The following is a 72,089-nucleotide window of genomic DNA, read 5'->3' as shown; positions in this document are numbered from 1 at the left end:
AGGGGGTGGAGGGATATCTGCGAATACACACACACACACACACACACACATACACAGACACATGTACACATAACTCTCTCAAGATGATGACAATTCAGTAACAGAACTAATTCCTGCATCTAACCATTCAGAAAGAAAATCCCTGCAGACTCAAAGAACATTCAATCAAGATAAAACATTAACTTGTCTTTTTGATATCCTTATCAATGACAAAAACAGAAAAATTCATATACAATACAGTGATACAGTATCTTAGAGAGTTAGAGTGTCTGACTAATGTGAAGTTGTCTGTTTTTGTTGGTGGTTGTTCCTTAGCTACTAATGCGCTTTGGGAGTATATTGAAAATTAAATGAATATATTAGGAAAAAGGATGAAAAAGTAAATAATACACAATCATATACTGTGTAATAACAACAGCTAATGATTGGTGTCTTAGCCATCTTGCCTTTAACTACAAAGTCGATGCATTAAACGCCATAAATACCAAAAAGTTAAGAGTAGTTTTGTGTCATCCTCCTCCATACATTTTTATGAATATCCAACACCCTTATCATTTTAACCTCCCGATTCCCAGCCAAACGTGTCTCGCTGTGTGGGACCAAGAAGCCCTTAAACTGTCACCAGACCAGGAAATATCAGCTTATTTTTAGCCGTTTGAGGTCAGCCGTCCTTGGAGCTACCGCAAACCGATTCACAGGGCGTACTCTGTTCTTTTATGAGAACACTTATCTGGGAGGAATGTGGCCTTTATCATTGAAGCTCACAACGCCAAGATCAGATTTAAGGCCAGCAACCCTCTGGAGTGGCATCTTGATGCCTCGTGACGGACGATCCCCCTTCATGGAAAGCCTTTAAATCTCTTCCAGGGGGTGGAGATATGCGAGCGCTGGTGCTGTCAGATACAAAGAACAAAAAGTCGTGATACAGATGGATGGCGATAATGGATCCTGACTACAATATTGTGAAATGTGATAAGGTAAAATTCTTCTCAACATATTAGAACCAATATCCAATAGCCACAACAGAGAACCATACAAAAAACACAGCAACACAGATAAAATCAACAGTGTTAAAGGAATAATTCACCCAAAATGAAAATTCTGTCTTTATCTACTCATCCTCATGCCAGTTGAAACACAGGAGATGTGTGCCATTGTGAACGTGTCTGAAAAACAACGGCTGTAGTGAAGATTTGCGCTAAATAATGATGTAAATACAGGTACAATACAATATTTTTCCACTCACTGTGTGATTGTTTGGCTTCAGAAGACTTGGATTATGCTGCAGAAATTGTATGGAGTCATATTATGTTCATTTTTTGCTGTTTTTGGAACTCTAAAGAACTGGACCCCAATGTCTTCAGTTTTTCAGAAGGCTGCTACCGAGTTGTGTTTTCCCTCCCTGTGTGTTATATGAACTAACACACTTCACCTGTGTTTCAACTGGCATGAGTAGATAATGACAGAATTAAATTTTTTTGGGTGAACTATTCCTTTAAAATAAGCATTTCGTCGTCAGAATAAGAACAAGCGTTGTCAAAATGTTTCAAAGAAATTCACCATTTTCAGTCAATACTATAATCAACTGATTTCGCCTGTCTGGGCTATTATCACTGAAACCTGAATCAATGGCGCCTCGACAACATGACAGAACTAAAGCCCTGAGCCTTGTTATACAAACCCTCTGGCAGACAGTGAGGAACACAGGCGGCCTTCGTCAATCCCCTCTGCGGCCCTTCTTCTGTGCTTCTGATCCCCCTGATCTGAATGTCAAATCCATAATAAGGTGCGCTGTCCATCATCCTCTGTCATCTCTAGTCATCAAACTCGGGAAGATAGGAGGCAGGTAGCTCTTATCTTGCCGAGCCACAGCTGGGCCCAGGCGGATGGCCGCCATCTTCGTTTCCTCCACAGACACACACACACACACACACACACACACATACACACACACAGACACACACAATCCCATCAATACACACATCAGCAGTTCAGGATTTATAATCTCTCTTGTCAAAAGTTCTGGTCTCGGTTTGTGTCGATTCCTCAAACACCGAAAAAATAAAGATATTCAAAATGTGTACTCCTCTTTATGATGATATTCTGTTCCCACCTCTGCTGATTAACACTTCCCCGAATATCTAATAGAGCTATTATTCTTTCAATGTGTATGAGATGCATAGCCTGCTAATTAATCAAGATACAAAAGAGTAATAATAGCAGCCAATTAAGCACAAAGATGGAACACCAAGGGCGAAAAGTTTTAAAAATTCACGAGCGATCCTTTAATAAAGCCCAAACATAATAAGCAGAGTTTCAGTTAAGGGATATGCATGCTTCGTTTACTTCCTCTTCACTTTTCCCCAAGATAACCATAGCTGGAATTACTTTGCGTACATCAACCTTCCTTTCTTTCTCAAGGATTTCCTTTTGCAGTCTTACATCCGCCGCAGTCGTCCCCCCTGGTGAGGACGACCTACTCTTCCCTGATCTTCATCCTCCTCATTCTCCTCCTGTCTTCAGCCTGGCCCTCTCCAGTTGGCGCGGTGCTCCTGAGACACTGGCTATAATTAATCAAGTCACACAGGAATGCGGTTACGCTGATGGAAAGTTGGCAAACGGTGAAACATTTTGGGCCCGCGTTTTCAGGCGGTCTCAATCAATCTGTCATGTTCCGCAGATGTGAGAGAGTAATGAATATGAATTGGTGCTCCAGAATGAATGAGTTTTTCAGCCTTTATATTGGCAGAATGCCCTCAGGAGGGTGTCACCTGCAATGAGCCGTTTTATAGCCCGCCTTACCGCTGCATACCAAGTGGGGGCCGATTGGCTGTTAGTGCCTGACGGATGCCCATATACATTATTGGAGATTTTACAGCGTATTGACAGGGCAATAATCGCAGTCAAAGTTAAAGGTGATTCATTTAACCCCTCTGCACCAGCACAAAAGCACAAAATGTTAAGTCGTTTGAGTCAGTTTGTCCCTGAAGTTGGCGACAAAGTGAGCCAGGCAGTCGTAGCATGAAAAGCACTGACAGATAGGTGGTTGTAATGACTTCTGCCTACCTAAATATTTAGGTTGTTGCATTTAATCTTGAAGGGAACACGTTAGGCCCGGGGACACAACAGTCAGTTTTGAATCACTGCAGCCAAGTGCTAAATGACTCCACCAAGAGTCATAACAAACATGCTGAGTGCCTGCAGCTCCGTCAAGCTCTGATGAACTTGTGAATTGGGTTTCATTGCCTGGCTTTTGGGTTTTGGAAAGGGTTTACGCACAGTTGCACACAGACACACATAAACATACACCCACACACACACACAAAAAGTGAATGGTGCCACATCAAAAACCTATAAAGCCTCCAAACAAAGCTAGTGTTTCCCAAATGGTTTATTTGGGACCATTGCACTAGTGGAATTGAATCAATTTAAGAAAAAGAAATGTGACAGAACACTGAGATGAAAACGAAAATGTATGACCATGCAAACATTTCACTGATCATGTCGCTCTAATGTTCATAACACTGATTCTCTTGATAGAGGCAAGTGCACACTTTCAGGAGTGTAGTATTTATAGTTATGCCCACAATAACGTGCCTATTGCCCAGTGCCTAAATTCTCATTTATATTCCCACTGTACTTTGTAAACATACCCAACAAGTATCTGACAGAGATGACAAAAGGTGGCCATGTTCAATGTAAACCCAAACGACTACACATTTTTCAAAATATGATATTATTATGGCACAGTAGAAAATCATAGTAAAACAGCTTTGGAAGGTGTTTTGAACTGATCAGAAAGATATTTAGGTCCTGATTTTACAGAATGATGCAGGCAGCGGATACAGATTGCGGCAGATGTCTTAACAGTTTTCATTCTGGCAGTACATTTACACAGGTTTTCAATGTTGGTGAATGCTTTGCTGGGTTGTGTTTTCAGGATTCATATTCCATAAACTGTCTGCCTAACAGAATGATCTAACCCACCATACTTGTGATAAACCAGATACCCTTATGTACATCAATCTGTGCTTCAATCTTGTTTTATTGAGATGGAGATCAGCTGTGGCTGAGCCACACACACACACACACGCACACACAGACAGCTCTAAATGAAAACAAGTGCGAGATAAGGGCTTCATTATGAAAAGTCACAACTGATAAAGGCTCACAGTAGAGAGACAGCCTACCTAAATAGATAAGTCTTGAAGAAGCTTTCTGTTTCTGCAGTGTTTCACCTGCGGACTGATGAGCAGGCTGCCTGCATCACCCGTCCCATCCAATTAACAAAGATGGGATGAATAAATGTGTTGCCCACACGCCAAAGCTTGTCTCAAAACACTGCCATCCAATTTGCAATAAATTATATGTCTACTAGTCAAATGAGAATATTGCTCAGTTTTCTATCCATTGTTGTCATAGTTAAATGGACAACAGCTAGTGCGTGTGCATGGCGGACACATTATCTCGTCGGCACATGAAAGATTCCAGCTAATCCCCAGTGAAACAAACAACCCCCTGTTTTGTACGGATATAACAGTGGGTGGACACACGCACACAGGCGCACACACAGGAAGGCACACACATGTATGCAAGACACACACACACACACACACACACACACACCCGTTTCGTGCATCTGCATTCACAAACACTTGCTCACTGAGACAAGACATCCTCACTGAACCATGACATTACAACCTAAGAGAAAAGTCATAATTGAAAGTTGAAAATCATTATAAGTGGATGTGGCTCTGGTCTCTTAAAAATTCATTTAGTTTTAGGCCTTTGTGTAAAATCCAAGTATAAGTTAGAATGACAACTGGGAAAAGCGCTTCGTAAAATAATACTAAAAAACACATTCATATGTAAGGCAGAGGGAAATGCGCCATAGGGGAAACTGACTGCACTGCAGTGTGATTCGGTGGGTTCTGTGTGCTGCACCTCAGGAAGCACCAAAGAAGAGAAGAGCATTTTTTTTTTTATATAAGAGCTGCAAAGATTCAGTGCATCACAAAGCACAATTTAGGATTGGGCAAATAAAGCCACAAAGCTGTTAAACACACTGTGGGGACCTTACCTTACATAACAAAATAATATTCCAGATTTTAGTGCTAAATTGATGGTTTTGTGAGACCTTGGTAGGTTAGAATATCAAAAGCACGACGTAAAAACATCCCATCTTCTGCACTCCTCAACTGCTTAGCATTCCTATACAGACCCATTGTAAACTCCAGCCTGCACCCCTTCTGTGGCTGTCCCATGGGGGGAACGGATGTGCGTTCATTAATACAATTTAGCTGTTTTCCTCCCATATCTGCAACATTAAAAGAAGCCAATGGGTTTATTGCCGGGTTCTACAGTGGCCCATTTCCATGCAGCTACTGCTGGGTCATTAAATATGGATCCTCTCCCCAAAGAGTGTAAGAACTGCAGGAGCTTGGGGAGGGGAGGGAGGGGGAGAGAGAGAGAGAGAGAGAGAGAGAGAGAGAGAGAGAGGGGAAGAAAACTGCAACCAAAGCACAAACATTTAACCTTCTGTCCCCCATGGCTTTAATTTGATCCCTAAAATACAGCATCCTGGAGAATCTTATCATGAACTTTACTTTACTATGTTTTAAAAGAAAAAAAAAATCATGATTTAATTTAGACTGCCAGTTGCCTAGATATACCAGTAACCTCACAGCTAATAAAAAATGTAGACATCTTATTTTATTATCAGGTCCTTGGGTTATGTTTTCAATTTCCTTGCATCAGTTGCTGGTGAAATACATTGACTTTATGTCAAATATCTGGAGCCTCTCAGTGATGAAAAGCACACAGCCTTATGAGGAGCGATGCTTACAAATACCATGTGAAGGAATACTGAGCAGGGGAGTCTTATGATTTCAGTCAGCAGAGATTACACATGCAACGTCTGTATCTTCTCCCCAGCAGCTCTCACGCTGCGACAGGCTGCCGGTGAGCATGACTCCACGTGAACATCCTCCATCGCTCAAGCCCTTACCCACCTCAATTCACTGACCCTGAAGTTGTCGAGATCTAGGCCAAAGATGTAGGTCATGCCTCGAAATGCCCATGTGCAGTGCTGCGGCATCACTCTCCTTCTCGTCTCCGGACGGGACAGAGATCAGAACAAGCCCTCCTCAGTTGCTCACAGGCTGGGGTTGTGAGAAACACAGAAACAATGGTCTTTTCCCTAATGTACGAGTGACTCAGGCCTTTTATCCTGAGCATCTAATTTGGGAAAAACACTTCTATTTCATCATTATCATCTGCAACAATCTTAGTGTTTTAACAAGTTACCATGCATTTTGGTTTCAAAAGTAAGTAGCAGATTACAGTTAATATTCTTTTTTGTAACCAGGTAATGCGGTCAGACCTACTAAAATCTCATTAGTTATATTTCAGTATTCACCAACCCAATCTGAACAAAGTCAGTTTCTCAGATTAATTGGTTTTAATGCTTTCATTAAATGAAAGCATTAAAACTTCACTTTGAAGTGAAGCTGTTTTCAAACGCACCACGTCTCAGAATATTAAAATGTGCTTCATGATATATTTCAACTAGCTTATACAGTATTTCTTGAATGAATTTCAAACGTATGTTCTCCTGCAGCAAAGATACTGAGCCCTGATTGGCTGAGACTCCCACCTCCCCTGATTCAGATGCTGAAGCCTGCCTGATTGGAACAATTCAATCAGTTGTTAGGTAGGATTCCCAATCAAGACATTGATGTGGGGTTATACAACCTGTTCCTCTCCCTGCAAGAATGGCAGTTCACCTGTGTGTGTGTGTGTGTGTGTCATTCTGTCTGCCATATTCCTAGAGAAATGGCACCTGCAACGCCTACCTGAAGCGTCTGTGCTACACTTGACATACGCTTTAGAGCTGTGAATTTCAAACGCGTGCCATCGTGACCCAGGAGTCTGCCGGTTTTCACCCCAGCCAAACACTACAGCAGCTGATTTCACTGATTGTGTCATGATTGAAAACCATTGTGTTAGACTTTGATAATGATCGACCGGGAGACTTCCTGCCTCTTCTTTTTCTATCTCCCGTTTATAATGAGATGTCTTCCACATAAACTGAGACTTTCACACATGACACAGTATATACAGTGATATATAGTAAGTGTGTGAGTTTTGCATCCAAGTCGCTCACTCAGAGTGAGTCCTCTTTCTGTTTTGGTTGAGGTTTGTCTTAGTGCCGTAAGTCAATTCTGTACATTTTGCACCAAATAGAATAATAGAATAAATAGAATAAACACCAGACAGCAACATATAGAATTAACCAGTTTACACCGCAATGGTCTCATGTTTCTACAGCCATTATAGTATGCTATCAAAATTAATTTATGAATGATATATTGAGGTAAATATTCTACATGTAAGGGCTTTAGCTATTGTATTTCTACATGTTTTCACGATCAGAATTAGGATTTAATTTTCATACAGACACATCTGACACCAGCAGGCTTTCTACAAACAATCTTTTGTCACAAGCAGATGGAACAAAGAACATGTCAATTAGCCATGTACCTTCCTGTCTCACTAAAAAGACAAAAACAAAGCATTTCAAAAAGACACTGGCATAACAAAAGCCATATTTATGTATGTATTTGTATGTGTGTGTGTGTGTGTGTGTGTGGACAGGGGGCATGTGTGCTTTCGTCTTGTTTCCGTGCGTCTACTCAAAACTACCACCTTGCCTCGTCAAAGTCAAAACACACACGACAAGTCAATTAATTCAGGCAGCTCCGTCTGATCCATTTCCACTGCGGAGGCCTATCCCACAGAGTGTTCCACAAAGCAGCTGATAATGAGTCGGGAATACAGGGCTTTGTCTTTGAAATAACACTTCTTCTGTGAGCGAAATTCTGTGAAAGTATGATAGGCCTACACACACAATTTGCCAAGTCTTCTGCATAAGAATATAAAAATACACCAGCATGCAACTCGGGGTCGGCAGCGCTTCCAGCAATAATCAAGCAAATTCTTTATGGAGCTGCTGATGTGGTTATCACTTCCTTATGGTGCTGCCTTGGTTTGTCATGATGATTTGATCTCCGTCCTCATCAGCAGTGGGTGTGCGACGCACTGGGATATGAACTCTGTGGTCACATTGTAATTTTCTGACTCGATGGATGAATGGGTCTCTAATTTCTGACCCTGTTATTATTATTATTATTGTTATAGTGCACGCACACGTACACACACACACACACGCACCCACAAACTATCAAGGGCCCCAGTTTAATAATCTTAGGCGGCTTCATTAATTATCCTTGTCAATTAGTGTTCCCAAATAAAAGATTCTGGCCTTACATCAACTAGAGCTGCAGAGAGTCTTTCAGGACCATGTAATGCTTCAGCTTCCAGCGGCAAACACTACATCAGCTGCTGTGAACCCCAAACATGACAATGACTCATTTCAATGCCAATGCAAACACACACACACATGCAGAGTTTACCCTCAGAAGCCAATCACTGTTATTGGGCTGTCGCCAATCCGCGCCTGCAGGCTATCTAACAGCACAGCTAAAAACAACCTCGCATCACGCAACACTTAACCACAACACACAGGGAGAGCTTAATAAGATTTCCAGCCGACCTTTGATCTGTCAATCATCTCATCAGAGCCTGTGTTGCAGTAACAGTGAATGACAGCTACAACCGTTCTCAGCCTCGGCCTCATCTCACAACACTGAGGGCTAATCAACACGGAACAAAAAAGCTGGAACAGTGCGGCTACCATGCTAAAAATGGCAACAGCCTTTTTAGTGAGCGGGCATTTACCATGATGTGAAATTATCCATTCTATGTGTCATAATGCTGTAATATCTGACAGGGACAGCAGGCATTGTGGTTATTATCAATCGGTGTGTCTTCAAGTGAACTGCATTTTAATAAGCAGCTATCAGGTCTACTGTTGTTTCATCTCTTATCTGTGTTTTCGAGGGGAAGAGGAGGGAGGGAATATGGCTAGACCTGCAAACTGTCAGGGGAAGATTGATGTATTGTGGAAGGAAAGCTATCAGCAGCAGAGCCTATCAGTTCTTGGACCTGATGGTGGAAAACAACACGGTGATGACTAGCAGTAATGAGGTCCCAGGCTTGTCTGCCTTCCTATGGCCAATGAACCACCTGGGTACCTGTCACACAGTGAGCCCACTCCGCAAAGACAGACTCTGGCTGAATAAGGATACATGGATATGGGTGTGTTGGGTACTGTGTGTGTTTCTGTGTGTGTGCAGTTGCGTTGAATCCCTCTCCAACGCCACCACACGGTTCTGAGCACCAGTCTCGTCACTCTGCCAGAAGCCCATATGTGTGGTAAGCCGTAATAATAGCTTGATTAATATGCACATTTAGGATTGGGCTTACATGAGAGGAGCGCATGAGGAGAGACGGTAGAGTCTGCCGCTAGTGTTTTGATGCTGATTATTACATTACGACACAGGCTTGCCTCGCATTGTAAGACCTAAGAGTGTTAGGATGCTTTAAAACAAAATTTCATATTTGTGCGAGCATGTACCTTCCTTTGGGGGGAATTATGGGGGAGGTGTATTGCAAGCTGTTTGCATTTAAATCCCAAACCAAATCAAATCAACTGCATGAGGTGGGAAGAAGGCCAGGGAATGGTAAATATAAGTGGATGACATATGAGGTAACGGCATATGATAACGGCTGAGCAGCTGAAAAGGGTTGGAAAATGTTGAAAATAGGCAGTGATGTGGAGAAACTCTTCAGAGCGCTCTCATATCTGTCCTCGACAGGACATGAGGATACAGCGGGACAGGCTGTCTACACAGAACAAACAGTTCAACAGATTCAAGAGAGATGTTTCCTCTGGGTTGGCTGAGAAGTCTGTGAAATTACAGTGAAAAGATGGTTATTTTGAGAGCAAATGAGAGCGGTAGAAAGGGAAGAAAATGACATAGCAGCTGCTGTGGCAATGCTGTAGGTACAGAGGTACAGCTGACATTACAGGTAAACACATCTTGAAGGATTATTTTCGACAACCTTATAGACACAGAGAGACTCTTGCACTGTACAGACAGCCGGAAATGAAGAGCAGTCATGATCAACCTTACAAATGACTAATACAGGCGCGGCTTTCCCCCCCATTGCTCTTCCACTTGATGTTGGCATTACTAATTCCGGCGCCCAAAGTGTGGCCGCAGACTTCATATAATGGGAAGACAATTTAACTTCCAGCAGCCATATCATCTGCAGATCAGTTGGCGGCATGCAACATCAAAGCCGGCCGTTTCCACAGCATTTCATAATAGCGGCTCGATTCCATTGACTATACTCACAACAGCTCGTCTAATCCAAAAAACCTCAGCTTTGTCAGAAAATTGCATCTTTCATTTCCAGGGAGCAGCAGCAGGGTAATTAAAACCAATGAGTAACCATGTTCCTCCCAAGCAAACTGTGACAAAAAGCAGGCGACTGTGTTTCCAACTGTTTGATGACCACTGTTTTCTGACCATGGATAATGACTGCGCCCAAAACTGATGCATGGGAACGAATGTGGCGCACAAAGCAGCAGCGGGGGAGAGAGAAACAAATTTGTGAAGTTATTAACTAATTAGTGTTGACTTTGTGACAGCAGTTGTAAGATGACTAAGCTGTCTGAGAAAGAGAGCGAGGGAGGGAGAGAGAGAGAGTGTGGTGTGTGTGTGTGTGTGTGTTGGGGGGGGGGGGGGGGGGGGGCGTGTCAAACAAGCTTCCAACATGCACCCTGGCATGGAAAAAAAAAAGGAGTCTGCTATGACGGCGTGCCCAATTTACTCTTGTTTTGCTTCTGGATCCTACCACTCTCCTCTATTGATCATGCATGCTTCAATCAAGCAGAGCACTGTGTTCCTTAGCTTTGCAGTTAGATAATCAGATATGTCACAATTAGTGTCATCCTAAAAGATCGGGTGTGTTAAACTTGACATCAGAGAATACTGAAAACTGCCGATCAGAAATTCAAAAATTTTAAATATAGAATTTGGGAGAATGAAGACGGAGGCTTTCCTTGCAGTGGGGTCAAAGTGCAATGGAGTTCAAACAGCTGGAGAATTCTTTCACTCAGCTGCTGCAGATGAACCCACACTGACCGCTGTGCAAACAGACATGGGGAGAACAAATGCTAGGTCAAAATCAAACAAGAGTGCAGGAGATAGATAGATGGATAGATGGATAACATTCTTGGAGGGGAACGGATGGAATAGATTTTAAATATTTGTTCACCAAATAATCATACTTTTACAATATATTTTAACAGTTTCAGACCAAAATATGGTGTGCAGTCCATACATGTAAACTTAGTACTAACAATGAATCCTTGTTGCTGACAGTGTCTTTCCTTATATCTCTATGATAAGTTACTTCTCTAGTTAGTTCTCTAGTTAGTTTTCTAGTGCGACTAACAGGACTAACAGTAAGTAAAGCAGAAAATACAACAGAGTAAATAACATGCATCAGTTACAATAAAGGCATGTTAACATTATTGGAAATCGCCTACGACAGGTCAGCTCTCCCGCACTTGCTTTCTTGCAATCGAAATCTCACTAATGGGACTCATGGACAACTTGCTAAGCTTTGCAACAGTGGTCAGTGCTGAATAATAAACTGCGAGCACATAATTAAACAACATTTGCCAGATATTACAGTAGATCTTACTGTGTATGGAAGTTAATTAACTAATTTCCAGGCTATTTGCTGGCTCTGTAGCTTTCTCATGTTTGTGTGCAAGTATGTAAGTCAACTTCAAAAAGTTCACCTCGAATCGAGGGAGGCCGCATTGCCTAATTAGGTTTCACCAAGCTGCAGTGTCCTTTCAGAGATAATGACTGCTCCTGAAGTACACTACACACACACACACACACACACACACACACACACACACACACACACACACATACAAAAAGCATCCCCAAACTACATCAGCAAAGGGGAAGCAATCATCACAAGTCAGGACAACGGACTATTATCATTGATCTTTGCATTGCTCTTTTACCAGAAAAAAGTGACAGGGTATTTTCGGTGGCAGTGAGCCGTGTGCTGATGAAAGAACAGGAGCTGCACATCTGAGGGAGGCAAAATTAGGTAATTGAACTGATTTCAACGCATCTCACACTCTCAGGCTCTTATGTGCGAGACTGGAGAGGAGCGCTGACACAATGAGAAAGCCAAATCATCTGCTGGTATTGTCAGAAATGATGCAGCATATTAGGAGAATTATTAGACAGGGATCAAAGAGCATCTTAGCTGCAATCTCCCTGTCTGTGTGACAAATTGTCTGTGTGGTGAAATGTTGATCTTCATGTTCTGGTAAGCATTTGAACTTGAGGGATTGTGTAACACACAGACACTCCTCGAGATTGTGATCCAAGGATATTAAGAGACAGAGTTGCATAATATAGCAAGAATAACTGTAAAGTTGAAGGTTTTTCATCCCTGCCTGTGCGCAGCAGTGTTCATGTACGTGCATCTTGTGTGTGTTCTTTTGAGTGTGTGTTTTTCATGTGTTCATATTTCTGCGTTCACACATGCAGGTTTTTGCATGCTTGAATGCAATGTATGTGCCTTCAGGTTTATGTCTAGCGTGTGCATTTATTTGCGTGTGCATGTATGTACGCCTGGGTTCATGTGCCACACACATGCATGCAATGGGTGTGTCTGTGTGTGTGACAGCACCAAACGTGGGCAGCAACCAGCAGCCAAGTAGGTACAGTATGTTGTCCCGGTGCCTGGTGAGAGCCTGCCTACCCTCTCTGTTGAATAATGTAACAAGGGGGTGAGTGGAGTGGGTGGTAGAGAAGGATGGCCTCTTCTGAAAATAGACTGCAATGCAAGAGCGAAAGTACTTCAGAGGCCAGATACAATAGCACATGGTCGGTTATGGCATCGTTTTTGAAAGCATGTGGCATATTTCAGTAACTCACATGGCAATTACACACAGAGAATGAAAAGCAGCGAAACACCACTGTAGCGAGAGGGAAAGAGAAATAGGTCTTGCCACAGCGCCAAACTCATTACAGAGGTGTTGAAATCACAATGATTGCAAATACAATGGAATAAAGCCATGGCAGTATTAATAGAGCCTGCTTAAAAGGAATTACAAGTGATTGGGCAATATGATTAATGTGAGGATTTCATTACACAGGTGAGGTGCTTATTTATGTCTGACAGCTGAGAGGAGAAGGAGGCTACCTCTGCTTGTCATACAAGGGAAAGGGAAGGGAGTGTGTGTGTGTGTGTGTGTGTGTGTGTGTGTGTGTGTGTGTGTGTGTAGTGTAGTGTAGTGTAGTGTAGTGTACACAAGGGGGATGGTAACCTGCTTCATCTCTATGACAGAATCAGAGTGAGCAGAGCAGGTGAAGCATATAATAGGCGTGCAAACAGCAGCCAGCCCCTGCTATTGCCCTTTCGGACGGTGAGACAAGGACTGCGGGTCACTTCCTTCACACTGTGTTTGCACCCTGGACAGATAGAGATCATCCTCGGTCGTGCTCGCGTTTCAACCCGAGAGTAAAAAAAAAAAATGAACTTGAACTTTCTCCCTGGGAAGCCGGCGTTCAGCGGTGCGTCGGGATGAAAGAGCAATTAAATCAAGCGAGAACGTGATCCGGAGCGGACGGAGTTGCGTTAAAGACACTGGTAACATATTTTAGTGTAAAAATCGGTGCACATGTTTTGAGAGTTTCTAAGGATGCTGCACTAATCAGGTTTGTGTGCATGTAGTCAGCGGCAGGCTATTGCCGGTCTTTCCACTCTGTGAGGTAACATCGGCTGACAACCTTCGAGCCTATTTTTAGAAACAATGTTGCTGTGGAGGAATCAATCAAACTGATTCAAAAAAAAAAAAAATGTATCTGAATATCTGCTCCTTCTAGTGCTGCAAGCCTCTGACATTTCCAGCTATGCTCGCTGGGATACGGGATACCTGGCATCTCTACCTTTTTTTTTTCCTCAACTGACGCCAAATGATGCCTTTTCGCCTCACGCTGTCCAGGAAAGCCAACTGGGGGACTGCAAACTTTTGCACCATGGATTCCACAACACTTTCCCACAGCAACGCCGGTCGCTATTCTTCTGGGACTTTATGTAGTTTTGTGTCATTTGACAGTCTTAGAATTTCCAAAGAACACTGCATTTTGGGATGTAAATGAAAATTATTCAATGACAAACAACTGAAAGAGCCCAACAACCAGGAGGCGCATCATTTCCCCCCCCCCCCCTCTCTCATCCTCTTTACCCCTGTCGAGTGAAAGCACATTTTTGCTGGCTCTTATGGGAATTAAGCACTCCTCCCGCTGCATGCTCCTCAGGAGAAAAATGGCGGAGTCTGAGAGCAGTGAGGTAAGTGTGAGAAATACCTTTGATTTCCCCTCACTGAAACGCAAGTGCCTGCTTCTGTGGTTCCGCCGGGGTCCCAAAAAGCGTCCCGCAGCATCTTCTCAACCTACCGTGAGAAGTTGCCTCTCGGACGAATGCGGGATAGCCAGGCTGTCTGTCCAGGTAGAGTCAGGCTGCAGTCTTGAGTAATAGGCTCCTCTCTCTGCAAGGCTGCATTTACCCTCGAGAAAACTGGCATTTTGCGCGGAGCAGGCGCCAGACAAGTGAGTATTTCCAGCATCGAGTGCACTTGAAATGTATCATTGCGTTGTCTTACTTGTCTGGATACTGTTACAATCCTATTGTCGGTTTGTCTGACCTTGTGGCTCCCAAGGTAAGAGTCTTGTGAGGGATTTCCCCAGCTAAACGAGGAACAGCATCATTTCACTATTATTTCATTAGAAGACAGGACAGTGAGAGGATGTTATGGGAACGACTGTTACCTCCCCTCCCCATCTACAGCATTAACACCAAATCGTATCCAACAATAACAGTTTTCTCAGACAATATCTCATCGAATCTGAATCTTTTTGTTGGTCTTGACATATAAAAAGTTTGAGAATCCGTGGTTTAGCCTACTTGCCATAAGGAACGCATTATCATTCTGTGGCCGGACGGGACGGGACCGTGTTGCTGCCGCACGGTGCGCTGCGGTGGGATCGAGCCACATGCGCTGTCCAAGGTACTGCAGCACCTTGCAGACGAAAACGGAGAGCGCTGCTTGTGTGGGAGTCGGTGGCTTCCTCTCGAGCTGAGCAACAGACGTGATTGCGTTACTTAAGTTTCAGCCATATGTGTCGGTGTACATCAGCGGTTCTCCAAGTGCGGTCCGGGGACCCCCAGGCGTCCCTGTGGGGGTTTCCAGGGGGTCCCCAGGATATAAGGAATTGTTTAAGCATATAGGATTATGTTCCACGGCCCATCCCCAAGTTTAGTAAAGAAAGTAGTGCAATTCTATAGAATGCTAAATAATACCAAACTGCAAAAATCTGCTCAGATGGAGTTCCTAAGGGGAGGGAATCTTATCAAATGTGTTCTAATGCGTATCTATTTTGAGGTACTTGACATGAAAAAAGATCTGAAGGCATACATACATTATATGTAAGGCATACATTATAGGCAAGCACATAGATCTAGCTCATATTTGGGGTATACATCCAGAGGAAGCAGGACAACATGATCTCTGTGTTTTATTGAGCTCAGAAATCACCTCTGCATTCACAGTGTGGCCGGATGAAGTCGATGAAACAGGAACTCTGCTGATTTATCTAGAAGAAAGGCTCGTTGCTTACAGGATTGCGACGCCCTGTGAAGTTAGAGGCAGCCTGCACAGCATGCCGCTCCGCCATACATTATTCAACACAAAAGTTCCCTCAAAAGCCAGTTTATTCAGGGAAGGAGGCCCTCTTCAGACACTCTAACATTTCATCAATACTCTTTAAGTGTGAGGGCAGCAGGCACCTGATCCATTGTTAGAGGACATTGGATGGATCCCTAGCTTCTTCCGCTCTCCGCTGTGTTGGGGTATTGACGGTATTGGAAGTGCCTAAGTGCCATGGTGGCAGGAGACCAAAGTGCTTCTCTTTCCTGACTATTAGAGGATTCTTGTGTAACATGGAATTATGAATTAAGATCGCGCCCTCCCTACACTAGGTCTTTGTAACTGTAAAAAAGTCATAAATACCATCTTTTTCAGGTACATTTTTGTTGCATTGAAACACTAAATCCTTAATTCACTAACTGAATTACCATCAGCATTACAGCGTCAAAGTAGAAGTATAGGACTATCTGTCACGTTTTCCAGGAAGGCTTCAGACAGGACAGTATTGTAGTTAAGGGAATACAGAGTACACTTGCTGCTTTCATTGGGCGTAGCAGAGATTATCAGCCTATTGAAATTACCACTGATTTAAAGGGCGACAGTATAGCCACCTAATCATCTTAGTAGAAGTCTACCCACTTCCTCAACCACAACAGTGAAACAGGTGCAAAGAGACTCAGACCACGTAACAGAAAGACTAACAGAAGCATGTCCTTCTCACATAACAAGGCTCACCTTAGTATATAGATTAGTGTTCAGTCAGAAATAGAACTCCAAATGTGTTGATCTGCCTCATGGGTCAACGGCAAGGACATTTGCCACCCTCTCTTTCCAGTTTCACGGCCTCTCAGTTAACATTTGCTGCAGCTGCTCTCTCCTCCAGATACAGCAGTACCTCAAATCTCCTCTAATCTCCCCCTTAACGGCAGCCAGCAGTTTTCTTTCGACTTTCTGCAACTTTTAGCATATCCTCATCTGATTTCTGGAATCAACTCAGCATCCATAATCGCCTCTTCCCTGGGCCCGTCTTGTAATTATTGACTCGTTGATTCTTGTCTCGGAGTCAGCTGTTTTTATTAAATCCTGCTCTACTCCTTTTGCTATATAATCATTTTTTTTATTTTTAGAATGAAGATTGTGAATGGCATATTGGCAGCAGATGCCCTCACTTAATCTGCAGTGTTTACACCCAAGAGTTGGTAAAGTCTAACTTTTGACCTATACCTCAGCAGACATATTTTTGTGGCATTTCCAGGTATTGGCTTCCAGGCATGACTGCACATTATGGGAGTGAAGAAATCTACTAGTGAAATTACATCTTCAGCCAGCTAGATTCAATCTCCTTGATAATTCAACTGATTAGCATACTATCATATGTCCTCCTTTGGCAGGCGGAAAAAATATCCAATGCACTGTAAGGGGCATTCCCTCTCCAGTTAACATCACGTCTTGCATATGAGGAGAAGAGGTTCAGCAGTATTCCTTTTCATGGTGACTCCCTCATGAACATCCATAAAGCATGAGATCTATTATATAACCACATCAAAACCCTCTAAACTTGACCAAGCAGAAAAATACGAAAGCTCTGATCCAATCAAAAGCTATGATCCAAACATACATTTCTCTCAATGTTCTCAAGCTCTCTGCTGTCACGTCAAGTGAATTACACTCCCGATTGTCTGTTATTTTCCAGATGTAGGGCAGTAAATGGCTAATGTCAGTGGTTCTCCACTTGTTATGCCCTTTTCAAAAGGCAGGGGTTTCATATGCAGCTTTTACCGATATCCAAAGCAAAACATCTAGGGACAGAGGAGCAAACGACTGTGTGCTCACGATAAACCCAAACAGAGATTACAGTTATTTCCTGATCGATATTTTACAAAGTTCACACAATTTTAGCGAATTAGGTTTTTTATCCATGTGTGGATGTTGCAGCTCTTTAAGTGAACACCAGATATCCAACTAACCCAGGTCACCCTCGGTGCAAATACTGTGCATGAATCAAGATTGGTCTTTGTGCACACGGCACTTGCTTAGCACTTGACATCCCTTCCCATTTCATTCCAAATCCAGCAGGGAACAAAAAGAAGAGGACAAAGGTAAAAATGATGGGCATCTTAAAGGCATCGATACCCGGGCAGAAGAAAGGAGCAAAAGATACAGGAGAAGAATCAATTCTCTCAAACAAGGAAAAATCAATGCCACTGACAGAAATCAGAGTCCAATTTTAAGTCCACTAGGTCTATGCGCCACAAAGACTTTAGAGAATGACTTTATCTGGGAGTAACCATGAGTTTTTCCACCTTATTGACTGTTCAATCAAGAGAGACTACTCTGAAGGCTGAATTTACAGAAAAGGTTTTGGCGATTAGAGGAACAGTTTCACTTCCAGCAGCAGCATGGTGATTGATTCCCAGAACATGTGGCGAGATCTGATTGGTTACATGTAAATTGAAGAACCAGGAGATAAAAGTGTGGGAAAGAGGTTGACACCATGGGAAAATACCTCATCCCTAAGACTAGGGAGAGAGTGTGTGAGAACAATAATCTTCCTGACTGAACTTTAGCTACAGCTTTTTCAGCTGCCCCGAGTCATGTGAGCCTTTTCATTTTTCATTCTCCCAGATAAAATATTGACGAGGCTGTTGTAATATTGAAGCATCGCTATCGGTCGACTAAAGACACCACCTATTTTTGTCCACCTTTTCAATTATTTAGCCGCCTGAATGTTGGAGTGAGAATGGACGGCAGAATGATATATCTCTGGCTTGTACTGGGATGCTGGTCCCCCTCTCTCTCTCTCTCTCTCTCTCTCTCTCTCCCTCTCTCTCTCTCTCTCTCACACACACACACACACACACACACCATGGCCGGACCTTCCCAGCAGGCCTTACAGGTGATAATCAGAGCATTGTAGGAGTGCCTCCTGTGCAGAGTGGGGCTCCTTGCCTTCTGCTTCCTGTTGACAGACAGACTGACTTCCTTTAGTAGTCGGAGCATGTTAGTGAACCCACCAGCAGCTCCATGGGAGAGCAGCCTGACAGATGAACTGAGAGGCATGAGAGGAGATGAAAATAATAACGGCTGATCTAAGCCAATCACTGTCCGTGAGGTGAATGCAAACGGCTTCGCCCCCTCTGACATTGTTGATGCATTAGGTTGCAGGGAAGCATGTAAGTTATTACCCATCATGCTAGTGTTTTTGTCTGTCACTCCAAAGGACGTTTGACTGTAACCCTGGCAAAAGCCCATTGGCCTCAGGCATAATTCAGTTCTTTCTTTCTTGCTTTCTTTCTTTCTTTCCCTCTGTCTTTCCCTCTCTCTCTCTCTCTCTCTAGCAACCACAGCCTCAGCCACAGCCAATCCGGATCATCCCATCCCAGTCGGCGCAGCCCACCCCGCTGCCCAAGCCTGTGCCCTCCATCCACCATGGCCCGCGGCCTCCGCGCCCGCCACACACACCCCACGCTGCCAGCCTGCCTAGCTGTCCCGGGCGGGGCAAGATGGCCAAGTTCCTTAACCCAGAGGAGATGACGTCCCGGGACTACTACTTTGACTCTTATGCCCACTTTGGCATCCATGAGGTACGACCGATGTTTCCCCATCTTAATGAGAACCAATGAAACATAACTAAGTTGTCTGTCTAGTTTTGTCATAGAGGGATAGATAGATGCATGAGTGAATATTTCCCAGTCAAGCATGATCCTACTGTATATTATACAAACCTCAGGACAAGCATCTTCTATGGGCCCCAAATTTGTATGAGAGGGTAAATCTTCTTTCTTTCTTTTTTCCTTTCTTTCTTTCTTTCTTTCTTTCCTCCTTTCTTTCTGGCTTCCTTTCTCACAAACTAATATTTCCACTATTTGAGACAATCTATATCTTTCTACATGGTTACCTTTATTCTCAGAGATCAGCTGCGTTGTACAGAGGAGAAACAGAGAAAGGCTTAGAGAGAGTATAAAGAGCAAGTTCCAAGTGCGACCTGTGCGATGGGTTTTGTTCTGTTGTATTTTTGGAATGTAGGTCAGGTGGATTTTTTTTTATCATTTCTGCTTTGTGAATATGCTTCGCACAGACATACATGCACAGGGAGAGAGAGATAGATGGGGAGAGAGAGACGACAAGAGGCTGCGACAGAGCCTGAGGCACATGGGGCTTATTCACTAGCACCAGCTATGGTTTTAAATGTAGGGTCATATGTCTGACTTGAAATAGAGTAAGATTACGGGGATTGAAAGGGGGCTGTCTGATATTTGCCACTGCTGCCCTAGAATCCCGAACACAGATACAGCAGCAAATCCAGAGCACCACGTCTAGGCAGCAGATTCCCTTTTTAATTCACTAACAACAAATTGACATTCTCCTCACGGGTAAAGCATGCCGGCTTCTTCCTGACATTGGCTATTTGTCATGTGCTCAAAACAGGAGATGTTGAAGGACGAAGTGAGGACGCTCACCTACAGGAACTCCATGTACCACAACAAGCACGTCTTCAAGGACAAAATAGTGCTGGATGTGGGAAGCGGGACTGGGATCCTGTCCATGTTTGCAGCCAAGGCCGGGGCAAAGCACGTGTATGGGGTAAGACATGCTGCCTCGCACTGGAGTGTTATCATGCTGAACCATCAGGATCAAATCACTGTGCTGTGGAGCCTAGCCTGACAAGCTGCTCGCACAGACCCTATGTGTGTGTATGTGGATGTGTATGTCTATGTGTGTGTGTGTGTGCCCGACTTTCTTTGTATCAGTACATACATGAATTTTGCAGTGTTTCTGTCAGACTCCCTAATCTTAGAGGTATATCTTGTCTGTCAGGCAGGTGATAAAAGTGTGTGGCCTCTCAGGCAGGTTGACAGGCTAAGCCCTTGCTATTTGAGAGCTCTCTGCCTTGTTGTGTTCTGGAGCAGAAGTAACGTCCACTCAGGGCGTCTATCTGAGAATACACGCCGGATGCGGACCACTAGCTTGGGATAATCCACGTGGAACTTATTTTTGTGCGGTGGCTGCAGACAGCATACATTTGCTTTAGGGGAGGAGTGATTAACTTAGAATTGCCCAGGGGCTGTCACTGAGTCACTGCTTGGGCTTTTTGTGTTTGCGTATGTGACTTCGCCTCGCTTCGCATCTTTGTTTGCATCTCTCGACTCCTGTCTCTCTCTCTCTCTCTCTCTCTCTCTCTCTCTCTCTCCCTCTCTCTCTCTCTCACATTTTTAGAATAATAGTAAAGACATCAAAACTATGAAATAACACAAATTGAATTATGCATTGACCAAAAAAAAAATTTCAAGCATTTAAGCATAAGCCTTTAGATCAAAATGGCTTTAAGATAATGAAAAACATAGTACATTCAATCAGGTGTGTCCAAACTTTTCTCTGGTAGTGTATCATTTCAATTTATGCTTCACCTCACATTCGTTTCCCTGCTATCTGTCCATCTGGCAGCATGTTACGGGGTCATGACTTCATCCAGGGATGCAGTTCACCTTTGACTGTCAGGCTCTTATTCTGAGCTGTGGACCGGAGGCCCCCATATCCGCTGCTGAAATCTTCACATGAAAGATGGTCCTGGGAGGTGAAAGATCTGGGCTCTGGGCCAAATCTCTCAAACAGAGCATCATTCTATCATATGGACCTCGTTAAACAAAAAGTGAGAGTGATAACCTTAATCCTGAATCCACAGAATACCAATAAAAGTCCTCTCTGGTGCTAGAGTCCAAATCTGATATCCTCCTGCTAGCGTCAAAGCTAAAAGATAACCTCTAATATATTGCATTTAACATCACATATTAACAATATTTGTGCTGGTGTGAAGGCAGCTAGAGCCAACACTCCTCTCCTAAGCAGGCATCCAACTAGCTGCTTCATTCACATAGTTTTTTTTTTTTTGCTCTTCTCTAGCCTGACTCAATTTACAACTCATAGCTTAACAGCACTGACAGACAGGGATAGTGCCGCGACACCTAGGCAGAGTTGGAAACCTGTCCTTGCTCTGTCTCTAGAGAGGAGCGTCACTGTGAGTCTGCAGGGACCGCTGCGGTGACAGTGACTCTCCCTGACACCGGTGAGAGCTGCCGAGCCAGAGTGTGAGGGGCCGCTCGCTACAAACACACCCAGAGGGGCTCGGCACTCCCAGTGAAGCGTGGCGCTGATGGACACATGGCTAATGGCTGTCTCTTCTTCCCAGAGCGGCGTGGAGAGATGAGGAATCATTGCCAATTAGAGGGTTGGTGTTGGCAGCCCTTTTGACCACGCACACACCTGATGCGACTTTAGGTATACCTGTTTGCTCATGATACAGCCCAGTTCTTAGTGGACAGATGCATTGGTATAGCCTGGTTCCAGACTCCTGAATCGCGTCCCGCCCACTCCGCAGAGAGTCTGGTGTTGCTCTAGTCAATGGCTTGTTCTAGCTAAGAGAAACAATCGAGCCAATCAGCACCTTTGTGGGCATTTCGGCATAATAGATTTGTTGAAATCACCCACGTAACCAACATGTTGTCTTTGCAAAAACGATATTTAGGTCAAAATCGACCGGCATTCTTGGTGAAGTTGGTAAATACTCTGGCAGCCAGATACGTCAGTCACTAGTGATTGGTTAGGGGAAAATCAACCCTCCCGACACAGAAACCAGTCAACTAGGAGGCAATCTCAGGCGTAGAGTGGTAACAAAATGGCCATTCAGTCTGAATATCATGCTAGCATTGGTATGTCCTGCGCTAGCAGATGATAGACATACAGACAGAAGGCTATGGGCACCGCCAGCAGCCCACTGACCAGTCTTCTGCTGATAGGCAGCAGAGAGCAGGAATGCTCCAGGGAGGCAGTACCAGTGTGGAGTCCCTGCATGGTGCATGTACACTCAGGGGGGGAAATCACAGGCCTCAGCTGCTGAGGAGAAAGCACTTGTGCTGAGGCCAGAGAAGCATTTCTAGCTTCAATTCAGTTGCAAAAAAAACAAAAAGAGCAGCAATATCCAGGATGATATCTCTTAATTTGTCCATCTCACAGTCAGCGCGCCGCTTATAGAGCATGTCTAATCAGTTCCTGCCCCTAAAATGAAAGCCGCTACATAGATCTCATTCTTCCATGGGAGGCTGAGGCACAGCTGGGCCCTTCCACCTCTAGGTCTGCTCTTTATGTGAGGGTCCCAGCCTGGCCTTAGCCCTTAATGATCCGGAGCACCAACAGTTCATTAAAGAGCCCTCTGCTTGATTGGGACCAGATGGAAAATCTTGCAGCTTGAATAAGTTCACACACACTCCCAGAGTGAGCGGGACACAGCGTACACACTGAGTTGAAAATCTATACGCTGAGGATCCTTGATACTTTTGGAGGTCAGTATCGACAGACATACCCTGCTGTCTTTTATTTTCTTTATTTTCTTATTAAGGCTGCTCACTAGAAGTGACGCCCAGAGTTGATGTTGATGAATGAAGGACCTTTATTATATTACAACTCTATTATTGCTGGCAGCTCAATACATCAGCCATGTCAGCGCTGCAGTGTGAATGTGCTGCCTGTCCTCCCCAGGCTCTGCATTGGAAGGCAGGACAGGAGGGACAGAATACATAAAGCAAAGGAGCTACAGGCTCACAGAGAAAAGAGAAAGAAACAGAGGGTGGCAGAGAGATGTGGGGGGGTGGGGGGTGGAGTCGAAAAGTCAGGCAGATTGAACGAGGAAGAAAACGCGGCGGGGATGCTGCTGAGAGGAGGGACATGTTGTGCCGATATTGCAGGAGGTGTTGAATTTAATAAAGGGGAAGAACAAGATGAGATATGTGACATTTCACAGTGAATGCTCCTTCAGTGATTCGATGCTGAGTCACTGATGAAGGAGAGTGACAAAACATACACAAAGGACAAACAGTGATGAGAAAGAAGGAAAGAAAGAAAAAGAGAGAAAGAAAGGAAGAAAGAAAGGACAGAAAGAGAAAAAACACTCTAGCATTGTTAAATGTGTTTTTGCATCTTGTATCTGTCACGATGCAGCTTTCAGAAGTACTGCTGTCCACACTTCGTGGACGTCTATGGTCGTTTCAGCTTATTATCACACAGTGTTTGAGATTGCTTTAAGATGTGATGCTGTGTGGGAAGGCAAGGCTGGGTCAAAGTTGCTCCCACATCATAGCAAGGCTTTTTTGACTTTTAAAACGTTTCTACAATATATATCTATTGGTGATATTATTTATTAACCTGACTTGCCAGATGGTTTGTTACACAGAACCATCTGGGAAGTCGTCATTGGAAACTGTTTGGAAAAGGGCAGGCACTTTCAAAAAATACTTGGCAGGTGATTGGATGAACCATCTGTCTATCACCGTCTATCACGGGCTAACTTCAACCAATCAGATCAACGAACCATATAAACAAACTCTTGCCGAAGCCGGTCGGGAGAAGAGCGAAAACATCTTTTCCATCCAGAAAAGCCTTCAGTGCCGTTCTTTGCTCTTCTTTCAATGAAGAAATACCCTCCAGTTCAAAAATTTCTGATGTTATAGCAGCATCTACTAGCCTCTTTAGGAGCCGCCATTGTTGTGAATGATCAGTCGCTTCTCGCTGTCGCCACACCTAAGCCACGCCCCCAGCTGCCCTCATAGGACGCTGATTGGTCCGCACCGCTGTGGTTCGGCCACAAACGCATAACTTGAAGCCTGGCAAGATGGATTCTTGCGTGATCGTGATCTCGCGAATCCAGCTGCCTCACAAGGTAAATTATTTATACCAAACCGGAAAATTATCAACTAAGTCTAGTTTCATTTTGTCTTTATTTTACGAAAAGTTGAAGACCCCTTCTGTTCCTGGGCATCCCAGAGAAAGGAGGGACAAGATTTGACCAGCTGGAACCTTATAGCAATCCACATGCTTTTTTGGAAACATAAAATCAGAAGGGAATTTATCCTAACACACTTTTGCTGTGTTGTGTTCCTGCTTCTTCTGCCCGAGGGGATGAAGACCTCCGAGGTCTCATCCATCACTCTGCACCTCCTGTTGTTCCGGGCCACTCTAGCTTCTTTTAATTCTCTTTTTTTTTTCACCTTTATTTATTCAGGGGGAGTTTCACTGAGAGCAGTGCTTTCTTTTTCAGGAACACCCTGATCACATTCACACCTGGAAGCTGACCAGTACAACCACAGTCTGATCTGCTGGCCACTGAGCAGCTCCACTGGAGCGGTTGGGGTTCAGGGCCTTGCTCAAGGGCACCTCAGTGGTGGTAATGAGGGAGGGGCACGCACTGCTTTTTCACTTTCCCCACCCAGATTTATCCTGCCGGTCTGGGGGATTGAACCAACGACCTTCCGGTCACAAGCTTGCTTCTCTAACCTTTAGGCCACCACTGCCTGTCTTGAGGGTTTCTCTTGTCCTTCGCATCGTACTTACAGCGGAGTGGACTTCTCCTTCTCTTTTTCTCTCTTCCTAGCGGGTTTCTACCAATTAAGGTTGAAGAGAATCCCAAGATCTTCTCAGTGTTGACAATGGTTGAGTAGAAGCAGGAGAAGGCGGCAAGCTTTCAATGGCTTTGCCTCAACCAAAGCGCTACAGAAGAAGCTTCAGACTGAGGCATTCACCTTCATGCTTTCAGCTCTCTGTCAGATGTCCCTTGCTTTATATTTTCTGTGAAGTGACACTCTGCAGACCTTGAGAACGCATCTCAGACACATTTTGATGGGCTGGGTGGAGAGCCAAAGATTGCGATTCAATTTGCACTTCTATACAGTCAAGGGACTTGAACCAACTGCCGCACCTGATACCTGAAGCCAAACTGTGTCTTCAGTCCTGAGGATCACATTACAGAGAGTATTATTGGACACAATCATTGGAGGTGCTACAATGTCCTCAGTCACACAGAAACACTTCCAATCAACACTTATTAACACTTGAAAGTTTGCTGTGTATCTGCAACCCAGATATCATCCTTTAGAAGTAAAGGTCTTTGAGATTTGTCAAATAGCTCCATTTAGGTGCAGATGCCAAATGGATGAATGAATGAATGAATGAATGAATGAATGAATGAATGAATGAATGAATGGAAGATTTCATGGATGGATGGATGGATAAATCAACATCATCCAGAACATCAGAGGTATAATGGTAATTAGGGAATATAGGGAATGTGAGGGTATGTCTTTACTTGTAGACATTATATATTGCATTAATGATGTTAGTCCATTTCATGGTCTATTTTTGTGTATTCTTTCTGTTTCCTCTGCCAGATTGAATGTTCCAGTATATCAGAGTACTCAGAGAGGATCATCAAGTCCAACCACCTGGATAGTGGTAAGATGCTACTGCACTTCATCCTCGGAGTGAAAGAGAGAGAAAAAGCAACAAGATAGGTTGTGTTAGTGGTGGAGGTGGAGGTGATGAAGAAGGAAGAGGCAGGAGGGGAAGGGTAGCAGACATGAGAAGTATGAGGAAAAGGAGGTAGAAAAGGAAAAGAATATAGATTGTGGATGAGGAGTCAAGTGTGAAGATAGAGAAAGATAAGGAGGGACGGGTGCAGGAGGAGGGGGACAGTGCACAGTGAAGAGGATTTTGAGTGGCTATTGAGGATAGTTGAGTTATGATGACCTTGTTCACCTCATGCCGCTCCGGACAGACTCATTTGTATTCATTCTTACAAGCCCATTTGCAACTTACATAACTGCACAGCGTACATTTTGTGATAGAAGCCCTGCAACTTTCAAAACAAGTTTACTGCCAAGCCGCTGCCAAGGCATCCACCAAATAATAGGTCCATAAACCACGCTGTCAGCAAAATTCATAGATATGAACCTATGCATATCAAGTACGTAGAAGTAATTGAACGGGGAGTTAACACTATGTTCTCCTGTCCTCCTCGCTGAGTTTTGGCACATCAAGGACAGTGAGTAAGTATGAAGCAATCACTGGTTGGAGTAACAGGATTCACATGTCATGCTGACAAGGACTTGTGTTACCAGGGAAACTGTTCAATAACTTCTTGCAGAGGTAGAACAAATGAGGCTGATGTCAGCTAATCTCAGGTAGGGCAAAGACACGTTCTTCTTTTGTCGACCCCAGCCGGGCTGATTTCCATAATTAAAGCACATATATTGTATGAGTGGATGTTGAATTGACACACACAGAATGACATGTAGAACTGAAGCCCACCATTCACAAAGCCCCAAATATCCATTGTCCACGTGTTACATTTATAAAATGGTGTTACTGGCAAATTATAGCAATTCCCACCAATTTCATTCCTGAGCACAGTTATATAATAACACATTTACATTTTCTTTGGCTTAACGGATTCTGTGAATGTGTAGATGAGCATTATTCAAATCGTTCAACAGTGTTTACATTCTTCAGCAATTTCCGTCAGTCAGAGCACTTTGTTCTGGTGTGTTGTTCTGTTCTTGCGTCTCAAACTACTTGATTATGTATTCTCTTGTTGATGTCTTGCCACTTGGCATATTAGTTATGCATGTATGTGTGTGATTGTTTATCTTCTTATATCATGCTTATCACAGCTGACGCAGTATTAGCTTTTCCAAGAACATGTTACATGTCCCACATACACATTTACACATATTTAAGGCCTTATTATTATTTGCAATTTTAGAGCTTTGTAAGACATGTCTTCTTTTGAACAAGCCAACAATATGTTTTAGATCATGATCTAGAAGCTGCGTTGTGTGTTCCAGTGATTACCATCTTTAAAGGCAAGGTGGAGGAGGTGGAGCTCCCTGTTGAGAAGGTGGACATCATCATCTCTGAGTGGATGGGCTACTGCCTCTTCTACGAATCCATGCTCAACACTGTCATCTTTGCCAGAGACAAGTGGCTGGTATGCTGTGTGGCGTGTGTGTGTGTGTGTGTGTGTGTGTGTGTGTGTGTGTGTGTGTGTGTGCGTGTATAACACTTACATGAAAGTATTTCACACCTCAGAGACACCCGTGGATCACTTGGTAGAGCACCGTACTTTATGTAATTAACCTAAGCTGAAATTATATAATGTGTTACAACTGTGAATGTAATGACTTCCCATTAACAAAAATAAAACATTAACATAATAACAGTTTGCAGCAAATCATGTGATGATCCTGTTAATTTAATAGATGTTTCCTCCAGCTAATATAATTTTCTTTTAACATATTTATTATTTTATTGTGTTTCATAACTGAGAAGGCTAAATTTCAAAAATGAAATAACTGAACTGATTATCTAATTCAATACAAATTAGTCATCCATTTACAGATTTGGTGATTAACTATGATGCTACATCTCAAAAAGAGATGGATATGTATGGAAGAAGTATTTGGTGATTTATGTAAATGGATTACTTTTCCAAAATGTCAACCTTCCTGTAATAAAATCCAATAATGCAATACATTAACAGGAAAATGTCGCTTTAATGATAGGTAACATTTATTACATTAATGGGAAATGTATTATGATTATTACACTATTAACTGCAAATTGTTAGTATGTTAGTGGTTTATTAAGTTCATGGGAATTTACTAAATTAACAGTTGTAACAGCATTACAATTTGCAAGTAGGGGTAACAATAAAACATCAATAAATGGAACTTGCATTAGACTTTCAAAGAGTTGAAACAGTTGAGGAATGAAATGTCACGTATGCTGTAATGTAGACCTTTGACAGTGTGTTCAGGAGTAATTGCTGTGTTATTTCCCTGCTTCATTTGTCAAACAGAAACCAGGTGGATTAATGTTTCCCGACCGTGCTGCTCTGTATGTGGTGGCCATAGAGGACAGGCAGTATAAAGACTTCAAAATACATTGTAAGTTCAGTGTGTGTGTGTGTGTGTGTGTGTGTGTGTGTGTGTGTGAGTGAGTGTGTGTGTGTAGTACTCTCTGAACTCTGGATTCTGAAACATTGCTGTGTCTCCTACTGTACTTGGTGTACTTGGCTCTCTTTCCCCTAGGGTGGCTATAACCTGGATTATGTTTCTGCTTTGTTAATGAACCGTGGATGTAGAGCAGCATCAGCACCCCCACATTACACTCGCACAAACGTGGGCGCACTCTCTCTCACACACACACACACACATACACACAAACACAGCACAGCTAATGCTTTTGAACTTTTCCTCAGGCGTAACACTGGAGGCGATGATCGATATTATAAGTCAACAAGCCTCTCCATCTCAGTATCACCCCACTCTACACTCGCCAGGAGGACTGTGGGCGATTTTTCATTCCTCGTTGCTGGACACAAAGGGTTAGAGCGGAGCCAAAGTCAGAGTTATGCCAGTGCAGAACCTAGATGACAACAGACACAGAAGCAGAACAATAGTCCATAGACCTCCTACTCACCCACCCCCATACATCTGGGAATTACACAACCACAATGCACCAGACAATATCCTGAGAAAGTCATACCACATTGGCTCACTGCTTTGCCAAGAGTTGCAATGCAACACTTGCATTTTTTTTCTGCCATTATGCCGTAAGTGGAGAGTTTACATGTGGCCAGACTGGAATGAGTGGTGAGGCAAGTGCACAAATTGACCACAAACTTCTTTCTCCCCAGGCAGATGTCCTAAAATGACCTTTGCATTGACTTGGAAATGGGCTTCTCAAACACTCTAGTATTCTAAGAGCATCCTGCGGTCATTAGTGCTTCTCTGGGCCGCACACCGCCTTAGTTAAGTGGGCAGCGGGAAATGCAAATACAGTACATTACAAAGTCCCAGGGGGGTTTGTGACCTGTTCATTATCACCGACTGCCCGATACACTCAAGTGGTTCTGTCCTTATGGGCCACGATAGAGATGTTTGCTCACACACTATCTTAAGGAGCTTAATGAATAATGCATACGATTGCTTAGTTTAAGGAGCGAGGAGAATAGAGGCAAGAGGGGACTCTCTGTTCAAGTAGGCCTGTGTTCACAAATCAAATATAATGTGATTTTGTCTTTCAAAGTGGGATACTTTCTCAAAATGAAAAGCAGTCCGGGGAAATCTGCACTCACACACAGTAGTGCTTTTTTATAGCTGCAACCCAGTAGTTATTTATTCAACTGTCATTTTGGGTTGAAATATTCTATATATATATTTGCTCCATTCATATTCTGTCAATTGTTTAAATGAGTTATGTCTTGACTCTCCCACTTCAGGAACTGAACATAGCTTTAACATGTTTTCAGAATTTCCAATATCTGAACCGATGATTCATAATTAACATAATGATGCTGTATTCACCAGGGTGGGAGAACGTGTATGGCTTTGACATGACCTGTATCCGTAATGTGGCCATGAGGGAGCCACTGGTGGACATAGTGGACCCCAAACAGGTGGTGACCAACTCCTGTCTGGTTAAGGTTGGTAACATATTGATATTATTTTGGCTGATTTGAGTATTCAGAGGTGCTACTGGTTTATCACAAAGCCTGACAACATGTAAACTGTAGACCTAATGCAATAAGGAAGAGGCTTGCATTACTCTCCATAGTGTACACAATGTTCTTTCACAATGTGGCAGTATTACATAGGTTGCAGGCAGTGCATGAGTGCATAGATTCAAGCTGACAATGCAATGCTGCAATGACAAAAGCAACAACCTATCAAAACATCATTACTTACAGAGGTATTGCTAATCAAATGGTGATCCATAAATGACACAGCAAACAGTTGGCACCAGTTTCTACTGCCAATTTACTTGTCAGCTCTTCTGGAAAATTGAAAACAGTGACTGAGCTGACCGTATGCAGTGAGAATAAGTAATTAGTGAATTAGTGATTGTAGATACACTAGGAGTTGTTGATCCCATAGGGAATGCAAATTATAGTGGATGGCGCCAACTCAGGCTATCATCAACATCAATGCATAGATTCTGGCATTTTATCTATCATGTATAATGATCCAGTGGCATTCAGTATGGTATGCTGTGACTGGTATGATGTGTGCGATGTGGCTGTTGTCCTGTCCGTGTCCCTCACAGTGCAGATGAGGCTGATCAGGACTGTGCCATGCATGTCAATGGCAACCCGTCTAGACTTTCTGATTGCGAGCCTTGTCATGGTGACCTTCTTATCGCTGGTATTGATTGGACTATTCTGCCCTATCCCACCTCAGCACTAGTGAATATGGCTATGCGCTCACACCTTGACTTCAGTGTTGTCTCTCTTTCAAATGCTGCTGATGGTCAAGCGCTCCAAATGTCGAATGCTGTTGGATATCAAAGCAAACAAGCAAAGAGATTATTCATGAGAGCCTGTTTTTGATATAGATTTTGATGACGCCGCTGCTGATGCTGCCTGTCTTTGGATCTTATGAATAGAATGTCTTAGGAAATTACATTCCACTGACAAGCATTATTGCCGTCGAACGGATTATTGAATGACCTTGTTGAAGTTGTATATTCTAGAAGTAGTGTACATAGGCCCTTATGTTATTGAACTGTTGCTCAAAACTTTGGAAACACTGTTTAATGAAGATCATTAGCAAATACAATCCTAGAGAAAGTTATTAATTTAGCATCAGTGATACTAAAAGTTTTATTTTACCATGAGAGTAATTGAGAGAAAGCACTGGGATGCATTATATTGCCGTCTTAAACTTTGAAATGTGACTTTGAGAAGTTTATACTGCATGACCAGATCTGGCAAAAGCTTTTTTATGGGAGAGATTGTTTGTTAAGGGTAGCAGGGGGAAACTGAGTTTACTATTGCATTGTTTTTATTGCCAACAAACATAAGGCACGTTTCTCCGCAGCAAATGTGGCATCTGGCAGCAAAGCCAGTCAGCCCCCCCCCCCCCCCCCCCCTCCCCCACCTAGCAGTGAATAGCTATTAGCACAGATAAACAACATTATCACATCTCCACCTACATGCTTTCCCTGCAGCATAGGTTTCAGATGAGTCGGACTCCATGCTATTGCTCAGTAATGAAAGCTAACATGATTTCCGGGTTGCTGCAGTGCTGTTCACACGTGAGAGTGAACACAGCTCTGGAACGACATGTTCTTCTTCTTCCCTCCAGTCTAGCAAGCTGATGAGGTATCAGATACCCTGTTAAACTGACTGGAACCGGGGGACATGTAAAGACAGGGGACGTCATTACCATGCAGGACTAGCACCTGGAGCTTGACAATAGTTAAAGCTCCCAGACAACCCCAGCCTCCCTCTCCTGGTCCCCAATGGATATAAGGATCTTGGTGCAGTCCCAGTGGGGTTTAGAAGTGATCTTACATCTTTTTGCAGGTGGCAGGCAGCTGTTCATGTACTTCTCGACGTTGGTCTTTTGGCCTGGTTCTAGTATTGCATGTCACATCACCTGTCCAGTTTTCTGGATTTGTTTCTGCAGCATCTTTAGCTAAAACTTAAGATATAAAAGGGATAAAGGTAAAAAGGGATAGTGTGTGATAATGTAAATCAGACTTAGAATGACCAAAGAGCCTAGATAGAAACAATCAAATCAAATTAATTACGTAAGTAAGTAAAGTAAGTACAATCCAATAAATCCAATAAATTGGACTGTGACACCATTGAGCAGCATGTTACCAGACCATACATTTCCATTCTTTCATGGTATTTACTGATTCAGGGTGAGGCATGATACACCAAAATATATAATATTAAAGTAATAATCAACAGCATTTGCACATAAATAGATCCATTTTGTTCTCTCTGTGATACCCAGTTCTTGAAAGCTTTTACATTTGCTGTTCTAAACACTGTGAAGTGATGCGTTTTACATTTCCAGTAGCAGAAACCGAGGATGGTTTGGAATAAATAGAAGAAGAACTGGGTAGTTAGCATGAGCAGCGATAGCCAAATGGCTGAACAGACAAACAAAAGAGCGCCACCTACAGAAACTCAAACTTCATGAATAGAAAATCCAAGGAAAAAGACGTCACAGTACTGGACACACTGTTTGATTGACAGATGGAATGCAGTGCAGAAACACCACAGCAATGAGCGCTTATCAAAGATGCTGCCAATAATAAAAAAAAGGGGGGCTTGCGGATTACCACTTTAATGATCTTTTGAATTCAAGTGTTTACAGCAGAAAGAGTGTGTCATGCAGGTGTTTGAGAACAGTGCATTTCTACTCACCTTCAGGAGGTGGACATTTACACAGTGAAGACTGAAGACCTCTCGTTCACCTCGGCGTTCTGCCTGCAGATCCAGAGGAATGACTACATCCACGCACTCGTCACCTACTTCAACATCGAGTTCACCAAGTGTCACAAGAAGACGGGCTTCTCCACCGGTAAGATGTCTCCCCCTTTGTCTAACCCTGACCTTTTCATACCAGGGAAAGAGACTGTGTGTGAGCACACAGTATGAGCACCCATCGATGTGAATGTGTGCGTGTGTATCTTCAGACAGGCTTACTTTTATGCATTAATGATTAAATATCCATTATAGCACTGATAATGTTAATCTGATACTGTATTCATCCCTGTAGGGGAATACTCTTTTGGCTTGCCCTCCTCCACAGGCAGGTCAGACCACAGGTTCAGCTCAACAGCGCCCCCTGCAGCTGGTAGGGATTCAGTGTCTTGTTCAAGGACACTTCAGCAGTGTGGACAGGGGCTTGAAATCAGGACCCTCCAGTTGCAGGACAGTCTCCTTACTCGCTACGCCACCCTACTGCCTCCTTATGAATTTGGATGGAGTTAGAATTAGCCCTGCAACTCATTTGCAGTATTTAGCTATTTAAAGTAAAACAGGGGAACTGCAGTCTCAAGCCCAACATCCCTGCTTACACATAGACCTATATCTGTAGCCCACAGTGTTTCATCCCGGCCCTGGAAGACCCTGGTGGGTTTTCATCCTCGTAATTAGCCTTGGTAGCAGAGCCGAGGTTTCCGGTTGGCTCTTAAGGTCATCAGGAGGTTCAGTCCTTGCCATCCTCCCCCACTGCGCTGAAAGGGAGCTTCATTCATAGGCAAAAGACCGTTTGCTAATGAAGTCTTTGATGAGGCTTAAAAGGCCTGAACCACAACAGTAAACGCCACTATTGCTGCAAATTAGAGCCGCTTAGATCAGGCTGATTCACATGATCCAAACAGAGCTGCTGGAGTGAATTTATACACCAGGGATGGGTGTTGTGTCAAGATCTGGGTGTGACTGCCCTCTAGTGGCGATTTGATAAAATGAAAGACATCCTTCATCAAAGACAGTAAATCACAGGAGAACATGTCACATATAAGGTAGTATAAGCAATTCATCACCTGTAAAAAGCCAAGCTGAGTTTTATTTAACCTTTGATCGTCTTTGATTTAGCTACATGCAGCATCATCAGGGTCATGTGATTTTTCCATCTATAAAAGTTTAGTTTAGAAAAATCCTTTCTTGACCTCAACGTGTCCCGCCCTGCCCAACTTCCTTGTATTGATTTAAGTTTGTCTGTCAGGCTGAACTGCCAATGCCGAACCTGAAGACTTCTCGTCTGCCTATAAACTTTACGATACAGATCTTACCTTGCGTATAAGGTCCAAGGTGTGCCATTGATTTCCCATACAGTCCTGGAGGACAGCAGTATCAGGCAGACACAGACACTGAGCCGAGGACAGAAAGGGAAGTAGGGGGTCAAAGATTAGAATTCCTGCTGGTCAGTAGAAATGCCATCTCACCTATTGAATTAGCATAACAAACAGAACTGGGCTGTCAGTGTTCTCCGTGAAGGATGCCCGCAGACCCCGGGCCAGCTCTGTGCAGCAGCCATGCTGATCGGCAGGCCCTTTTATCTATGGGCTCACAAAGAGGCTGTCTATAAAGACAGAGCTACCGACTTGCCCCAGGACAGCTGGCTGAAAGTGGTACTGACCTTTTGAATCTTGGCCAAGCGATCAGTTAATGGCCAGGACACCGGGGAATGCTCACATTTGTTTTGGGGCTGGGGTGTCAGGTATCAGCGGTGTGCAGCTGGAACTGCGTTTCCAGGCAGGCAGGCACGCGCACACACACACACACACACACACACACACACACACACACACACACACACACACACACACACACACACACGATAGCACAGTACATTTAAAGTGAAATGGTAATGAGAGAAGATTGTCTCAAGCAACAGCGGAGAGGTCAATGCAGTCAGTCACTCTCTGCCTTTTACTTCAGTACTGACATCTTGAGCTGAAGTGGAGCTCGCTGCTTCATAAAGCTTGACAAAGATTGTGGCGTTGAAATGTTCCACCCAGTGAGTATCATGACAGCTTGGACTCATCATGCTCTCATTGCTCTCAAAGCCTGTCAAGGCAATGCCTTTTGAAGTAAGTAAGTAGCTTCTGAGGTAGTTTAACAGGCTGATTTCATTGTGGGGGGAATATGGATTGGTTTCTGTGTGTTTGTCTCTTCATTTGTTTGTCACATACAATATCTCAGACACCACTGATTGGATTTTGGCAAAACCTGAGGAACTGATGCATCTCATCACTGCATTACATCATTCGAAATTATACTGAATGGCCCAGGTTCATGTCAAAACAAGGTGACATATTTGTTCGGCATGGTGGCACAGTGATTAACACTATCTCTTCACAACAAGATGGACAGGTTCGATTCCTGGGTTCTTCCCAGGTCCTTTCTATGTAGAGTTTGTATGTTCTCCCTGTGATTGTGTGGGTTCCCTCCCATATTCCAAAGACATGCAAGTGAGGTGGATTGGAGACTCTGAACAGCCCATGAGTGTGTGTCTGATAGACTTTGATGGACTGGCAACCTGTCCAGGGTGTCTCTCTGCCTTCTGCCCAGTGCATGCTGGGATAGGCTCCAGTCCCCTGCAACCCTGAAGAGGATTAAGTGGGTAGAGAAATGAATGAATGCATCATTCATGGAGGATGACATGTTTACTATTGCCTTGTTTCTGTGAAGAATGTCAAGGACTGTTTTGCCCCCCTTCTTGGCCTAAGGTCATGCCTACTCTAATGTCATCTGCGTGTGCATGTGTGTCTACATCCGTGTGTGTGTGTGTGTGTGGCCCAGCTCCCGATGCTCCATACACCCACTGGAAGCAGACAGTGTTTTACCTGGAGGACTACTTGACGGTGCGAAGAGGAGAGGAGATCGTTGGCAGCATTGCCATGAAGCCCAATGAGAAAAACATTGTGAGTGTGCTGTACTGTACACATGGGTAGTTTACAGTCTAATATTTATATTGTGTAAGGAGTATGTGGAATAAACCATCACAGACCATGGGCAAAAAGCACTGAATTCTGGCTGTAAAGTGGCATAACAATATTTTTCACCATATCCTTTCCTGCTTGATCATTGCAATCTCTTTTTAAATGTGAACCTCCATTGATTTCTACTTCCACACTGTACATGTTAGCTCAGAAAGGACTCATTTCCTCCCCTGCCTTTCCACAGCACACTGAATGTTTACTCCTCAGTGTTGGATAGAGGTCAAGCAGGCAGCAGCACTGTGATGACTTCCAGACTAACAACAACAGATTCTGTTGCTGACCTTGCCAGTGTCCTCTCCTCCCCCTCTGGGGCGGAGAAGTCGGGTTAACTTTCAGCCCTTCTCTGACACAAACAGCCTGTGTTGGAGCGTGCAGTAAACAACACCATGTTCAGCTGACGGGTCAAAATGGAAAATCTGATAGAACCCTCAGTGTGTTTTTTCCCTCAGCTCTGCTCCTAAGCTGTGGCGAAGGGCTTAATTCATTCTCCCCACAGTATTATTTTCTCTCTCGCTTTACATTTTTTCTCTCTCACGTATTTGCTCAATCATTGTCTCCGGAGGTGTGTCAAAGTCAACTTTGTTCCAGTCCCAAGTCAGTCTCAAGTCTTGAGGCACAAGTCTGAAGTAAAGTCCCAAGTCTAAATGTAGATTACCAAGTCAAGTCCATGTTATTAATGTCAAGTCTCAAGTCTAAGTGTAGAACACCAAATCAAGCCAGTATTGATTTAATATATTAAAGGAAATAAAATATCTATTTTTCAATGCAATATGGTTTTAATAGGATAAAACCTTGACAAGCGCATCATGAGCTTAATTTCCATAATCAGTTTCAGCTTCAATAAATTCAACCATTTCATTCAAATTCAGAAAACAGAATTTCCCTTTTTTCAAGTCATCAAAGTACAAGTCAAAGTCAAGTCCCAAGTCACCAGAACCCAAGTCAAGTCTCAAGCAATTAAAATTGACTGGAGTCTGACCCAAGTCCAAATCGTGTGACTCGCCTCTGATTCCCACCTCTGATTGTCTCTCTTCCCTTCCTTCTTTCTGAACAAAACTCTCTCTCTTTCTCGGTTTCCTTGCAGCGTGACTTGGACTTTACCTTCGAGCTGGATTTCAAAGGGCAGCTGTGTGAAGCGGCCATATCCCATGACTACAAGATGCGCTAATTTTTGATTGGGGACACAGGCAACCCACCCAGTGCAACCCCCCACCCAGAGCACCGAGAGGGAGGCACTCCCCTTGACCACAGACACATGGAGTGACAACAGAGGGGCGAACCTGAGGGAATAGACAGGCCAAAGAGCAGAGAGATGGTTGTGACACAAGATGGGCAGAGGTGGCCCTTCTGACAATATCACTGTTGTCACCGCAGTACATCGCAAAGGCAGGAGGTTGTTGGGGCTGACTGTTAAACACTTCTGAATGTAACACTGACAACATGAAGTCAAGAATGTTTTCTAGTCTTAATGAATGTTATTGATTATTGGTGTAAATGTGAGATGGAGTGATGTACCAATTTGTTTCATTAAGTATTTGTTTTCCACAATAATTGGACCTTAGGGAAGGATATTTGGCATTTTGTTAGATATCCAATAGAACCCATCTAATGAATTATTGTATTTTTCATATTTTGATTGCCATCTTGGTTGTCATTCAATTTAAGATGTCAATACTTATGTCATACTTGGTATTGTAGGGAATGATTATCAGTGAAACAATTTCATTTATAGCTGTATCAATTAATTTCTAAAATGTTGGAAAACAGCAATTGAACAAAGCAGCCAAGGAAAAATCTGTGTAGGTGTATGTGTAATGTGAAAGGTAATGTGTGTTTGCAATTAGTCAGTGTACTAGTAGCTTTCTGTGAGTGTGCAATAGAAGGTGTGGAAGGTCACACTGTTGCACAGCTTGGACTCCAAAATGTGTCCTGTGGTCTCAGTTTGAGCTGTGATGTTGACATGCCAGTTACATATCTTCCCCATTTTAAATGCCTTGACCTGGTGCTCAAGTGTACCTAATTGTTTTCCGCACTGCTGTATTTTGCTTATATTTTCTATTGTTCCATATATAGAAACTAGTCACTCTCCTTTGTCCTTTTACTGGTTTGAGGTTAGATGTTAACTTAAATAGTATCTGAAAATCTGAAACTTTTGTAGTCTTTGTCTAGTCAGAATCCATGTCCAGTGAACTAGCGCTAAATATCTTCCAGATTCCTGACATCTATGCTCGCTTTGCTCATGAGGTTTGATTAGCCAGCTGCTGGCTCTGATCTTAGATCAACAAAGGAGTGCTCCAAAGAGGAGTCAATGTAATGAAGATGATACCTGAAGGCCAGCAATATCCCTGTGCTAACGGCTTGGCTTAACCCGTATGCAGGATCCTTGAATATAATCACATGGTGAGATCTGGAGTCTATGGGCTGTATGCCAGTCCCAAGCTTGCTACATTGTTCTCAGTTGGTCCATGGGGACATACTGCAGTGTACTGAAGCTGATGAAAACAATGAAAATGTCTTTCCACTTCACCCCGTGCTCTTACTAAGGTCATTGCCAAGGTTGCCACTGGAGGGTTTCCCCCCTCCAGTCAAGATGTGAGGATCCCTGAGATCTGGGCAGAGACCAAAAAAAAGGTTTCAAATCTTTTAAAAACTTCATTGTTCAACTTTGCAAGCATCGAAATAGCCTCAAACACCAATACACCAACCAAGGGAAACTATACAGTATAAAGTACATTTAAAGTTTTTCAGATACTTGAAATGCGTTGTCTTGCCCAGATCTCAACCACCCTCCCCACAAGCACACACACACACAGTTGTACTGCAACACCTCGTCCACCATTACAGAGCGTCCAGAGAGATTCTACCAACAGCCAAGAAACAGCCTTTATCCCCATGTCTCTACACTGTACAGAGTCCCTGATTCATCTTCTCAGGCCTGTAACCAAAATGTACAATATGAGGACTTGGGCATAATGGAAGAAAGTGGATGAGAGGAACATTTTTCATCATTTATAAGGCATGCAAACAAATGCTACTAACAATCAACAAAATGTACAGCTGTGAGCACACAGTTTACTCTGACTATTTCTTTGATCATGTTTGTTTTACAGAGTGTCAGCTGGTACAAACAAGCAATACAACACAATGAGTTATTGCTTAGGCTTAACAACTATCATCAATAATGAAACATCTTATTTATTCAGCAGGAATAAATCCTTGTATTGAAAGAATCCTTACAGTATCTTGGGAGACTGGCCACAGTAAAGCCCAGTCCTAAGGATGATTATTGCTGATAAAACATTTGGCTGCTAAAACCAAACACAAACCTAGATTGCCATAAAGTTTGTTAGCCATAAGAATGAAAATAAATTGGCATGTTGATTCCACACTGTATTAGTATCTTATTCAAAATATCAAATATGTTGTTTCACATAATGTCATGTCAACAGAAAAGCTGAATAAACGACAATGTCCAAACTCGACCACTGGGTGGTGCTGTAAAACGTCTTTTTGATTTCATTATACCAGGAAGAAATAAATAGTAACCAGCTCATATACATTTAATATTCACATAAACATTGACTATTTTTGCTATTTACAGTTCCATATATACATTATAGTGATGTGCAAGACTTGGCAGTAGTGAAGCACTATTGGTGACCCTAGTGCAATACCAAACAGTAAAATGTAAGCCCCACAAATTATAAGTGTCCTGTAACAAACATAGATTATTATTAACATATAACAATGCCTCGGGTGTCATAAACCCCTTGGAATTGAGGCACATTGAGGTGATATAAAATAAATATTGTGAGCAGTTATTCATAGATCCCCGCTACACTTCATTTGGTCTGTTGGGGGAAAATGATTATTTGTGTTGTCCTCCAAATCTTAAAAGTACAATACAACTGAGCCTACCTTACAACTAAAATCACAAGTTCTGTTAAGTCCAGTTATGTTACAAAAAAGCACATGAAATGGCAAATCAAATTACAGTATACAGTATACACAAGGTAAACACTGAATGAATACATGAATACACACAGTCAAAAGGCCAAATGTGACAGATTTGGAGACTCTGAAGGCTAAATACACCTATTACACAACTACAATCAAACTAAACTGCTATGAAGGAAACAGCTCTATCATGTTCCGTAAAACAGGAAGCTGCCAGTTCAAACATTGTGTGTGGCGTGAGTTAATATGGTGGTCACTATGCTGATTTATGTATCCAACATTAAAAAACATAAACAAGTCACTTTCAATTTTGTAGGGACTCAGTTTGATTCCATAAGTTTGACATTTCATTTTAAAATTTTGATTTAATGGGTAATTAAAATGTTTGCTCTATTGTAGTCCATTCCTCAAAAGGAGAAACATTTTAACTTCTTATTTTGTTATTCATAGGTAAAGTACATCAAAAATTCATTTTCATAAAATAGTCCATTGTAGTTATTTGGAAAATACATGTATTTGGAAAATAATCTATATTGTTCTTAAAGTGCAATAACATCCTTGACAAATGACCATATATATATATTCTGGTCTTGGATTCACCACAGAGTGCTGCTAGGACCAAGACAGTGTGAAAAACAGTTGTGCTGATTCAGAACAGTGTGACTTCACGGGCCCATGTGGTCACACTGTCACATTGTGTGTGGTAGTGAGGACAGTACTTTGTGTTTTTAACTGTTAGCAGCACGATCGCTTTTTCTGCGAGGGGCTGCTGACCAGCTGGACCGTCTTCTCCTTCTCTCGGTCCTCTTGCTCCTTCAGAATTCTAGGAAACACAATAAAACATAAAGATGTAAAAGTAACAGGAGTAATATAAACATATGGTTTGCTAATAGAGTGAATAAAATACTTTTCTGCTCATTTCAACTGTATTTCAAATTCAAATTCAAAATCAAATTTGCTTTATTGGCATGAATGTCACAACAACAATATCTCTGCTTTAAGTACACAACGTAAAGTGAGTACATCAATAATATTGTGAACAATATCAGATATTTTCATTAGAGTGATGTTATGTGACCGCTTTGTGTTGTGCTCAGTTAATAAGAAAAGGCCCCATTGTGCCTCCAGCAGAGAACAAATTAAATATTTGGCTCCCAATGAATTGCAGCACAGACCACAAATCCCAGTTTAAAATGTGTTCAAACAGACGGTTGTTCCATATTTGGTCTAACACGGTTACTGCCTTTTGTTTTTCTGTTGCATAAAATTGCCCACAAGGGCCACTACTTTCATGGATTCTGCTCACCTGGCCAAATGCACCATGGACTCCACCACATTGTGTCCGGAGCATGCACTGCACTCATAGAAAATCAACTGGCAATCCTGAAAGAGAGCCAAATGATGATGATGGCTATGATTACCAAAAAAAGAGAAAGGGCTCTGTGATTGGAACAAGCCGTGTGTCTGACCAGCTGTTCCTTTTTCCACATTGATCAAGTCAGGCCTCTCAAGTAACATTAAAGTAAATGCTGGACTAATGGCTGTGAGAGCACTATGAAAAATAAGAGCATCTCTCATGTGACGACGGTGGCTCACGTGGCCCTGGCCAATCTCCATAGAAACTACATGCAAGACACCAGAGGGATAGGAGATGGAAGAAAAAAAAAAAAAAAGGAGAAAGATGAGGATAAAAACATCTGCAGAATCAATGTGGGGTTGCTTGTACATGTAACTCTTAAACCCACAATTTTGTTTCTTTTACTTATTCATTTAGAAGATGTTTCCACTTTGGGACTCTGGTCTGATTGACCATAAACCAATGCCATTAGTACAGAGCCTGGAGATTAGCGGGCGAGACAGACAGACAGACAGACAGACAGACAGACAGACAGACAGACAGACAGACCTTGGCTAGTTTCTCGCCCACTCCACCCTGGACTTCTCTCACACTCTCCTTGTCTGTTTTATTCCCCAGGAGCATGATGGGTATGTCCTCGCCTGCGCCTTCCTATGAAGGGAGAGAAGAAAAAGAGAGAGATGGACAGAAAAGAGATATGATGCCTGTGTTAATGGAGTCCATTAAGACTCGAGGACTAGACCACCAGTTCCCCTGCTTGTTCTCGGCTCCCCAGGGCGAGGCCAGCCAGCATGTCATAGACCTAAGAAACATCACGCTTAAAGAACATAGCAAGTGGCCCATATACAGTATGTTCTCTCTACATTAATCTACTGGTAAAAAGATTTAATGGTGCATATTTAAAATGAATGTACTCTATTTCTTAGGAAGGCGACAGTCAGAATCAAAACATGCCAAGTGAAAGTTTTATTCCCCCCTTTTAGCTGTTATTGTGCTGCTCAATATTTTCTCTGGAAAGTATATTGTGATAGCGCTGTGTGACATGTGTGATAAGGTGTCTTACCTGTACGTTTGTCAGCCACTGCCTGACAGCCGTGAAGCTCTGCTCATCCGTGATGTCATACATCACAACCACGCCGTCAGCCTTGCGGAAGAACTGCTTAGTGATGCTGCGATACCTGAAGAAATGGAGGAGGAGGCAGACAAGGAGAGAGGAAGTGTCATATCATGTTTTCAGTGTTTCTCAAAAAAAAAAATCCCAGAAGACTCCTTGTGTGCTTTATCTGCCAGCTGCTACTCTAATACTCCAGAGGTGAGACACAATGTTTATAAATGAGAAACTGTTGAGGTGCATTAAGTTCAAGATACTCTGACATTTCATTTTGATAGAACGGATAGAAAGTATATTATTTTGAATGGAAGTGAGCAATCCGAACTAAAGTGACAGATGAAGGACCTTATCAAACTGCCACAGCCTACAACAGTGAATTAGAGTTATAATGTGAATATACATGCTTTGACTCTTAAATGTGAGAACCTCTTTGCCTTCACCTCATGCATTGATGCCTCACCTCTCCTGTCCTGCCGTATCCCACATCTGCAGCGCCACCTGGCTGTTGTCCACAGTTATTGTCTTCACACTATAGTCTATGCCTGCACATACAGAAAAGACATTGTTAGTCAGTCATTCTGGTTCTTAAAATAAGCTACATGATGTCAAAATTTACTAATGTATACAAATCTCAAATCTACACAATGATTTTAATTCATATGATTGCTACATTATTTTTAAGGTATCAAATGTTTAAAACAAGACAGTTCATACAGAAAAGGATATGCTCTGTTGTTTCTATCTATCTGTTGTTTTCTGAATGAACTCTGATTTGAGGGTTTTATTCTGGATAGTCCCCGAACATTTTGTTTTCACCGGGGTATTACAGGACCCTTGACAGACAGTGTGACATCACAAGCCTTTTCATGTGATGCTGTCTGGCCAGAGTGATCTCTGAAACATATCAGGTCTACATACAGAGGTACAACAGTTCATATTATGGTTCTAAATTTTAAGTGATTACATGACATACCCTAGTGCAGTGGTTCTCAAACTGTGGTACGTGTACCACCAGTGGTACGTGGAGCGCCCCCTGGTGGTACGCCAGATGACTGGAATATTTTTGTACTTGGACACTTTGCTTTGATCAGAGGTGGTACTTGGTTCAAAAAGTTTGAGAACCACTGTCCTAGTGTAAACCATGACACAGCGGGTCATGATATACACTAGGATAATGTATAAGAGTAAGGGGGTCACAACATACTATGTGTATAGGCCATTTAAAAGTCTATTCAGCTTCATATTGTGACCTTGCATTGCTGACACTGCTCCCTCAGTCTAACTGAAAAAGGCATTTGTAATCTACTTTCCACAGTGATAAACCAATTGACACATTTAAGAGCTGAGTAGGCCAACACAATGAGGGGTGAGAGGGCCTGTGGTCAACCACAGGGCTTGGTGTTTAGATGCCTTCGTTCACAGGAACTGACATGGGGCTTGCATGTGTGTGTTTCTACTACTTACCCACAGTAGCAGAAGTGCCAGGGTAGAAGCAGTCATCGCAGAATCGCCTAAGGAGGGAGGTCTTTCCTACACTAGAGTTCCCCACCAGAACGATCTTGAAGAGGCGGTCAGGTGGCAAGGCAGCACCCTCCTCCTGAATAAACAGAGAGATTATGGGAGCAGGGATTGGAGGGAGGTCATGGGAATTCCCATTGAACAGTCACCGAAGTGGCTAAGTTCTTTGTGTGGGGTAGGTTACAGCCGGGTCACACATACTGCACATAATCATATCCTCTCGCTGAGAAACTCAACACCTGTCTCCCCCTTATCTATTGCCTGATTTGACTGGAAAAAAGGAGTCTTGAACATACTGTACTATACAGACTAACCTGGGTTTATAAAAAACAAAGTCAAACAGAAAGCTGTCAAGCTAACCTCAGAGGAAAAGGGGAGCTTTCTGCATTTCAAAGAAACAGTCATGTGTAAAGACAACTTACAGTAACTTTATTCTTGCCCTCTTTAAGCATTGGTCGCAGCATTGGTTTGTATTCACAAACAAAGTCACCATTATTCTATATCAAGCATCCCCTTGTGTATACGAGGGTCACTCAGTGCACACAGGCTTACATTTAGGCTGGTCTCCTTGCCAACAGGCTGACCCCTAGGAGAGGTGGGGGCGTCCCTTTCTCCCACATTTCTCTCCGGCTGTTGCTGCTGGGCAGATGACGAAATAGGGAAGATATCGCTCATCACTAAGTCTATGTTCTCCTCCTCGTCTGCGGCCTCCTCTCCCTCGCTCCACTCCCGGAGCGGGGTTTGGGCCTGACAGCCGTCCTGGAGCAAGTGGGGGAGGTGGTCCTCCTCGATGGAGATGATCCTCTGGAGGTGGCCTCTGTGGGCTGGAGGTCTGACGTCTATCGTCTCCTCCTCCTGGCAGGAGCCGTTCACTATGCTCTGCCTCTTGGGGGCCAGCTCCTCCTCATCCTCACTACAGATATAAAGAGACACACTACAGTTACTAATTGGAACTAAACAGACATCATACATACGTCTTTATTTCTGAAAATTTTGAAAATGAGGAGGCATCACATATTAATGATGTAAAAATAAAGGCCTGTCAAATACATACAATATTTTCCATTTGACACATTTTTTCATATATTTTATCAAAACATAAAATAAAATAAAATAAAATAAAATAAAATAAAATAAAATAAACATGTCCTCACTGTTGGACTGTCAATATAAATATGGCTTCAACAGAGAAGACTAATGTAATTTGTATTAAAAGCATTCCTCAGTAATGGTTTACCTTTTGAAGATGCTTCTGTTTGTGTGTTTCACAGTATTTAGTAATGGCCTCTGGTTCCAAGCTGGTGTTTTCTTAGAATTTGGTTTCTGTGGAATCAAAATATCAATCATTTTTGTATCAGATTGTGGTATGAGATCCACTGACTGGGGGGGGGGGGGTTCTGGGTTCTGGTGATCACTTTCACCTATTTTTGTTTCTACAATCCTACAAACAGGATACATTTGGTAGATGCAAGAGAAATTCAAATAATCCAGTGAATGCATTCTGCTGTTGCACATAAACACATACCTGATAGCACATATCCCTTTCATCTCGTAAATGTTTGTTCATTTCCCTGGATATGACAAAGAAATATATATATTGAAGACAGACTGAAAACATTCATTTTTTGGCTTATTATGCAATATTCTATCATGTTCATTTTAAAATTATTTGGCCTTGTTGTGAAGTACTGTTTGCTATTCAGCACTTGAATGAGAATCAGCCCTGATCTGATGGATCTGATCATGTGTCTTGCTCTCCTTCCCGTTCATGAGGAAGGTCTCCTCATGGGTATACATGATACGCCTGGAGGCTAAAGGTTAGAGAAGTATCTGCTCTGTGCTTGAATCTCTGGACCAGCTATGAAAATATTGGTAGGGAAGTGAGTGCATAACACTCTCTGCTCCCACAACTATGTTGAAGAAGGCACATAACCCCCAGCTGTATCAGGGGAGTTGGCCAGCAGTAGAAGACTGTGAAATGAGCAGCTCCCAGGTAGAAATGTCTGTAACTAATAGAGTGTTAAGCAGAGCATTTCTGAAAAGGAGCTTACACGCTCAGCAAGTCTTCTTGATAAACAACTTTTGAAGCTCTGAAATTTGTCAGTTTTGCTTTGCAATGTGACCATTCTGGAATAAAGTGAATTGCCAACAATGGTGTAATTGTACATTTTACATTTGTCACAAAATTATTGGTACTTTTTCACTAAATTTATCAGCAGTGGCAAACTTTTGGTGGTCTATTTTCACCCAAGTGAAACAACAACCTCAATAAAAAAAAAAGACAAACACTAGACACTTTCACTGTCACTATGATGTTCTAAAAATACTGAAGCACTGTTGCAGAGTATAAAAGCAATAGAACACTTGCTGAGCACAGCACAGCGTGGGCTTGCAACTAAATCAAATCGTTATGCTATTCACAAGAACAATATCCATGTCACTTTTCTGTATATTGGTTAAATGGTTTAATGCCTAAATAGTTCTCTGCAGTGGGTCCATCTGTACCTCTATTACTCTCCTGATCCATACCTCAGCAAGTCCAGTTGTTTTAGCAGGCTCGCTCGCTCTCTCTGCAGCCCCTCAGTCACTCTGTACATCTCCCTGTGTTGAACAACAATGTATTCGCTATTACAGTGGCTGTGGGAAACACTCTGTGACTAATCTGACATGTGTTCTAGTTACGCTTTATTAAAACCTGGTGAGAAAATTCAAGTTTGATGATGATAACATCAAAGTGGATTAGGCATCGTTTAGTCAAGGTTCATGAGACCATGCAGAGAAAGGCAAAAACAACTAGAAATATCACATCAGGGCCTAAGACTTACAAACAAAAACGAATACTGATGTATATTTGACAATTATCAGGCTAAATTTCAGTGGAATCATAAGCATATAGACACATACAAATCATCAGGGCACTTGCAAGCAAAATGGCTATCATTGCTACAAGTCTATCTTCATGCCTGTCAGCTTTACCAAGTAATTGATTTTTGCAATTTTGTTGACATTGGTACCATCATAACAGGCAGGCTAACAAAAATACAAAATAGATTTTTTAGCTTTGGTTCACTGACAATACAAAGATGAAGGGAATTTATGAACGGGGTATGAGTGTGTACCACACTGTTGTGTTTTCCTGCCTCTCTATGTGTATGCAGCAAATACATCGCCCTCTTCTGGACACAAGGAATGTGATTGAATCCTGATCACAAATTAAAAATGAGGGGCCAAATAAGGAAGTTATAAGAAGCCCAGGTAAAAAGAGACCCGCTACAACTCACATCTCCTTCTCCTCGTGGAGGCGTGAGGACTGCTCCTGCAGCAGACTCAGCTGTTCCTGTGCCAACATCAGCTCTTGGCTGGAGTGTTCCAGGTCCCGTGCTAACTCGTCGTTCGTCTGCTTCAGCTTCACATTCTCCACCTTGGTCACATGCTGCTCACTGTGCAGGTCCTGGCACTGACACTCCAACTGGAATGTCAAAAAACACACAGAGGAAGTCAAGAAATCTTCAGGTTTTATTGCCATGCCAAACAGAGTTGGAAATTGTTTCAGTGCAGTCTGCACTAGGGTTAAACGCATTTATCTGGCCGATATTATTGGATTATGTACATTATTAATATCGGCCAGCCAGCGTCATCCACTTCAACTTCAGTCTGTAACACCGACAATGACATTTCATTTTCTTTGCACATTTTATTTATTTAATTTTTCAATAATAATTTCTGCAAATTAATTCTTCATTACAAACTAATTCTTCAAAGGCCTAATGTATCCTGGAGTTTCACCTACAATTGAATAGGTGGGGTAGATCACCCTGCAATAAATCAGCTGCTAACTCATAGCACACTAATTCAACTGAGAATTTTAGTGTCAGATGGTCTAAATACTGTTTCAGAGGCTTTTTCACTCTACCAAGATTACAATTCTGGGGGAAAAACTGAATATTTGTCATTTTTAAAAAAAAAATCATAAGATATTGGCTATCCGCAGCTTCAATCCAAAAGTATCAGTACCTGTATCAGCCCTCAAAATCCCATATCAGTCAAGCGCTAGTCCACACTCAGGAACAAGAAATCCTCAGATAATTTCAGGGAAAATAAGAGATACAGTCCAAGGGAATACAGTAAGAAAAGGGGTGTCAAGTGGTTGTTTCTAGGTTTCTTAACACTCCAAAGCTTTAAGAGACATTAGTGGGGATATCAAGGGACACCATTAACAGATGGATGATTGTGAGGTTAAAATTAGCCACAAGCAAACACAATCTGATAATATTTGATTAGAAATTACAAGAGCCATTTGAACCATTGTGCTCTGAGCTAAGTCAGATAGTGTGTGGCTGATGAATGTACAATGACCATGATAACCCAAAGTCAAAAGATGAATATGATGTGATTAAGAATGGCCAACACAGACTAGGCTGGCACATCTGTGAGGAGGAGACGGCATAATGTGAGGAGGACACATAGATAAAACTACTGTCCGACAGCAGTCTGCCTCTAAATATAGACCACCATGCTGCCTTTGAACCACACACCCCAGTATAGATACAATAGGGAGCGTTAACCATGCTAAATGCTTTTAAGTTGTGCCAGCCTATAAACCAATGTCTGCATGTCTGCTCTGGTAAAGAGGGGGCATTCAACTGCTGACAAAGTAATTAGAGGTGCTAAGCAGCTCTGAGGAAAAGAATGGTCCTTGTTGACTTGACCAAAATTAATTTATATTCACTAATTAGCCTTAAAAGCCTGAGTGGATTTCTGTGAATAGAGTAGTGACAGCACCTATTAACATCCATCAGTTTCTATTAAGGCGAGCTGCTGCTGCAACAGAAACCCATTGGAGAAGCATTGGTTGGATGCCTGACACAAGCATTTGATAAAACTGTCCGAATAACACCTCCTCCTAATTGCGTGTTAATGGAAAACAAATGGTGCTGTGCAAATCAATTAACTTGTGATGTAACCCATCTTGGTTGCCAATTTTTTCACAATAGTTAGATTGTGGTTATGAGTATGTGATGATGCCATTCTGTACATTTCTGTCTGTAAAAAATTAGGTGTGACACAAACCTGTGCAGAACAAACCTTTCCATGGCCATAATGTGGGAAGTGAATGCAGCCTTTTACGAGTTAAAACTGTATATTGAATGTCACTCAAGGATGTTTTATGCTACACATATTGTAGAATTTCTATTCTTCTAATTTCTAATTTCTACTTTTTTATTAGCTTTATTATAGCATTTTGTTACGTTGTTTACTGTGTCTCAAGTGTGTTCCTACTGTGACAGTTGAATTTCCTTAAGGGATAAATAAAGTATCTGTCTATCTATCCATCTGTCTCTAAGTGGGAGGCGCTTTTTCTTGCTTTCACTCACCCTCCTCTGTTTCTGGAAGAGGTGCTCCAGCTCTTTCTCCTTACTGGAGAGCTGCATCTCCAGGTCTTGACTGCGAGACAGGAACCGCTCATAATCCTTCAGTATAGGGAGTACAGAGGGAGACAAGAGGATGAAGCACAAGGTGAGGGGAAGGTGGAGATATTATAATATGTGTCAGGAACAAAGAGAGAAGTCAGTCACAACATTAGTAATAGGTCTGTACCTGCAGCAGAATGCGGTCTTTTTCGTTTTTTATTTGCTGCTCCATTTCCTCATATAGGCGCTGGATCTCATCATCATGTGTTGCTGCTTTCCTGTATGGTTATATTCAGATATGAATATATGGAACATTATGTTAATTGTGTGTGTGTATATACATGTGCATATAAACCAATTCTGTTTTGGTTTCTGCAATTGTTTACTGTGGGCTAGAATTAACACCATTTCACTCCTATTGCTCAAACGTTAATCTTTGAAGCGCTCAAAACATAACAATGGATAATACCAGTATGACATAACTACATGAATACAGTTCATTTAAATGATGGATGCACATTAATTAGAGAGCCACTTCAGAGCTCATCATCAATCTGGCCAGCTTTAGTCAGCCAAATACTCCTGTGTTAATTCAAGAGAGCTCTGAGAATGGCTCTAACAACCCCTAAGCCCACCAAGTTGACTGGTGATCAAATTTTTTTTTGTACAGGGGGCTTGTCACAACCTCAGTACCCTTATCCAGTGATGTCCACACTCCATCTTACATCAATGATGTATGCATACTAAAAGTCTCATTGGGAATAGTTTCAAATATAAGTCTTACTTTTTCTCTCACAAAACACTGACATTATCAGATTAGACACCTCCGCTAGGTTAACTTCAATTTAACCACAGTGCCCCATCATGATACCTGCCACCTGCCTCTTTCAAAAGTAATTCCTCAATTCCTCAATTCCTCAATTCCCTACATCTTAAAAATAAGCATATCTATTGATGCACAATTCCCTATTATAAAGAAAACTACACAAAGATGTCCCTTGACCTTTTGAGAGCACTCTCCATCTCCCTCTTCTCCTGGTTGGCCTCTTTGATCTGGGAAGTCACTCTGGCCAGGAAGTCCTCAAAGTTGGATAAGAGGTGTGGTTCATCCCGGCGCAGCTGGGCCCACAAACTACGCACCTCACCAGGACTGATGGGATAGGATGAGGTGAAACCAAGTTTAGTCTCACTGTCAGATGTCTTTTTTTTTTTTTTTTAATGACATGTACTGTCTTTGGTATGAGATTTCAGTAGGTAGTGCTATCCTTTTACTAAGAAGACAATGTGGTGAGGATGGGGAGAAGTTGAACTGTGCTTAAACGACGGGAACAAAATGTTACAGTGGGTTCTGTGAGACTAGGCCAAGGTCAATCACACACAATCAGACACACAAAGGGCAGCAGGTAACAGATGATAGTGGCTGTCTGTTGGCTGAGACCAGGGCTTTGCTTTTATAAAAGGCAACCATTTGGCCAAGATGTTCTTAGCCTTAAAATATCCATTCACTATTTAAAAAAATAAAAATAAATCCACTTTCGTCATGACAGCTTCAGTGAAAGCTTTTGTGTTCCAAGGTCTCTTAGCCAAGCATTGGCAAAGACAGCAAAAGCTGCATTCTGAATTCAAACACTGATTTAAGTATTGACAACTTAATAATGAACTTCTACAATAAATAAAAAATCTACAATAAAACAAAACTGCATGATGAAGGAATTCAGAAAAACCTAAGAGAGTAATTACGTTTCTACAGGAAACAATGAAATGTGCCTCTCTACCTTAATGGAACAAGTCAAACAAATTTCTGGAAGACTCTTCTACAATTACTGATCCTTAACTAAACTCTGAAGTGAATATCAACTGAGGTTAGTGCTGCACAAAGTGATCTGATCTAAAATGTCAGTATACATCTCCAGTTCTAACCAGGTAGGCGGAAGTCAATAGGATGTACTTATCAATCTGACATCCACCTCCTCTACGGTTTACTTTTATCGAGTTGCAGTTGTTTGCTAAAGGTGAGTCTAGTCATGCATTCAATGGGGGCTCTGCTCTATCTCTTTCTTCCTAACATGACGATGGCTAAACAGACAATAGCTGGAGTTACTAGTGAAATGTTAGCATTGTGTGAAATACCTAAGCAGAGAAAGTAATCTCAGTGATGATGATTTAGGCAAGGCTGAGCAGGCTTTTTAAGTGTGATGATTTTCTGGAAATGACAGAAGCTTCCTCTCAAATCCCAAGGTTTCATGCTGCATGTATGTGCTCAAACAGAATATTATAAGGAGATCTGAATATCAAGGCAGTCACATTCTGATACATAGAGGCAGAGCATGGACTGCTCAAAGGGAGAGCACAGAGAGTGGAAACTTCCGACTCTTGTTTGGATTGCACAGCTGATTTCAGTCTCACGCTAAGTCAACAAAATTATTGTGTGGACAAAGGGTTCAAAGATATGAGGTAGACCTCACAACACACAGGCTAACAGACATGCACATACATATGTGTTATGCACACAATCACAAGCAGCACTCACTCTTCAAAGACGTTGCTGGCTCCTAGGCTCTCCATAAGCATGCAGAAGTGTTTCTCCTCTTCATCCTCACTGGCTGCCAGTCTCTCCTCCCACTGGGTCTGGTACAGGGCCTCCGGTGAACTCTTACACATGTTTGTTTCCCCCATCCCCTCTTCTACAGAAATCTTCTGGCCAAACGCAAATTCACCTAGAAAATCGAGATCTGAGGTGCACATTCAGAGCAAGACTAACACTATTGATGATACTATAAATTGTGTTTCAAGCACAAAACGGATTAAAAAACGTACTGAAGCCAGAGGAGAACTCGCCGAGTGTGAGGTACCCATTGCCGTCAGAGTCCAGGGTATCAAATACATTCTCCAACTCATCTGCACTGAGAGGGAGCTCTCCATTTAGCCTCTATTTAACAAGACACAAAGCACAGCTGCTATTGACAAGACCAAGGACATTAACCATACTGTAGCTATAACAACTGCTACTTGAGACTTGTAAGGAGAGTCATTTGCAATGCACATGCAATGGAGGAGTTGATGGTTCCTCCCTCTATAGTAGTTCTGTGGCCAGTTGCAGTTAGATACTGCTCTAATAACGTAGAATGCATGTCACATACCAAACATCTTTAATCCATTTGCTTGTCTTTTTTAATTTAATTTAATTTAAGTTTGCTGCGCATTAGGGCTGAACGATTTTGAAAAAATATCTAATTGTGATTATTTTGACTGATATTGCAATTGCGATATGATTTGCAATATTAGAGGGAATGATAATTTTTACATCATTATTCTCATTTTCATTGAAAAACGTATTAAAATGATTATGGTGTGATTTTTGCGGGGATCTGTACCAAACAAAGATGTTTTCTTAAGTCTGTAGAATATGATGTGTAGGCCAGGACATCTCTGCAGCACGACAATATTTCATTTAAAATGGTATTTTGACACACATTTCGCCTTTAACAAATATTGCGCCTCCTGCGATTTGAAAATTGCAATAGGCCATATTGCAATTTCGATAAATTGTTCAGCCCTGCTGCGCATGCACATTATTGTTCAGTAGCACACTGCTTCACACTCATGCAGTTACACACACTCACACCTGGGAGCTTCCCAGTGTTTTGTCAACGGCCCGTCGACTGTATGACCTTTTGAGTAGAGTTAGATGCTTTTTGAGAAGTGGATAGTGACACTTGCTCCCATACCAAAGGTTAATCCAGGGGGGTACCAGAGTGAGAACCACCCAAAAGACATTCTGCCCCTGACAATAAACCTGAAAAGCCAACATAGCCACACCTTTGTAAGCTGTGGAGGCTTGGTTTTTGGTACAGTGTTTACACTGCTCCGAATGTTGACTGAGCCCACCCATAGTATCCAGGGTAGGGAAGGGACAGCATCTAAGACTATCAGCTGCTCATTCCTTGTAAATTCTGTTATCTAGGCAGAACATATCCCTTATGTCAGCAATGTTTAAAGTGTGCAGAATTTTAAAGCTGCCCTGTTGGTCATGGTGTGACAGTTATTGTCAAGACGTGAGCATCAGCAGAAAACATTGTGATTAAAACATTTACACAAAATATCTAGGCAGTTGTTAAAAGATACTGCATATAGGATGCAATTGATTGTAAGCTGTACTTCTTACTTCAATTTCTTATGTCATTTACAACCTTTGATGACAGTTGCCTGTAAACTATTACATATTGAAACCCAAAATATAATAATTTTTAAAATATGTTTTAAATATTTTTATTATTATTTATTTTCATTTTCATTTAATTTCTTCCCCTCTTTCATCATAAGGAGAGACTAAAAACACTGTACATAAATTGCATATAATTATGTTTTATATATTATATTATATGTAGGACCCAAAGCTGTACAGAAAATGCAATTCGATGCACTGCAGTGTTAGGCTATATTATAGAACAAACTTTCCAGTACGTTCACAAATTGTCATCTGAATGGTGAAAGGGAGAGGACCACTGTCCAGCCAGCCCTCTAATTTCCATCCATTATCATAAACACTGGATCAAAGCTGTCTCTCTATAGAGATATTCTTGTCGGAGCGTGAGCCTACAAGTGCTTCATCAAAGGATTACCCACAACAGGGATGAATATCCGAGGGGCAAGTGAATCTGCACAATAATGTGAGTGGAGGAGCTGCATGACAAAGCTTCCGCATGGCATCCTGTGCTTGGCTCGCACTGTGGCTTGCTCTCGGTCTCTTTTATGCCATACTGAATAAGAAGCACATGTCCTATCCATGTCCTGTATCCTGTTCAGCATCATTAATGAGCGCACAAACAATCCCTGAACTCTATGCCCAGCCTGGCTGAATAAGCAGTTGTTTGGCCTTAAAAATGAGTTCAAATCTAAGGTGGATTTGCTACAGGTGTTCTTGATGTCTACATAAACGTGGTGTGTCCACTGTCTAGGAACGGGACCAAACAGTACTGATATTCCGTTGATTGATTAAAAAGGAAAAAAAGGTATTCTCCACAAGTTATTAAACTCAATATCAAAGGTGTTTTTTTTAATTTCCAGGGTATTAAATGCATCTAATTGATAATTTGATGATTGCTTTGTTGAAGTAAAACCATCTAATTGAATTTAATTAATTCCTTACATGAAACAAGGATCAACCTTCACACACTAATTTAAAACATTACAGCTCAATAATGTAGGTCCATGGCAGCGATCTCACCTGCATGTCCCGTCGGGTGATGAAGCCCTTGTCCTCGATGTCGCAGATCTGGAAGAACTCATGGGTTTTCTCCAGGATAGTGTTATGTCCCCCGTCCCCATTCTCGCTCCTCCGCCAGTCACTCTCACATCCACCAGCCTCTTCGGTGCTTCCGCGCCGGTGCCGGACAGTTCGGGCCACTGTGGTGGTAGTGGTACTGGTAATGGCACAGGTAGCAGTAAAAGCTGCCATGGTGCTTGTGAGTCTGTTTACGTATGCGTCTCTCCCCTCCGAGTCCTTCACATGAGCCAGGTAGAGGCAAAGGAGTGGAGGGAAGAGATCCAGGAGAAGTGGAGCTTCAGGCTGCTGTACATCAGAGGCTTTCAGCAATGTCAGTGCTTGTCATCTCTTAGCAACCGCCTCTTTAATTAGTCGATGAAGCCTAGGAGAGAGACAGAAGGAGAGACTTCTGTTTAAATAGGTCTAAAACCCCCCCACAGGGAATATACTTTATGGTTGTACTATATAATGCAGTACTCAATGTGGTCTTATTTATTTTTAATTTAATAATGAAGTTGTGCATCAAAAGCATGTTAAATTCCAAAAGAACATTATGTCAAAAGCTAAGTATGAAATGCATAAAAAAAACTTTAATCATCATCAATCATAGAAAAAGATGAAAAAACAAATCATGGCTATATCATTTACCATCATCTTCAGCAGTTGAATCAATCACACATTAAAAGAGCAGGCACTAGAGAATTTAACTAGTGTATTTACGCATATCAGATACAGATATCAGACGGAAATCATAATACAGTTTCACTCAGTTAGGCTGTACCAGTAAACCAAATATGCCAAGAGAGTTTAGAAACATCCCATGAGTGTATACAGAAAGCAGATGGCTACATTCAAAGTTATGGGGTTATCATGATCTTCCTTATTACATTAAGTAAATTTAAATATTCATTGATGTTAATAAAAAGTTAACAGAAGTGACACTGCCTAACCTTAACCATGGATGATCTAGCTACCTCATCGGGTAAGCCACCCTTTCTTTTCAGACACACACACACACACACACACAAACACACACACACACACTCTTATATAATCAGTCTGCTCTAGATATGGTTGTACATGTACACAGTGTTCAACATGGTCCGCTGTGTGTTGTACACCTGCAAAAGCCCGCTGCTCTCCTCTTTCCTTCAGCGACCACGACCCCTACGGCCGTTGACAAGCAAAGCCAAAACTGAAAGAAAGTTGTGGTATGACTGCAAGGGTCCCATCTGCCTGGAAATATTGACTGGTATAACCCACACAGTGCAGACTGTGTGTGCGCTGGTTTGGAAGACTGCTCTCCGGAGGCTGTCGTACACCATGAGTTGGTTTATTGGCCAAGTCGATTCAGGAAGAGAGCATCAGACAGTGTATCAAATGACCCACACAAATATAGATATGTGGGCCTTGAGTAAGACCGACAGACAGAAAAAACAGAGAGGCAGACAGGCCTCAATCGCACACACCCACATACACATACACATACACATACACACACACACATACTAGGGCCCCTTCTACCTCCAGATAAGTACAATCGTAACTGCTCTCACCAAACTCACAAAAGCAAATATCTTATTTCAGAATTCAAATGTCTTCTGCAATAAGTATTTGAATACAATTTTAACTAAAGATATTGCAAACACTATAGCTTCAATTGTTTATTTTTACCTTAGATATTCAAAGCCATATTTGACACCATACAGAATTTGCTTCCCCAGTAATGAAATAAATATTTCTATTAAAGTTGTATAATTAAAATATTTGGTTTTGAGAGGGATAATTGAAGAAGAGTCTAAATACTTAAATACCAGTCTCAAAATGCTCTCTAAATTATCCTACTGTATATCAAATATTTGACATTTCTGAATACAAAGCTCTAACTCTTTGTCTACACGTCATGCCTGCAAGTTAGAGCTTAATCATTGTGCAACATAGAGCAAGCGTGAAAAGCCTCACGAGGAAAGTCATCAACCCACAGCAAGCGTGGCTTGTGTGTCAGCATGACAGAGGAAATAAGAAAGGGAACTGAGGTGAATTGTTGCTTAGAAAGAGAAATGAGGTCTATATTATGCACACACTAATACTAGCTACATAATATTGCCTAATCTTTAGAGACTAGCTTATTGGCTAAAAGCCATAGAAAAGTTTATGGCACTTAGCAATAGATTTACATAAGCGATTAAGATAATTCCTTTGTTGACACTTGGCATGAGTGTGTCGAGACAGGTGGCCAGTGACCTACGATGAGTAAAAGGCTATCAGACAGGAAAAAATAACATACAGATGGCTTAGGTCAGGAGTTTCCAGCCTTTTTCATGTCAAGGACATCCAAACAGATACCCGTTAGGCCATGGACACCCATGCTGTCCCAAGGACCACTGACACCTGAGCATATGTTTACCATGATTTAATACAGAGCTGTCTGTACTGTGGGTAGGGAGATAACCATGAGGGAGGCAAGCATTTGATCAAAATAGTCATTTGTGATCAATTTTAGGGAATTAAATTATTAGAATTGTGAATTTAAACTACACCAATGAACCCCCTCTTCTACTCTCATTGTGCTAAATTTTAGTTAATGAAATAAACTATTCTTAATTTTTCTGAGAATCCCTGGACCCCATTTTGGGAACCACTAGGCCAGGCAAATCCAAACTTAAGTGTTCTCCTGTAAAAGTCGTCCATGAGACACTGTTTTAGTGTTTCCCTCTCTAACATAAGCTAGGAGTATGAAATTGAAACTGAACAACAGTTCAGGCAGGTAAGTGTAGCCTACTGCTTTGCATAGAGTTAGCATATCTGATTTTGGGTTTGACATGAAGCAGTTGTTAGAGCTACAGGAGCTACTAATGGCTGAGCCCAACAATTTCAAATAGAATGTTATGAATTGATATATAGACCTAGTTTTTATGCTACAGAAAAATACAACTGTATTTTAAAAGCAAAAGGTAACAGATGTTCATGTAACTCCACTATGAAAAAGTCAACTTATGCGAATATGGTTCACCAGGCTATCCAATCTTGTTTCTATAGTCCTATGATACAGTCACCAATTAAACACACAGACACAGCGCACAAGGTGATCAAAAGACATGAGCTTCCCTAGTCTACCTGTTTATAGAGGTCACACAACTGTCATATATATGCTACATTCTATAAGAGGAAATTTACTCTATAGTCCAGGACCATACAAAGACAACTAATTTGTGGCCTTGTCATGACCACAAGAGGCAAAGACTAGCCTGTATTCATCATCCTCAAACAGAAATCTCATAAAATTAAAGGTCACTCTTGCTTGTGTCATTTTTCATAACGGTCATATGACTATGTTTGTCCATTGTCTTGACAGAGAGACAGAGCCAATGTCCACATCCTGGCCATGACATAATCTAGCATAGATCTACGAGCTGCACAAACAAAGAGTTGGTCATATCTCACTCCTACCTCCGTCAGCCTCTGCTTTGCTGAAGGTATTTCAAGTTAAACAGGTCAAGTCGCCAAATGAAATTCACTGACTTCCTGGAGAGGTTATCAAGGCCATTTCCACATACAACCACAGTAACTACACGGCTACTGTAGCTAGTCTTTGAACAACTGCAGTTTGCCAAGTAAATATCAGTAGGCTAACACCTGTCGAGGATTTCACTGCTATAGGCTAATAGGAATGTCATAAAAATAAACAAAGAAGCAGTCTTGTGTGTAATAAGCTAGCACATAAAAATACATAAAACAACAACTGAAAAGCTTGTGACTAGCAAAACAATAGAATAAGTCAAGCGCAGACAGTGCCAGATTCCAGTTTCAAAGAAAACACGTGTAACAATAATATCATCACTTCCTTCCTGATACTAGTCTTCAGGCAAACTTATATTTCTATTGTGAAATTTCCTATGACAGATAAAGGCTCCGTGTCACTGAACCACTGTGTAAATACACCTTTTACAAACAAAGCAAGATGACTACTAAGTTATCGTTAGCTCGAAGCCACTTGCCTAAGATAGTTACGCCGACGACAGCAAACAGAAGACTGGCAAGATATTTACAGTGCGTACACACAAAAATACTCGATACGTACCAGTGAAGGAAAATGGTAATTCAGTAGAGAGACTATGTTTGGATGGTCTGTATGAACCTGAGACTCCGCTTTCTGTGAACTTATTGTTTACAAAGTATCAACTACTAAGTGCAGGAATTTGACGGAGCACTGACTGGGCAAACTTAGGGGGAGGGACTTCGACAAGACATCGTTTGTAGCCATAGCAACACTAACAAGCGGAAGTCTCCCTCCTTTTCAAGATAGCAGCAGAGAGCATGGAGAGAGTGCTCTGCCTCTCGTCCTGTTAGGCAGACTGGATCGCTTCTTTTTTGTCTTTTCGGTCGAATATCTTTTTTTATTTTATTTTATCAAAATAACGCAATGTTTAAGGTTTTAGTAAGCTACTAATAGAATTGTGACACATACATTTCCCTTCTGAACTCAGGCCAGGGGGGTAGGTAGCAGTGATAGTACAGTTCTTTGATGATGATGATGATGATGTTGATGATGATGGTGATGGTTGTGACAATGTTTCACGATGTTGCCGACCTTGGCTAACTATGTCGATTTTATTTTGTTTATGATGACATTGTCGGTTATGTTGTTTACATAAAGCTGTTGTATTTACATATTCATGTTGTATTTATATTGGTGACATGTTCTTGTAACTGATGTCCTGGAATTCAGCACGTTATTCTTGTTTTATTTGCGTAACACTTTGGCACTTTATTTTTGTATGCAATTCTTTGCCCTCCGGGGACAAATAAAGTTGAAAGTTGAACTCATAGCCTGCAGTTGCATCCCATATAGACAGAGTATTTTGCAGAAAACTGTGGCAACATCAGTTTTCCACTTGAAAGCCATGATACCTTTGAAATGCTTATGCAGTGCAAGTGGTCTGTCCACCTTGTTTATTTCAGAAACCATAGATTTTAAGGTTTTAGTAAGATACTAATAGCCATAGATTATAAAGGTATTTACTCAAATGATATACCCACGCCTGTGTGATAAGAACGTCAGTATTCAGCAAAAATCAAGATAAGGAAGTAATGATACTGGAAATTGTTAATAGCTTATTTTACATTCTCTCCAACTGCTTAAGGATGTCAATGCTTAAACAAGAGGAAGGTGCCACCAAGTGGTGCATGGCACATATGGCACATATAGAAGAATGCTGTTGCTCTCTAATGACTCTGTTTTAGTGCCGAATGCAAGGAATTAATTAACTTTCAGGTGAAGTCAAGAGTCAAAAGCATATTGGGCACACTGCCAAAAAAGCTAGACAAAAATCACAATGACAAACTTGAAGGTGCAAGTACAAAAAAAGAAAGAATACATTATTGCTTTCTAACCAAACTTTGTGGAAACAAATGTCAAATTATGAAAAAAAGACAATGACTCACTGTCAAATGCGCATGAGAAATTACATGTTTGTAATGACGGTACCAGGGACCATAGTATAATAGTTGTGCAGTTGTAGTACCAGAGTTGGGGACTTGGACTTGGACATATGACTTGGACTCGAGTCACAATTTCAAACACTTGACTTTGACTTTGACTTGTACTTTGATGACTTGAAAAGGTTTCTAAAGTCTTGACAAAAGATCTTGTGTTTGTGTAAATGACTTAGATTGAAAGTGATGAGATTTGTTCCAGCAGACGACTGAATTTAAATTCTGTTTTCTGAATTTGTATGGAATGATTGAATTTATTGAAGTTGAAAACTGATTCTAGAAATCAAACTCATGATGCTCTCACCAAGTTTTTATACTATTAGAATGACATATTAATGTTGCTGTTCAACACCTGTTACTTCAGTCAGGTAAAGAAATGGCGACTAGCTTGTGACTTTCTGTCCAGCTTGTTCTGACTGACACGGGTTAGAGTGTTTATGCTTGAAGGTTATTAGACAACATTTAGGCCTATATCACACACACACACACACACACACACACACACACACCTAAGAAGCATTTGACATCCAATTGCACATATATTTTACTTATTTTACATACATTAGTACTGAAAAGTTTGACTTGTAAATGCATGCATCTACAAGCCTACTCAAAATAGAAATACGTAATAGGCTAAATATAATTTCAAATAATCCAAACTCATTTTTGGCATTCAATCGGAACCATTCAGAACACGGCTTCTCTTCCCCATTCTAACTGATTATGATATCATTGGATGGAGCTGGACTCTGCTCTACCAATCAGAGCCTGTCTCAGCTACACTGATGACATCACAATCAGAATTCTGACATGTTTGTTTGCAGCAGCCCAGGGTATAAAAGGCCCCGCTTGAGGTCTTGAGCTTCAGACCTTACCACGGTACGGTAAGGTGCTCCCCTGGGCACTGGTAAAGCTGTTTTCCTGAATTTTCATAAGGACATTAATGCTATCTTATCTTATCTTATCTTATCTTATCTTATCTTATCGGGTTGTAGGCCCTTGTCAAAGTCCACAGTAAGAGCTTTACCAGGGGCTCCAGGGACCGTGCTGGGTCTAGGACTTTGGTTAATTCAAGTCCATGAAACCGGTACAACTGATGTTACAACATGAAAATCAGCAAAGATGGAGTTACATGGTCTTCACGTGATAACAAAATGCAATTCCTGTATGATAATTTCTTCATTTTGCTTTGCATCAATTCACAATAAATGAAAACAAAAATGACTGACATGGACTGATTTCAATACAAGACAGAATTTATTTTTTGCAGAGGGAATTTCAGTCTGTTTCCTCGGCTGCACAGCAGCAGCTGCACAGTGTTTTAAACAGCCGGCGGAAGAAATGCCGGACTCTCTTCTTCTTGGTCTTTTTTACCTCTGAAAAGTAAAAGAGCAGAGTCAATGCCTCAGTTCTTCCTTGGTGGAAGTATTAGCTACAGTGTGAACTGACCTGATGAAGAACTGTGGTGTCAGAGGATTGTTGCACCTCCTGCTTCTCCTCAGTGCCAACCAGGTTGCTGCTCAAGCCTTGCTGGACTGCAGTAATGGCAGGAGTTTCAGTAAGGAGGGTCACAGGAACCAGAGGAGCTTCAGTATAGAGGGTCAGAGGAACCAGAGGAGTTTCAGTAGGGAGGCTCAGAGGAACCACGGGACCTTCAGTAGTGAGGGTCAGAGGAACCACAGCAGCTTCAGTAGGGAGGCTCAGAGGAACCAGAGGAGCTGCTGTAGGGAGGCTCACAGGAACCACAGGACATTCAGTAGGGAGGCTCAGAGGAACCACAGGACCTTCAGTAGGGAGGCTCAGAGGAACCAGAGGAGCTTCAGTAGGGAGGCTCAGAGGAACCAGAGGAGTTTCAGTAGAGAGGGTTGTGTCCTCTTCTAGGCTCAAATCTCCATCAAGGGGGGTGGAGTGCATAGCTCCATCAACAGCTGGCTGAGTGGAATCATCTAGTTCCACCTGAAGAGGGAGAGAAACTGTTTTAATTTTGTAAAATTATACTATTTGTTTTTTACTCCACAGTATTTTATGTTGCTACTCTATCATACTTGTGCGCAGGTCTTCTTGCCTCCGTGTGTTTCTGTGGCTCGAATATCACACAGATTTCCCCCACTGTGACGTCAACAATCCTGGTCAGCAGCTCAGGCTCAAAGCGGTTCAGTTTCTCCACCAGGAGGTCTGGTGTGAACGTCTCTTTCACCTTCTCCTGGATAGAAAGGACCTTCTCATCCCGGATGGAACAGGAGAAGGCAGCCTGACAGTCCGTGGAGGTCAGAGAGGCGGAGAGCTTGTCTTGTACCGCCTTGGTGAGTCCGACAGCCAGGTCGCTGAGCTGCAGCGAGGGCGACACACGAGAGGCTCGCCGGATGAATCCAGAAGCCCTGCAGCACTTTGGGCACAACCAGCATTGCCATTTCCTCTGGGCCGAGGAGGCTGGAGCCGGGCCGCTGCTGCTGCTTCTCCATCAGGCTCTTGGTGGCTTCCTCAGCCAGCCGGATGATCTGAGGGTCTCTGACGATGAGAGACGCTCAAAATGAGTTGAAATACACATATTCTTTAACCTATCTCATTATTATTAGCTGCTGCAAAGACCCAATTTCCCCACAGGAATCATTCAAGTTTCATCTTATCTTTTAAATGTGACTTACTGAAAACAAGGACTGTTGGCTTCAGGTGAGTTGAGCACCATTCGGGCTTCAAACTCAATGTCTCTCATTTTCATGCTAATGTTCACCTCCCACGTCTGAAACAAGAAATGGGACGTACCATTAAGATTTGACATATTTAAGGGATCAATCTAGTGTTATGTGATCATTTACTTCAAACTGAGTCTTTTCATGATCATGGTCTTACCAGCATGAGGAGAGGCTGGACACTTTCATCAAAACCCTCCAGTTCAAACCTCCACAATCTTCAAATAGAAAGAAAACAGAAGGGTCATCTTAACTGTTGCTCTATTTTCTTCTCATTAGTAACAGAGTAGCTTAACATGAGCAGAGTTGATGATAGATTGAGTGGTGGACTGTCCATATGTCTCAATAAGTCTCACCGCCCCCTGAGAGATTTCTTGCCCCGCTCCACCAGCCAGTCAGTCATGTCCTCAGCTGTCAGCTCAGATGGGAGTTGGTTTTGTTGCTGAAGCCTCAACAACTGCACCATCAGTTTTTTCTAGAACAGAATGGAAAACATCAGATGTCCTCATGTATAAGCATAAGAGACACTGGTCAGGTGTTTTCTTTTGTGTGGGCCTGAAATAAAAGTGGTTCTTACTTGTGAAATATAATATTTCCTCTCCCAGCAGAGCTGTACAGAGTCTCCGTATATCGGTGCATCGAACAATGCCTTTGAAGGAAATGAGATAATGTCACTTAAAGCCTCTTATGCTACATTTTAATTACAGCTCAAAATCTTTACAATTTAACTGCAATAAATGCTCACATACCTTGATGGGTCTATAGATGACCCTGTCTCATTCCATCCAGTCCATGGATGTTTTGTTACTGGATGATAAATCAACAGTGGAGAAACAACAATCAAACGTACAACCAAACTCACAACTACAGAACAGAGGTAAAAGCACTCAAACACAGTTGATACTGGTGGCTGAAATGAACTGAGGGTGTTCAGGAAAAAGGTTTCTGTGGGAGACAGAATGGACTTATTGTTGAGTCACTGGGAATAGAATTCAGCTCTGTATGACAGGTAGATCCTGTTTTGGTTCAACTGTTCAGGCAGAGATGACCAGGGAAAATAAGTTGTGTCAAATATGATGATCAATTAAAGATTAATTTGATTGATTAATAAGATTAATAAGTTGCCTTAACACACTTAATCTCTTAATCACACAGGAAAATCTTTTTTGCAAGGCAACACTTGAACAGATGTGGTATCACTTGGTTAGTTGGTATTGGGTGTGTTGCCTACATTGCCCAAAAAACCGCCAGGTGTATCAGCACCTTTATGACTGTGATAGGCACACTGTGTAACATTTTGGTCAACACTGCAGGGTAACATACCCCAAGTAGATGGCTAAACACTCTCTCATTGTCTACATGGCAGCTTCTAATGCTATGGTATATTAGTCTCGCTTTAATTCCTGTTGACCGACACGTTGCCTTGTTCACAACTTTTAGGGCCAAGAGCCCTTTTATAATCTATTAACCGTTTAGATGGTATAGTAAAATAAACTAGGACTGTAAGCAGTCGTGGACAGGGCCGGCCAGATGTAGCGAAAATAACAAAGAATGCATGTTTATTCTGCAGCACCCATGATAAGATCTGTCCATCCATACAAAGGCAGATTTCAAAGTAGTGTCAAATATTCAGTTTTCAAGATTAAATTCTGAGACTTTGTATACTTTATCTAGACAAAATAGTCTGTAATTTATTTTTACAAGGGTTGAATGCTTCATGAGTGAAAAACTAATGTTTAGAGATGCTCGATATTTTCCATTGACTGCAATAGCTGACAGGAGGACAGAATTCAAATAATTCAAATGCCAGTTGAGGAAGTTTGGCATGGGACTGAACCTACGTGCAAAGTTGTGCATTTTCATGCATGGGAAGGCAGTTTTCCTTGGAGGAAGAGTAAGTAGAAGAAACTGGCAAAAATACAAGAGGGACCGGCAGCAGAGCTGCTGTCCGGCCCCTAATTAACCAGTAATATCATACCATACAATATCTGATCATACCTATTTATGCTGACACAATCTTAAGCAATCTTAGCAATCAACCAGTCTGCAACTCTGGCTTCACAGACTTTTTGGTCTTGCAGCTACATCTAAGAACGCTGATTCAATAAAAAAGAATGATTAATGAATAATGTGTACATAATAATAATAACTAATAATGTAACAACTTTTAGTTTTAACTGATTAATTAACCAAAAGTTGTATATTTGTATATCTAAGAGGACAACATAGGCTATGGACACTCAAAGGCAAGCAAAACATAAAACAATATAAATTTAGGATTACTAGATTACTAGAAAACTACAAAAACTCAAAATAGCAACACAGCACAGCATAGACTGCTAAAAAATAACATATAATATCCATAAAATCCAGCAGTTTTACCATCCCTTGCTAGCTTCCATGCTTTCCACCATGGAAGTATTATATTTATTATAATTCTATTATTATATTACTTTCCACCCCCTACAGATATTAGATGTATAGTTCATTGATCTAAGACATAGGTTCAGGTTAACTGCCTTGCTTAAAGGCACAGTTTGTTCGACACCTTAGATAGAAGACCAGCATCCACCCGGTTGGCAGCTCAAACTGGGATACACCCCGTGCCAGTGCTTGATAACAAACCAGTGACTCTCTGGCATCTGGTCAGCTTGTTTTATACCATGAACAGCCATTTCAATTGAACAGAACCTGATGTAAAATCCTCTGTAGAGTTTGAGTAGTGCTCTCATATTCCATCTGTATGGAGGTAGAGGAGGAAAGGAGGAGTGATTTTTGGAGCTTTGGGATGCACCCTATAAGTAACTTACTTAAAACTTTGTTTTCTTTAAGATATTAAATTGATTCTGGACTATTGATTTGTTCTGACCTGGGACTCAAGCAAAGTTGACTTGGTCACAACTCTGTGTAGTACCAATGTCCCTCAGCTGAGGGCAGTAGAGGACACGTTATGGAGAAATGATCACAGAGAAGGCCAATCACTGAAAGAAAGTGAGCTAGCATTTCAACACTAGTTTTTCCATTATAAAAGGGTAAATTCATATTCATTCTCAATCAGCTGTATATAAAGAAGTTAATACTACACTTATTGACCTTCCAATAAACTGTAGCGTGTTTTATATTCTCATGTTTGACAGATACAGTCTAATAAATGGTACAGATGAGCTTAGGATCAGTCTTTTAACGAGGGGGTCTAATCCGGGGGAACAGGCGTAGCTACACCATAAAAATGTGTCTCTGCTCCATTGCGCAGCAGCCAAGCAGGTGTAAAAACACTCTCCCGGGCCGTGGCTGTCACTGTTTCCCACTTCTTCGACTGAAGCTGCATGGATGTTCCACATGTGTTGCGATGATGAGGGCCCTTGAGCTTTGACTGGATCCTGTGCATGTTGTTTGAGAAACCTGATTTGCTGCAAACAGATGCATGTGAGTGAGGTGATGTTCCAGATGAGATTTCAGTGCCAGATGTGTTTACACCGGGGATTATTGAGTGATGATCATTGAAGTAGCACTCATTTGTCGCATGACTGGAAGCAGACAATAGTAAAAAGTGTAGGAAGGAAACTGTTTTGACATAATTCTTTATTTGATCTATTTGTATTTACATTCCATATTCATATATTCATATTTCTTTTATATTTCCCCTTATCCGTACACAATATTGGGGGCTAAAGGAGTCCAAGTCATAAATACCTTAACAAACAGCTTTAATGTGGTTCATGTGTTTAGGCTAGATATCCAAAGTTTTTGCTTTGTTTCCATTAGATTTATATTCTATATTGAGTAATATTTATCTCTGTCAAGGAGGTTATGTTTTTGCCCCTGTTAGTTTATTTGTTTGTCCGATTGTCATCAAAAACTTCTGAAAGGATTTCCATGAAATTTGGTGGACAGATAGGTCTTAGGCCAAGGAATAGATTTTGGTGGTGATCTGGGATTTCCACCATTAGATGATTAATAGGTTGTTTTATATTAGCTATAACTATGAAACTAATGGAGATAGAAACTTGATTCCAAATCCTAAGAGTATGTTTGCAGGGTCAAGAAATTAATTTAACTTAAAATTTAACCGATAGGAATGATGTCTTTGGGTGTAACAGCAAGTTGGAGAATTGTTCAGCGTTGGTGGAGGTTTACGCTCTCCAAGGGCCTTCTAGTTCTTTTATATTTCCCCTTATCCATACATAACATAGGGAGCTAAAGGAGTCCAAGTCATAAATACCTTAACGAACGACTTTAACGTGGTGACTAGGTCATGTATTGTGAAAGCAGCAGGGATGCAGCGGTGGACACTCACTGTTTTATAGATGTCTATGGTCCATCTCCTCTGGTTGTCTTCTGAAGGCAGGAGCTTTATTGAGGCCTCCTGTCTCTCCTCTGAGAGCGACAGCGCAGCTCATCCAGCTCTATCATCCCTGAAGCTCACAAGAGGAACAGGGAAAACTACAGCAGGGCTCTGAAGCCTAGCAGAGATATACTATACTGCAGGACCTCCGGGAGCCATTTCCACCAGCGGAGAGGAAAAGCAGAGCAGAGTAAGGAAGAGAGAGAGAGAGAGAAAGAGAGAGAGAGAAAGAGACGGAGCGGGTGCAGCCAATGTCACCACACTGCTCTGGTATAAAGGCTCGGAAGGATTGACATCACACTTGGAGAGTTTCATTCTGCTCTGCATCCCCGAGCATGGGAGGGTGTGTGGTTGGGGGCTTGGAGACATCTGTGGCACTGCTTTAGCAGTGTTTCAGTGCCTCTAGGATCACGCTATGCGGCTATGATCATAGATATGGCAAAGGCTGTGGGTATGGCTATAGATGTGGACAATTCTTCAATTCAAAGCTATGGCTTTGGCTGTATTATTGTAGCTTTGTGGCTGTGGGTAAGAGCTATGGCTGTCTATGGATATGCTCTGTTGTGCCTTCAGTCTCCAAATTACAATTCCAAACTGTGTCCCCAGCAGAAAGACCTCAGCCTGTAAAACTTTATGAAGAGTACTTGCTCTTTTGTCATTGCTCCTCTGCAGTGTAAACAATTGAAGACTTTCATATAGGGCAGACCTACTTTGAAGGGTTGTTTAATTTCTGTCACCCACAAGGCTTCCAAATTTAGCCCTATCCTGGCAGCTATGATACAGTGTGTTTGCTCCTCTTTTCACCTACAGGTTCCCAACTAGCATCCTGGCTCATTTTAACTGCAGTGCCCCTTTTCCTTGAGTTCATTGGCAGCTGTTCTGTTGCAGTCTTTAGCCTAGTTGTCTGTACTTTCACCATCAAAGACATAAATTATCAGGTGGCTTTTTTTGCACATAAGCTTCCAGTCTTATGTGCCTAAGAAATTATTTAAAAATGGACAGCCCACTTAATGAGTATGTCCAACAATTTGTTTGATTCCTTGTTTAATTCTTTAATTCAGGTTATGTTTTTGAAATACATAGTTATTTATTGTAATCTGTAATTCAGTAATATCATCTAACTGACAGTTGTATGGCCTCTGTTGAGATTTCATTTTCTCATTATAACCCCTAGGTGGCACTCTAAAGTAGGTAAATGCAGAATGAGAATCCAGCTCAGCACCTGTTGACTTACAGTTGCAGCCAAACACTCACACAAATGAGCTCTGAATATGGAGATAGAGTATGTCATGGTTCATTCATGGTTGCTGAGTAGTAGAAATTTTTATGAATGGGTAATCTAAGATATTATATTGTGTCACTGTAGCAATCTGCATGTTTCTGCAAGAGGAGAAAAAAAAGACCCAATTCGCTGTTCGTTCATGGTACCTTTTGTGATAAGTTATAGATAGAGATGCAGATGAATAAGCATACTCCTACACAGATGCAAATGCCTTATTTGAATATTGTATCTACTGGGAGAGTCAAATGTCCATATGAAATGGAAAATGTTGTTGAAATGTTTCTTCCTTTTGAGCCGCTGAAGAGCTCTCTGGGACTCAATGAGTTATGGTTTATTTGCTGTTACAGCAAAAATACCCCAAGAGGCATATTTACTAAGTCACAAACAACCCCCTTGCTTCATGTTATCCCAACCTACTTCTGTTATTTCTTAGGGTTTTTTTTATACTACAGTGATGATAGATCTGACCAATCTGACTTATTTTCCAAGGATGTGGTCATGGCTGGCCTGCAGTCATGTGGTAACCTGGCCCATAAGTCTTGCCAAGTCAGAGGGCTACATGCATGCAAAGCAAGCGGGCTGCTGCTATCGCCGCTTATCACACAGCGTCTTATTATGCAAGACAAGCTATTACACGCTCCATTTTCAGCATGGCTGCTGATACACTGTTGAAGGCCAGAGGTTTTAGACTGCTGTGTGACATGAAGTGAGGCTACCATAGCTGCCATCATTGCATGTCACCAATCCATCCCCTCCAGCCTGGTTTCCATTAAGATGACCATGCCGTAATTGCTACCAATTGATTAGTCAAGCTTTTATGGTAACTAACGCTGAGTATCTGTACTCACCCCGTACAGTACATTTGCATCAGGGATTTCCATTGCCTCTTGAAATTGGATTCATGCCATTAGACGTGATTGCATGTAAGTACCACTCCCCACAGGCCTCTCCCCAACATGGGAACATGTGTTTCCCATTGTTGCATGGGTTTCTCCATACGTTCACACCGGCCACTCTCACTTTCCCACTATCTCATCCAGATCCCCTTATCCTCTTTGCTGCCTATTTTCAGATCATATCACCTGAAGTAGCTACACTAGTAAAGCAACATGGAAGGCAATGTGTTGAGTCAAGAATATACCTGGTATCTTGGCACGCTTATACACCTGATTAAATAGCGTTTTAACCTCATAGTCTTTTCACTTCTTACTCCTAAAGCGATAGACTCAATATGAGGGAATCACAAAGCCGATTTCAGTATGATGAACTGTAATCTGAAGGAGCAAATTCTGTTTGAGAACTTCAATAAAATGCTCTCATTTCATAAAAGAACACTAAAGCCTTGCAGGATCGTTTTCCCAGTCAGTCCAAATTCAGCGTTTCAAGCATGTCTCCCAGTCGCTAAAGCCGCTTTATTTTCAGTCCCTACCATAACCTGGGCAAGTGAAAACATTATCTTTTTATCTTTTATTTGGCTGGGGCTCTCGCAAGTCCCTTTAAGCAACCCACAGGAGTCAAACCCTGTACTCCAAGGAGGAAAAAGGCCAATTTTCTGGCCTGCACAGCTTCAAGATAAATGCTGCTTGTAGAAATGAATTGCAGGTGTTATTTCAATCACGCCATAGCTCTTTTTTAAGAGAAATAGTCTAAAGTTTTTTGTTAAACTGAACAAAACTCAGCGTATGATCTAAAGCAAACCAGAACAAAGCTGTATTTCCATTGCAGTTCACACTCTAACACTGTGAATATACAACTCCTTTCCTGACCGATCCCCCCCATTAATACTGTGACACATTATCATGAAGATAACAGAGAATTGTACAGATGAATTGGAATTTCACAATTTTTGCCAGAGATAGAGCTATACTTGCTTTTGGAAACGCATAGTCCTTTGCAGTATTTATTGGCTAAGTATTTGTTGGCTTTTCGCATTGTGTATACTATACAGCACAGCCTGGTAGGATGTTAGCTTAACAGATTATAATAAATTGCTGAGTGTTCTAGAAAATTGCGGAGGAGTGGTGTGACGTTGAGTTCATCTGATTGATGAGTCAGCCAGGCCGCAGTTTGAGAAGGTATTTCTACCTCTCTCATCAACCTGCAACCCCATCAGTCTTACCTCATGACATCATCCACCCAATCTTCACTGACTCATCTGCTATAGGATCACGGGTGTCCAACATTTTTCCAGCCACTTTTCCCTCCTCCTCTGGTCCCTCGCCCAGGTTGTATGGAAAGGTGATGGTTTTGGGCCATGCAGTGAGATGACATCACAGGTTTTCCTTTGTAAAAAGGATATCTGATCGGTCCCCCCATGGTAGTCTGTTAGTTCTAGTGACTTATAAAATAGAACAGGCACTCAGTGGATAAGTGAAAAGAAATATGCTTTGGCAGGACTTGCTGCCTGAGCACCTACACTTTTTGCAGCTTGATCTGAATACAATGTTATAATAAAGCAATTGGGCCCCTATTATAAAGATGTAAGAGCATCCTCTTGCAAGTATAATGCCATTTTCATCTGGGTGTGACTGCTGCTAATACCCGATTGTGCCTCTTCTACTTCGATTCTTAACACAGCCCCATCCAGCTACTTCCTATCAACGGCTTAACCTTTGACCTCTTCGCCTCCCCAGTGCCTCCTAAACTTTTCAAGACTACTTATATCACTGTTATATAGAACAATATGCAAGGTGAGTACTTATGTAAAACTCCAGCTCCACTATACTCTTTACAGGCCCGACCATAAAGAGTTGATTGATTTATGAAGCTGATAGCCAGCCAGATGAAATAATCCCCCCCTGTTTCATGGGTCACGCAGACTTTCAGTGTTATTTTAAAATTATTTGCCTCAGCTCATTGTCCTTTTCCAATGTGTCCTATTCCCTCATTGGCTGATAAGAAAGTGTATTCAGAAAGAAGTCACTTAAGAAAGAAATAGCTATGTGAAACGTGTTTCATTCCATTCAGCAAGGTTTTAGCCTTGCAAGTAAGAGGACTAGAGCGTTGTCAGCTGTGCACATCTGCTTTCAATGCCTCTTTTTTAATGTGGTATTGAAATACAAGGCATGGTTTGAATTCTCTGCATAGTGCAAGGTGGGACACAAAGGCTGAAGTTCTTGTGCGGTGTACAAAGAAGGCATGGTTAAAGTATCACTTGTTGAGGAAATCAGCCTCACCTTTTTATATCACCTTCTCTAATTCATAACCTTTACACACAGATCGCAGGCCTAATATTGACACAGCAGTGTGTCGTAATGTTGAACTCTGCCAGATCTCTCGCACCTTCCACATGGTGTTATTGTTCAAAGATATAATTTCTGAGATATCTTACACCGATGTACCATTATTCTCCTCAGTTTCATGATCTAACATTCCAATATCATACATTTATGGGGGAATACATTTTGCAGACGCACCAGTAGTGACAGCCAGCATGTGAGGGTTTTTTTTTTTCAAAGTGTGTAACTAAGTGGAGTGAGGCTGAAACCATCCATAATGTCTTAGGAATGAAAGACTACCTATGACATTTCGATTTAATTTAATTGATTTTATGTGTCCTTGTTGACCATATCTCTTAATTCCACATGATACAGAATCATCTTTAGTAGTCTGAGAATTAGATCAAGAGGGTGATTGCTGTAAGATATGTGTTTAAAGGAAAAGGCTCTCATGAATAAATAAGATGAAGTAAATGCCAATACAGCATGCACTGTATCTTTCAGACTGCATTACACATCTTGAAATGGTTGTGTAGTTCCCTTATAGTCAGCAATATGTCAGCAGTTTCTGTGTGCAGCCCAGTTTA

General features: G+C 41.9%; 2 protein-coding genes across 5 annotated transcripts; one reads left to right on the top strand and one right to left on the bottom strand.

The window, feature by feature from the left end:
* Positions 1 to 14,289: 14,289 nt before the first annotated feature.
* On the top strand, positions 14,290 to 37,019 carry LOC139643001 (protein arginine N-methyltransferase 8-B). Of its 4 annotated transcripts, none has more exons than XM_071518116.1 (10): positions 14,290 to 14,361; positions 19,057 to 19,302; positions 20,147 to 20,302; positions 25,933 to 25,996; positions 27,388 to 27,530; positions 28,401 to 28,488; positions 29,914 to 30,029; positions 32,772 to 32,922; positions 35,652 to 35,773; positions 36,936 to 37,019. In XM_071518116.1, the coding sequence occupies exons 1-10, from the start codon at positions 14,293 to 14,295 to the stop codon at positions 37,017 to 37,019; spliced, it is 1,239 nt and encodes a 412-aa protein (XP_071374217.1). In that variant the 5' UTR covers positions 14,290 to 14,292. The 4 variants fall into 4 exon arrangements, with proteins under 4 accessions (XP_071374217.1, XP_071374216.1, XP_071374215.1 ...); XM_071518115.1 differs by having other exon boundaries at positions 14,293 to 14,361; positions 19,072 to 19,302; XM_071518114.1 differs by having other exon boundaries at positions 14,293 to 14,361; positions 19,066 to 19,302.
* Positions 37,020 to 38,875: 1,856 nt separating this feature from the next.
* On the bottom strand, positions 38,876 to 58,675 carry cracr2aa (calcium release activated channel regulator 2Aa). The gene is made up of 18 exons (XM_071518112.1): positions 58,553 to 58,675; positions 54,433 to 54,853; positions 52,023 to 52,134; positions 51,736 to 51,922; positions 50,209 to 50,355; positions 49,393 to 49,483; positions 49,170 to 49,265; positions 47,076 to 47,263; positions 46,324 to 46,395; positions 45,320 to 45,365; positions 45,032 to 45,117; positions 44,347 to 44,707; positions 43,741 to 43,873; positions 42,737 to 42,818; positions 42,229 to 42,343; positions 41,715 to 41,816; positions 41,115 to 41,191; positions 38,876 to 40,631 (listed from the first exon to the last, which is right to left on the bottom strand). Exons 2-18 carry the CDS (start codon positions 54,661 to 54,663, stop codon positions 40,544 to 40,546), a joined length of 2,214 nt encoding a protein of 737 aa, XP_071374213.1. The 5' UTR covers positions 54,664 to 54,853; positions 58,553 to 58,675; the 3' UTR covers positions 38,876 to 40,543.
* Between the last annotated feature and the right edge of the window lie 13,414 nt (positions 58,676 to 72,089).

Source organism: Centroberyx affinis, unplaced genomic scaffold (assembly GCF_046629955.1).
Source record: "Centroberyx affinis isolate AG114_WGS23_722 - 3 ecotype Tasmania unplaced genomic scaffold, CSIRO-AGI_Caff_v1 ptg000552l_1, whole genome shotgun sequence".
Classification (NCBI taxonomy): Eukaryota; Metazoa; Chordata; class Actinopteri; order Beryciformes; family Berycidae; genus Centroberyx; species Centroberyx affinis.
Note: the sequence above shows the minus strand (reverse complement) of the source record. Positions and strands in the feature narration are given on the sequence as shown.

Coding starts and splice junctions, on each gene's coding strand:
- LOC139643001 (XM_071518113.1), top strand. CDS start 14,293: ATGGGAATTAAGCACTCCTCCCGCTGCATGCTCCTCAGGAGAAAAATG. Junction 14,368..19,056: donor CTGAGAGCAGTGAGGTAAGT/GTGAGAAATACC, acceptor CTCTCTCTCTAG/CAACCACAGCCTCAGCCACA. Junction 25,997..27,387: donor GTCCAACCACCTGGATAGTG/GTAAGATGCTAC, acceptor TGTGTGTTCCAG/TGATTACCATCTTTAAAGGC.
- cracr2aa (XM_071518112.1), bottom strand. CDS start 54,663: ATGGCAGCTTTTACTGCTACCTGTGCCATTACCAGTACCACTACCACC. Junction 45,366..46,323: donor AAACAACTGGACTTGCTGAG/GTATGGATCAGG, acceptor TGTCATATCCAG/GGAAATGAACAAACATTTAC. Junction 43,874..44,346: donor GCAAGGAGACCAGCCTAAAT/GTAAGCCTGTGT, acceptor CTGTTTATTCAG/GAGGAGGGTGCTGCCTTGCC.